The sequence below is a fragment of the Gymnodraco acuticeps genome, unplaced genomic scaffold (assembly GCF_902827175.1).
Source record: "Gymnodraco acuticeps unplaced genomic scaffold, fGymAcu1.1, whole genome shotgun sequence".
NCBI lineage: Eukaryota > Metazoa > Chordata > Actinopteri > Perciformes > Bathydraconidae > Gymnodraco > Gymnodraco acuticeps.
Genome location: NW_022992200.1, coordinates 2,305 through 73,663, shown reverse-complemented (window position 1 = coordinate 73,663; position 71,359 = coordinate 2,305). Strand labels below are relative to the sequence as shown.

General features: G+C 42.8%; 4 protein-coding genes across 4 annotated transcripts in view; 2 read left to right on the top strand and 2 right to left on the bottom strand.

The window, feature by feature from the left end:
- The first annotated feature begins 19,109 nt into the window (after positions 1–19,109).
- LOC117539412 lies at positions 19,110–22,974 on the top strand. The gene is made up of 7 exons (XM_034205589.1): positions 19,110–19,162; positions 19,997–20,260; positions 20,366–20,411; positions 20,887–20,978; positions 21,593–21,703; positions 22,038–22,311; positions 22,631–22,974. The coding sequence occupies exons 2-7, from the start codon at positions 20,049–20,051 to the stop codon at positions 22,844–22,846; spliced, it is 951 nt and encodes a 316-aa protein (XP_034061480.1). The 5' UTR covers positions 19,110–19,162; positions 19,997–20,048; the 3' UTR covers positions 22,847–22,974.
- Positions 22,975–23,638: 664 nt separating this feature from the next.
- Positions 23,639–29,219, bottom strand: LOC117539405. The gene is made up of 15 exons (XM_034205579.1): positions 29,169–29,219; positions 28,734–28,918; positions 28,095–28,308; positions 27,924–27,999; positions 27,420–27,679; positions 27,220–27,300; positions 26,871–26,941; positions 26,424–26,521; positions 25,946–26,143; positions 25,613–25,699; positions 25,177–25,436; positions 24,809–24,934; positions 24,520–24,660; positions 24,198–24,321; positions 23,639–23,992 (listed from the first exon to the last, which is right to left on the bottom strand). Exons 1-15 carry the CDS (start codon positions 29,202–29,204, stop codon positions 23,775–23,777), a joined length of 2,175 nt encoding a protein of 724 aa, XP_034061470.1. The 5' UTR covers positions 29,205–29,219; the 3' UTR covers positions 23,639–23,774.
- Positions 29,220–30,631: 1,412 nt separating this feature from the next.
- On the top strand, positions 30,632–37,980 carry LOC117539410 (ornithine decarboxylase-like). Its single transcript, XM_034205587.1, has 8 exons — positions 30,632–30,785; positions 31,017–31,190; positions 32,374–32,546; positions 35,695–35,911; positions 36,300–36,383; positions 36,742–36,874; positions 37,055–37,176; positions 37,503–37,980. The coding sequence occupies exons 1-8, from the start codon at positions 30,675–30,677 to the stop codon at positions 37,749–37,751; spliced, it is 1,263 nt and encodes a 420-aa protein (XP_034061478.1). The 5' UTR covers positions 30,632–30,674; the 3' UTR covers positions 37,752–37,980.
- Positions 37,981–48,903: 10,923 nt separating this feature from the next.
- The window catches only part of LOC117539411 (retinoic acid receptor alpha-B-like), a gene marked incomplete at its 5' end in the record, with an annotated part of 22,639 nt that continues 183 nt past the window's right edge, over positions 48,904–71,359 (bottom strand). Inside the window, 7 exon segments of the mRNA XM_034205588.1 lie at positions 48,904–50,128; positions 55,507–55,597; positions 55,681–55,748; positions 65,425–65,529; positions 65,532–65,628; positions 70,318–70,494; positions 70,736–70,896. Of these exon segments, the coding sequence (XP_034061479.1) occupies positions 49,851–50,128; positions 55,507–55,597; positions 55,681–55,748; positions 65,425–65,529; positions 65,532–65,628; positions 70,318–70,494; positions 70,736–70,896 (977 nt within the window).

Sequence of the window (71,359 nt, the reverse complement as noted above, 5' to 3'; positions counted from 1 at the left end):
GAAAGCCCCTTGCGGTAGATGTGCCACCTGCGACAGGTGTCCACCTGTCTAGCTTGAGAGACAAAGCGATGTGGACTAAGTGTCCTACTGCCTTGATCAGAGTGTGGTAGTCAGAGAAGCGCTCAAAGCGTGCTGTGTTCAAAGTGTCCTTTGAAAAAGATGGTGTTTCTCCTGTAGGTTGACCAAGATTTCACAATGATGTTTGGAGAAGAGATTTCTGGCAACATGTTGGCGAGATGGCCCACTTGCTTCAAACCTAGGATCTTGGCAGACTGCAAGAACCTACACTCTAATGGTCATGTTGATGACCTCTTGTCTGCACAACAAAACTCAAATGAGTCAGGCAAGTATTTTCTCTTGCAGATTTTCTTTACTGAAAATCTTGAGACCTTTCAATGTTATCGGTTGCATAACCTTGATTGAAGACTATTTTCAGCTTTAAACGACTGACTGTTATATTTGCATCGTTCTTGCCCCTAGGATGGGACAGTGACCTGTCAAGCATTCTACTCTTGGTTCATCTACTCCCACCAACCTCAAAAGGCCATAAGAAGAGTGCTAAAATGAGCTCGTATCAAGCTGTCAGCCATGTTGTGAGATATCTTAAGGTATGCATTATTTTAGTTTTTGTATGCAGTTGTTATATCACTGACACTCCTTGAGTTGGGACCATTTTGTTTTAAGTAGCTTAGTCTGCCATTAAAACTTCTCTGTCTCCATGTTTTTGCAGATTGGAGCCAGTGTTGAGACCTTCCTTTCGAGTTTGGAACCAGGGCAGCCCTTCCTGCTGTGTGTTGGTGAACAGAAGAACTACATTCAACGGTTCTACGTCATCGTTGACCACAAGGCCATCCCTTGCAAGGGGCAGACATCCATGGCAGCCTTCGATTAACTTCAGTGTCAACTACCATGAATCCCTCACCAGCTTCTACACTTTCATCCAAACCACGGTATTTAACATTGATATTGGAAGTGCCAAGGAAAGTCCCAGAGTCAAATAACTCAGAGCAAGGCTTCTGCACACTGATATCTGGAGGTATATACATCACTGGATGCAAATATGCTGATTCGCTTTATCTGTAAGGGACACCACAAAAGTTCTGCATTGCTTCGTCAGCATTTGAAATGTCACCAGGGTTTGTATCCCGGAAAGTCATTACGTTTGAAATGTGGCCAGCCGGGATGTTCTTTATCCTTTTGTACTTATTCAGGGTTCAAAGAGCACCTCTTCAGTCTGCACAGGGACACTGGTTCAACTGTTACTATGGACAATGTGGACACTCAACGAGAAACTGATGAATCTCCAAGTTCTCAGGCAGTTTGTACTGACACTTCCGTAACCTCCCAGGTTACTTTTGATACACAGCACGTGTTAAACATGTGTGGTTCTGTTGTAGCCCAGTTACAAGCATCTGGTGTTGCTGAGAGCACTGTCCAAGCAATGGTGGGGTCCATGGAAGAGCTTGTAAATGATATTCATAGACAAGCAAGAGATGCAGTTCTCAACTGCAGGTCAGAGGTCCAAGGCACTGATTTGGGTAAAAAGTTGGAAAATAGTTTCGATCTGCTAGAAAATCCTTTCACATCCTTTAATACAGGATCCAAAGGACAAAGGTTCTTTGGAGAAAGGTGGGAGATTGTTGAACCTGCTGAGTATGTTCTTGGGGTCAGATTTGATTTACGCAGAGATCGAACAACAGGAGTTTACAATCAGTAACAGATACATTTGTGTATGTACCCTTGTCGGGAACCCTTAAGTCTATATTTAAGAACAGTGAACTATGTGAATTATTCCTGCAGGCAAAACAACAAGAAGAAGGTACTTTTAAAGACATAAGTGATGGTTCATATTTCAAAAGCAATGATTTGTTTTCCAAGCAAAAACACGCTCCACAGCAGGGGTACTCAAATACAAATCTTAAAGGTCCAAAATAAATGTTTCAAGAAGACAAAGGTCCGTTTATTACGGTCATTCAAACTTTTAAACAATTGCAACAAGATTCTTAACACGAGGTTGCAAAAACAAAAAGTCTCTGGATGCAGCAGTTTTCATTGTTGTTGTGTCTGTGCTTGACCCCTCAGAGTCGCAGTGTAAGAGCTGCAGTTATGACTAAAGGCAGCTGCACCCTCTTTCATTCAGCATTCATTATTGCTTTATAAATGTCTTGCCCCCTTGTGCGTCCACTGAGGTTCGTCAGGCCCAACACATCTTCAACAAACTCCCCCTTTGCCTCATCATAAAAACTCACAAACAGCAGCAACTGAGCATTGTCAGTGGACTCACCCACAGCTAAGGAAATGCACTGTGCATTTTCTATTCCATCGCAAAGCTGATGAATCAAATCACCAGCCAGTCTTTATGTTCTTCTGGTTGCTGTGGAATCTGAGAGGGGGATTTGCTTGACCTGTTATTTCCTCTTTTTGTTTGCCTTCAACATGGTCTCCATCACTTCAGTCATGCATTCTTTTATACTCAGTTATTACCCAGTGGAAAGTCCTTACCTACTGGCCTAGTTCAATCAAAGTGGTTACTTTCTGTTGGCTGGGCAGTGTAGTTTTACACACCGTCTTATTTGACTTTCTCAGGACTTAAAACTGTTTTTTGGGGACAGACCCCCTCAAAGAAAAAAATATATTTACACACAAGATCAACAGCTTTAGTGCGTTTTGATTCAATGCTGAGTACAGCCACACTGACAGTCTCTTCTCTGTCAGACCGCAAATACCTCATTCCTTCAGTGCTTGGGTCCGAATGCTTCTCGTTTTGCGCCGTCCCGTTCAAATGAAATCGCGCCAATCATATGTCCATGCTCGCACCAGGACCGGGGGAGGGGTTACATGACGTGCATCTTGTGCTGCATTCACTTGCACTCGGACATTAGAGACTTTCTCTCATAAATGTCCGATGAGTCACAACTTTTCTTTCAAAACAAAGCTGCCAACTGGGGTGGCAGCTGGGGTGGCAAGGCCTATTTTTAGTGTGTCAGTTGCCACCCCGGTAGGTGAAACTAGGCTACTAGCTACAGTACAGATGGAACTAGATGAGCTGTTAACTCTCGCTCTGACTCAGACAGGTTGAAAGAGACGAGACACACATTTTTCCCACCTGCATTCCGCAAAGACCCCGCCCTACTGTGCCTCTGATTCGCAGATTGTTTGGGGGGGGGGAAACGCTGACGGGATGCTGAATGTGATTGGACCAATGCGTTGACAGACACACACAGACAGTGGAACAGGACATGCAGAGCGCTGTTTGCAGTCTATGGACATAGCGGATCATTTTGACTCGTTGTGGCGATGTCTCGCAGATAACACAGATAATACATATGAAAAGTATAATTTGCTCAGAGTCCAGAGACAGTTGTGGTTCGGTCCGGATCCGGACCGGAGTCCGGACTTTGAGGATGCCTGCTCTACAAGTTCAACTCTATTATGACGATTTTGAGACAGCAAATCCCTTAGGTTCAAAGAAGGGTATACACAAGCTTGGTTGTATTTACTTCATATTGAGGAACCTACCCCCAAAATGTAATTCTGTGCTGATGAATATTCATGTCGTGGCACTTTTTCATGAACAAGACCTGAACAAATATGGATTTGATGCAATACTAAAGCCTCTCACTGATCTTAAAATACTGGAAATGCAAGGGATAGAGGTTTCTCTGACTCACCATTGATAGGATCTGTTATTCAAGTCACAGGTGATAATCTGCGTTTACACGGGCTGTTTGGTTTTGTTGAGTGTTTCAGCGCAACATATTGTTGTAGATGTTACGACATGTTTCCCTCCTCCTGTGTGTGTGTGTGTGTGTGTGTGTGTGTGTGTGTGTGTGTGTGTGTGTGTGTGTGTGTGTGTGTGTGTGTGTGTGTGTGTGTGTGTGTGTGTGTGTGTGTGTGTGTGTGTGTGTGTGTGTGTGTGTGTGTGTGTGTGTGTGTGTTGCCCGTTAGCTGATTAGCTGCCTCCTGCATGCTGATTGGTCCACCTGAGGAGAAGGGAGCATATTAAGCTGCAGCCGTGCAGTTCCTCGGCCGCTCTCACTGACTCCGCTTCTCCTGCTCCCAACGCAGCGCTTACTTTGAGATGTTGTTCTGTGGTGCTGTGTTCGCACCTTGATATCGTTTCGTCCTTCTCCTCTGGCTGCGGGCCAGTTTCACCTTACCTGTCTTTGCAAGACAGATTTCTGTTGTCAGGAGTGCAAACCCTTTTGTTTTCTTTTCCCTTTTGGATTGATCGTTTTCTCCTGTTTAAGTTAGAGTAGGTAAGAAGCCTGTATATTTATTTTCTCGGTTAGGTAAGATTTTGAGTTTTAAGGTTTGTTTCTTTTTTGTTGGTTTTGCTACTCCTGTTTGTGAATTATTTTTGGTAAATGTACCAAACGTTTTCTCTGACTCGGTGTCCGTGTTCTTGGGAGTGGGACGAGTGGGGAGAGTGCAACTTTTGTGCTGCGCCTCGGTTCCCCTAGACCTGGGCATAACATAGATTTTGTTTAACTACTGAATAAGATTGACAGTCCGTCTTCACTGAAGATGACCCTGGTATGGTTTTTCGTACTAAAGAAATCCATGCAGAACATTGTGGAGCTCTACAGGAACATCCTATTTTAGGGTCAACATTTGGTGTCAAGAAGACACCTCTGATAACTACGCCATGGACATCGTGCACGATATGCTTGAAGGTGTAGTGCAGTACGAGATTTGAGGCCAAACGTAGTTTTTTTAAAAGATCAGTGAAGAATTTCAAAAAGCTTAGTAAAACAACACCAAAGACAGTTGGCTCACCACTGGGAGAATTTGAATTTTCAGAGGTTCGAGTTTGGTCCTGTCAGGAAGGAAATGATTGACAGTTTGGAGGGTGGTGAGGCTTTAAGTGCTGCGTTTAAGGTGAATGCAAACTGCGACGTGTCAACTACTAACTGGGTAAAGAACTAAGGAACTGATTATCAAATTGGAATGTTTTTTTTCATAAGAACTGATAAAGAAAATCTCTAATATCATTCTAAATCAGTGGCGAGCCGTCAGGGCCCTCTAGGCCCTCTGTGACCGGCCCCCCAGTCAACGCCTTTGAGGATACTCCATTCACCCTTTCATCCTCGCCCACCCTCCTGGAGATCGCTGAACACACAAAGGAGATACAGAGGGTTGGCACCGATTCCTTCCTGGAGTTCAAAGACCAAGCTAAGGCGATACGCAGGGCTGGCACCATGTCCTTTACCCCGCTCCTCAACGACGCCCACCAAAATCACTGCAGAGACGCGCACCACCTCCCCCGTCTTCATCACCGCGCCTACGTCAACCACCTCCCCTCCCTTCAAGACTGCTGTCTCCGAAGCCTGATAAGGATGTGTGTGTACACAATGCTGCAAACTGATATGTGCTGGGTCCAGGCTCAAGGGCGTATGGCACTCAACTCTTTCCAGGACATGTCGGGGCCCTGGCTGCCAGTAGCTTTGCCGATATCTGTGTTGATAGGTAATAGATTAAGAGTGGTGAATCAGCTTAGAAACAGGAAGCGCTCAAACGTTTGTGTGAGTGTATCTAATTTAGCAGTGATTCCATGTCAGCCACAGCTTGTTACAAAAAACATGACTGATAGTGTGTTTAACAAACTTAAACTAGCTTTATTAAATGTCAGGTCTTTGGCAGGAAAAACATTTTTAATCAATGATTTTATCACTGAGCACAATCTCGATTTTATGTTTTTAACAGAAACTTGGATTGAACAAAATAACAGTGCAGCTGTTCTTATCGAATCAACCCCTCCCAACTTTAGTTTTATGAGTCAGGAAAGAATGCATAAGAGAGGAGGTGGAGTTGCTATTCTGTTCAATGATTCCCTTCAATGCAGGAAGACATCTTATGGAAACTTTGATTCTTTTGAATATGTGGCCCTTCGGCTGAAATGCTCCTCTCGAGCTCTGTTCCTAAATATCTATAGACCACCCAAATACTGTGCAAGCTTTTGTGATGACTTTACTGAACTGCTGTCTATAGTGTGTATTAACTTTGACCGTCTAGTCATTGTTGGTGATTTTAACATCCATGTTGACAACCCCCAGGACAGAGGGGCTAAAGAACTGTTTTGTGTTCTTGATAGCTATGGACTGACTCAGCATGTGACGGAGCCCACGCACAATAAGGGGCACACTCTGGACTTAATTATCTCAAAGGGTCTGAATATCTCTAAGGTTGTGGTGACTGATGTTGCACTCTCTGACCATTCCTGTGTTTTCTTTGAGAGCTCTATTTCTGTTCACACAAATGTTCAGAAAGAGGTAACCACAAAGCGATATTTAACTGAAAACACTAGGGAAATGTTTACTCAGAATTTCTCTTCCACACTTGCCCCTGCCAACATCTCAGTAAATGAGCTAGTAGATCCTTTTAATACAAAAATTAAAAATGTTATAGATGCCATTGCTCCAACTAAGGTAAAGGAAGTGTCTGGCAAGAAAATATCTCCATGGAGAAAGGCCATGACCGTGAGAGCAGAAATAAGAGAATGTCGAAAAGCTGAACGCAGGTGGCGAAAAACAAATCTCCAGGTTCACTTTGAAATCTATAAAGAGAGACTTGGCCTTTATAATTTGGAATTGAAAAACGCACGACAATCGTTCTTCTCTGACATCATTACCAAAAACAAAAACAACGCACGTGCCTTGTTTGCTACCGTCGACAGACTAACTAACCCCCCAGTGTCAGTAGCCTCTGAATTTCTATCCACCAGGGCGTGCAATGATTTTGCCTCCTTCTTCACTGACAACATTCAGAACATCAGACAAGCAGTCAGAGCCTCTGCATCAGGAACAGCAAATGTGTTGTCTCTGTGTCCACTTAACATCAATTCAGACACCATGACACAATTCCATCAGATTAATGATAAAAACCTAGAGGACATTATTTAACTTCTGAAATCCTCCTCTTGCTGCCTTGATATTATTCCAACAGGGTTTTTCAAAGATGTTTTGCCTTGCATGGCCTCAGATCTACTTCATATAGTAAACACATCTCTTCACTCAGGTATTTTTCCACAGGCCCTGAAAACTGCAGTCATTAAACCGCTCTTAAAAAAGCATAATCTAGATGCTTCAGTAATGAACAATTACAGGCCCATATCAAACCTCCCATTTCTAGGTAAAATCATTGAAAAAGTTGTTTTTCAACAGTTGAGTAATTTCTTGCATTTAAATAGTTTATTCGATGTGTTCCAGTCAGGCTTTCGTCCAAACCACAGCACTGAGACTGCTCTTGTTAAGTTAGCGCTGAGCTTCAGTCTGCAATGTTCAAAACAACAGATAAAGCCAGAAATCTAGGTGTAGTCATGGACTCTGACCTGAGTTTCAACAGTCACATTAAAACAGTTACTAAATCAGCCTACTATCACCTAAAGAACATATCTAGGATTAAAAGACTAATGTCACAGCAGGATTTGGAAAAACTTGTCCATGCTTTTATCTTACCTGCATGTGCCATCCGACCTCTGCAGCTCATCCAGAACGCAGCGGCTCGTCTGGTCTTCAACCTTCCTAAATTCTCCCACACCACTCCGCTCCTCCGCTCCCTTCACTGGCTTCCGGTAACTGCTAGAATCCACTTCAAGACACTGGTACTTGCTTACCGTGCTGCGAATGGATCTGGCCCTTCCTACATCCAGGACATGGTTAAACCGTACACCCCAGCGTGTGCACTACGCTCTGCATCAGCCAAACGACTCGCTGCACCCTCGCTGCGAGGGGGACCCAAGTTCCCATCAGCAAAAACATGTGGGTTTGCTGTCCTGGCTCCAAAATGGTGGAATGAGCTCCCCATTGACATCAGGACAGCTGATAGCTTACACACCTTCCAGACTGAAAACTCATCTCTTTCGACTCCACTTCCAGCGATAGAACTATTAACGAAGCACTTATATACTAATAAAGGACTGGCTTATCTAAAGCCAGTTGAGAAGCACTTGAAATGTTTGGCTCTATGAAACCTGATGTACTTTATGATTCTGTTTTCTTCAAGGTTGTGTCTTCCTGGTCGAATGTACTTATTGTAAGTCGCTTTGGATAAAAGCGTCAGCTAAATGCAATGTAATGTAATGTAATGTAATCTTCAGTAGACTGGACTACTGCAATGGTGTCTTCACAGGTCTCACTAAAACATCTATTAGGAAGCTGCAGCTGATTCAGAACGCCGCTGCTCGAGTCCTCACTAACACTAAGAAAGTGGATCACATCACTCCAGTTCTGAAGTCTTTACACTGGCTTCCTGTGTGTCAAAGAATAGATTTCTAAATACTGCTGCTGGTTTATAAAGCACTGAATGGTTTAGGCCCAAAATACATTTCTGACCTCCTGCTAAATGATGAAGCATCCAGATCTCTCAGGTCTTCAGGGACTGGTCAGCTTTCTGTCCCCAGAGTCAGAACTAAACATGGAGAAGCAGCGTTCAGTTATTATGCTCCAAATATCTGGAACAAACTCCCAGAAACCTGCAGGTCCGCTGCAACTCTGACTACTTTCAAATCCAGCAAGAAGACTTTTCTTTTAACGCTGCTTTTAATTGAACTATTCACATCTTAGACTGCACTGAAACTTTTATCCATGTATTTTTTCTATTAATGTTTCTTTTATTATCTTTTATTTTTAATGACTCATTTTAAATGCCATTTTCTGAATGTCTTTCGTTTTTTGTAAAGTGCCTTGCCTTGCCTTGCCTTAAGCCCCAAGCCTGTTTTTCAGGTTTCAGGCTCGAAAATGACATGCCCAAAACAAAGGACTATAACTTAACTTCTAAAAGGGTTATATGAATAATTTATTTGTAAATGACCCTTATAACCCAGCCTCATGGTGCACATGATTCTTTGATTGGACATTTTGTTGACTAAAACTAAAAGAGCTTTACAAAAAAGTAGGCTAACACAATGAAAGATGTTTGGAGTTTTATTTGAGTTATTCATTTAAACTTTTTGTGGAGAGATGCTGATTTGAAACCGTTGTTACAAACAGTTACGGCATTTCCTGTTTCTGCCGGAGAGAGTGGAGGCCGTCCCAAAGCTTGCTGCTGTGTTTACTCCCTCCATCTGACAGGAGGAGCCTCATGTGTCACTCCACGGAGTTCACTCCGTCACGGAGGGGGAGTGTGTAGGGGTAGGGTGTCTCTTCATATTATATTATACTCTATAGAATCCCTTCAGACGGCAGAGGACTCAGAATATGGAGAAGCACGCAGCCTCAGGGGAGATTAAACATCATTTCATGTGAAGTTACTTCTCATTTAATTGCATACAGGAGGTTTCCATATTGGGTTATATAGTTAAAAACGAAACTTAATATAATCAAATATAATCCGACGTGTAGAATGCGTTATTTTTCACGTTGCTCTAAACTTATACACTAAATGTAAATGGTATTAACTGAAAAGGACAGAATAAAAAAAAAAGGTTAGATCTCTGGAAATAAATCATAAAGTCAAACATTTAATGAATGAGTCTTTTATTATAAAAAGAGTACATTTTCACCAAAAAACTGAATTCCCAGAAAAAATTCAAAGAAATGTCGAAAGTCAGAATTCTGAGAAAAACTGACATGAGAGTTTAAAAGCTATAGTTATAAATGACTGAAAGCTTTAGTTTGGTTTGATGCGATCTGAAGTGAGTCGGGATAGGTCCAGTACATTTTCTTTGTTTAGTGAAGGTACGCAGTGGATTATAAAATATGTGTAATGCTTCTGGACTGTTGCTTAACAATTTAAGTGAGATAACATTCAAAAACGGGAATAACATTCACGAACCCACACCTATCCGCATGAATTCAGAGGAAGATTCCTCACAGTGCAACACAATAAAACTGAAAAACTGAAAAAATAGTGCAACTAAATACAAAAAGAAAATAGTGAAATAGTGCAATAAGAGTCTATAAGTGATTGGAATATGATATATTAGGTAGATCATTTCTAAATTGCAGCCAGATGAATGCTATGGATGTCGTTTCAAAGTTCAGGTGTTTAACAGTCTTATGGCCTGTGGGATGAAACTGTCTCTGAATCTGGTGGTTTTAGTCCGGATGCTGCGGTACCGCCTGCCAGACGGCAGCAGACTGAACCGTTTGTGGCTGGGGTGATGGGGGGTCTTTGATAATCCTGAGGGCTTTCTTCCTGAGCCGCTGGGAGTAAAGGTCCTCCATGGCAGCTCCGTCCTGGTGATGTTCTGTGCAGTTTTCACCACCCTCTGTGAAGCCTTACGATTGAGGGCGGTGCAGCTGCCGTACCAGACCGTGATGCAGCCAGTCAGGACCCTCTCTATGGAGCACCTGTAGAAGGTCAGGACCCTCTCTATGGAGCACCTGTAGAAGGTCAGGACCCTCTCTATGGAGCACCTGTAGAAGGTCAGGACCCTCTCTATGGAGCACCTGAAGGTCAGGATGCTCTCTATGGTGCACCTGTAGAAGGTCAGGACCCTCTCTATGGAGCACCTGTAGAAGGTCAGGATCCTCTCTATGGTGCACCTGTAGAAGGTCAGCATCCTCTCTATGGTGCACCTGTAGAAGGTCAGGATGCTCTCTATGGTGCACCTGTAGAAGGTCAGGATCCTCTCTATGGTGCACCTGTAGAAGGTCAGGATCCTCTCTATGGTGCACCTGTAGAAGGTCAGGATCCTCTCTATGGAGCACCTGTAGAAGGTCAGGATCCTCTCTATGGTGCACCTGTAGAAGGTCAGGATCCTCTCTATGGAGCACCTGTAGAAGGTCAGGATCCTCTCTATGGTGCACCTGTAGAAGGTCAGGATGCTCTCTATGGAGCACCTGTAGAAGGTCAGGATCCTCTCGATGGTGCACCTGTAGAAGGTCAGGATGCTCTCTATGGAGCACCTGTAGAAGGTCAGGATCCTCTCTATGGTGCACCTGTAGAAGGTCAGGATGCTCTCTATGGTGCACCTGTAGAAGGTCAGGATCCTCTCTATGGTGCACCTGTAGAAGGTCAGGATCCTCTCTATGGAGCACCTGTAGAAGGTCAGGATCCTCTCTATGGTGCACCTGTAGAAGGTCAGGATGCTCTCTATGGTTCAAGGTCAGGTCCTCAGTGAAGAGTCCATGTCAGGTCCTCAGTGATGAGTCCATGTCAGGTCCGCAGTGAAGAGTCCATGTCAGGTCCTCAGTGATGAGTCCATGTCAGGTCCTCAGTGATGAGTCCATGTCAGGTCCTCTGTGATGAGTCCATGTCAGGTCCGCAGTGAAGAGTCCATGTCAGGTCCTCAGTGATGAGTCCATGTCAGGTCCTCAGTGATGAGTCCATGTCAGGTCCTCTGTGATGAGTCCATGTCAGGTCCTCGGTGAAGAGTCCATGTCAGGTCCTCGGTGAAGAGTCCATGTCAGGTCCTCGGTGAAGAGTCCATGTCAGGTCCTCTGTGATGAGTCCATGTCAGGTCCTCAGTGGTGAGTCCATGTCAGGTCCTCGGTGATGAGTCCATGTCAGGTCCTCAGTGATGAGTCCATGTCAGGTCCTCTGTGATGAGTCCATGTCAGGTCCTCTGTGATGAGTCCATGTCAGGTCCTCGGTGAAGAGTCCATGTCAGGTCCTCGGTGAAGAGTCCATGTCAGGTCCTCAGTGATGAGTCCATGTCAGGTCCTCAGTGGTGAGTCCATGTCAGGTCCTCAGTGATGAGTCCATGTCAGGTCCTCAGTGGTGAGTCCATGTCAGGTCCTCAGTGATGAGTCCATGTCAGGTCCTCAGTGATGAGTCCATGTCAGGTCCTCTGTGATGAGTCCATGTCAGGTCCTCAGTGGTGAGTCCATGTCAGGTCCTCGGTGATGAGTCCATGTTAGGTCCTCGGTGAAGTGTCCATGTCAGGTCCTCGATGAAGAGTCCATGTCAGGTCCTCGGTGAAGAGTCCATGTCAGGTCCTCGGTGATGAGTCCATGTCAGGTCCTCAGTGATGAGTCCATGTCAGGTCCTCAGTGATGAGTCCATGTCAGGTCCTCGGTGATAAGTCCATGTCAGGTCCTCGGTGATGAGTCCATGTCAGGTCCTCGGTGATGAGTCCATGTCAGGTCCTCAGTGATGAGTCCATGTCAGGTCGTCGGTGATAAGTCCATGTCAGGTCCTCGGTGATGAGTCCATGTCAGGTCCTCGGTGAAGAGTCCATGTCAGGTCCTCAGTGATGAGTCCATGTCAGGTCCTCAGTGATGAGTCCATGTCAGGTCCTCGGTGATAAGTCCATGTCAGGTCCTCGGTGAAGAGTCCATGTCAGGTCCTCAGTGATGAGTCCATGTCAGGTCCTCAGTGATGAGTCCATGTCAGGTCCTCGGTGATAAGTCCATGTCAGGTCCTCGGTGATGAGTCCATGTCAGGTCCTCGGTGATGAGTCCATGTCAGGTCCTTAGTGATGAGTCCATGTCAGGTCCTCGGTGATGTGGACACAGAGGAACCTGAAGCTGCTGACTCTCTCCACGTAGTCCCATTGATGGCGATGGGGGCGTGTCCCTCTCCCTGCTGCTTCCTGTAATCCACAATCAGCTCTTTGGTTTTGCTGACGTTGAGATGGAGGTTGTTATCCTGGCACCAAGATGTCAGTTGTCGACCTCCTCTCTGTACGCCGTCTCGCTGCCGTTGGTGATCAGGCAGATGACGGTCGTGTCGTCAGCAAACTTCACGATGGTGTTGGAGCTGTGTGTGGCCACGCAGTCGTGAGTGAACAGGGAGTAGAGGAGAGGGCTGAGCACGCAGCCTTGAGGGGCTCCAGTGTTGAGGATCAGGGTGGAGGATGTGATGTTTCCCACCCGCACTGCCTGGGGTCTGCCCGTCAGGAAGTTCAGGATCCAGTCACAGAGGGCGCTGTTGAGCCCGATGTCTCTGAGCTTGATGACCAGCTTGGAGGGCACAATAGTATTGAAGGCTGAGCTGTAATCAATGAACAACATTCTCACATATGTGTTCCTCATGTCCAGGTGTGAGAGGGCAGTGTGGATGGTGAGGGCTATGGCGTCGTCTGTGGACCTGTTTGCTCTGCAGGCAAACTGCAGGGGGTCCAGAGAGTCAGGGAGGGAGGAGGTGATGAAGGTTTTGACTAACCGCTCAAAGCACTTCATAATGATGGAGGTGAATGCTACTGGGCGGTAGTCGTTGAGGCTGGTGAATATTGTCTTTTTGGGGACAGGAACGATGGTGGAGTGTTTGAAGCATGTGGGGACTGCAGACTGCAGCAGGGACCTGTTGAAGATGTCTGTGAACACCTCTGTCAGCTGAACAGCACACACCCTGAGAACACGACCAGGGATGCCATCAGGTCCTGGAGCCTTGTGTGGGTTAACCCTTTTAAAGGATTTGCACACATCTGCCCTGTTTAAAACAAAAGGGCAGGGCTCCTGGTCCTTCTGTGCACAGTTCAGCTCATCTGGGAGAGATGCGCACGCAGACACTCCTGCAGCACCCCCTGCTGCTCCTTTGTAGTCTGTCATTGTTCTTAGTCCCGCCCACATGTTCCGGGTGTTACAGCCTTTGAAGTCAGATTCCACTTTCTCTTTGTATTGTCTCTTTGCTGCTAATTGCTCTCCGGAGTTCATATCTAGATTTCCTGAACTCATCTGAATCTCCACCTCTGTGCACGATAGTGCACCTCGCCGTTTATCCAGGGCTTTTGATTCGGGAAGGTTCATACAGAAACCTTCGGTACCACGTCATCGATGCATTTCCTAATGTAGCAGATGACCGTGTCCGTGTGTGTGTTGATATTGTTATCCTCAAACACACTCCACTCCGTAGATTCAAAGCAGTGCTGCAGAGCCAAGTCTGACTCCTCACTCCAGCGTTGTACAGTCCGTGTCACCGGTCTGTCCCGTTTCAGTTTCTGCTTGTAAGCAGGCAGCAGCAGCAGAGAGATGTGCTCTGATTTGCCGAAGGGAGGGCGAGGTAGAGCCTTATATCCAGGGGCGGATCTAGACAAATATTCATGGGGTGGCAAGAGGGTGGCAGGAGATTTTGAGGGGTGGCATCCCCTGGCAGAAGTATATGCTGATTTAAATCGCAGTGTAACGGTACACGTACCCGTACTGAAATTATTCGGTACGGGCCCTTCGGTTCGGTACACGTGTGAACCGAAGGGTACCGAACGAATATAACGTTAAATGTACAAAATTGAGAACATGAACAACTTTCTGGAAGTAATCTTAGGTATATATATCATAGAGCGACCAAGTCATTTCATTGGACGAGAGGCATACTATGAGAGCTGGTCAAAGGGATGCGTTCAAATGTAGTCAGTAATTTGAGGAAATGGCGAACGCAGCAAAGTTGAGCTGAAAATCCTCCAGCATCATTGAAGTCTCCGGTTTGGGAACATTTTGGTTTCGCAGTTACGTACAAGGATGACGGACAAAGACAGGTGGACCGAACCAAAGCTGTTTGTCGGGATTGTTCAACTAACATTGGTTACGCGGCTGGCAATACATCAAACTTGCACACTCATTTGAAAAGGCATCACCGAACGTGAATATCACCGGTACCAAAAGAAAAAAGACTGAAGTGGAAACCCAAATCCCGCTAGCATGTAAGCCTCCACCACTCGCAGAGAGTTCAGACCGAGCCAAAGCTATTACAAACGCCAAGTATCCTTATGTTGCCATGTTAGCAAAGCGCTACCTGGCTGTATCTGCTACCTCTGTCCCTAGAGAGGGTGTTCTCCACAGCAGGAGACATTGTTAGTGCCAGCAGATCTGCCCTTTCGGCAAGCAATGTGGACAAGTTCATCTTTCTTTAAAAAAACATGAAAATACAATGACAAGCAAGTCCTAATGTCAAGCTGGCTGCTTAGGTACTAGTACAGTTCAAATACAGATTATTTCAGTTCATCGAAATGCTGCACCTTAATGTTTATTTTATTATATTTTGTATTTATTTGAGTGAATATTCACAGTTTAATAATAATTAAAAAAATAAATATTTTTTTTAATGTTTTGTGATAATTTTTTCTGCTGTACCGAAAACGTACCGAACCGAACCGTGACCTAAAAACCGAGGTACGAACCGAACCGAAATGTTTGTGAACCGTTACACCGCTACAATCAATGTTAACTTGGAAAGCCACAATATTAATATTTTAACTCAATGACATAGGTGATATTATTGTGGCACATCAGTAAAGCCTTACATATACATATATAAGGTGGCAGACGTAATTTAATGAATTTTAACTGAACAATAACTGAATGAGTTTGTTTCACTCTTAGACCAGCAGGGGTACCAAATCTATGAAGACTGCTGCAATAAGTACATTCATTAACTGTCTCATCGATGTTTGTCTGAATGAATATGATACTATTAACAATCATATTATTCCTATCAGCTGTCAATCCCTTTTATGATTCACATATTCATTTATTATTGAATAAACTATATTTTTTGGAGGAGTTAATGATGAATGTTCATCAAGATGCTTGCTCACCCTCCTTCAAATTTGAAAAACAAGTAATTATATCATTATTGATATACAGTTACAACCTTGACTTTACATCAGAAAGAACAAATATTAAAAAAGTGACTAACTGCATCAGTTAGGGTTAAAAAAAAAACGTGTATTCAGCTAAAACATCGCTGCAGTTATTATCCAGTGGAAAGTCCTTGTCTACTGGCCTGGTTAAATCAAAGTGGTTACTTTCTGTTGGCTGGGCAGTGTAGTTTTACACACCGTCTGATTTTACTTTCTCAGGACTTAAAACAGTTTTTTGGGGGCAGACCCCCTCAAAGAAAAAAAATATACACACGCATACAAGGTCATCATCTTAATAGTTTGTTATGCTCATCGAGTCATCCGTGAGCAGAGCATCATACCCTAACCCTAACCCTAACCCATAAGTCGGCCACAAGGATTCAATTTCTGACATCAGTTTGGTGCGATGACATCGTTCGGACCCACAAATCCAAGATGGCCACCATCCGGTCGAGAAAATATACACGTTTTGAACGGGAACATGCAGGATCACGAGGTACCGGTCACGGCAGTAGAACAAGCACTCACTGTTATAAACTGAAGTATATATATGTACTATATATGGGGGCGGAGCTTCCTACAGGCGATATAGGCGTTTGCCTAGAGCGCCACCCAGAGGGGGGCGCCACAAATAAATAAAAAATAAAAAAACGTTTGCTTGGCGCAGTTTTGGCTCTATATCTGCAACCATTATTTAAAAAAAAATAATAATAATCTAACATAAGGGAAAATGAGCCAAAAATCTAAAATGGTCGGTCGGTCTAAGAGCCTCAGCTTTAAGTGTTCACAGTCAGAACATGCTAGAGCGCTGTGCATTGATGGGTATCTGTCAAGTGTTTTTAAAATTGAGCGTTGAGGAAAGAAAGACTAACGTTAGAGAACTGTGAAGAGGCAAAAGCCATCGGGGCGCAGTATAAAAACAGAAGAAAAGAAGAAGAAGAGAAACGTGCCAAGTTGAAAGGTAGGCTATGCTCTTGTGGACATGGGCATGATCTGGAGGATGGCAACTCCATCAGCAGAGGATCGGCAGACGCAAGATGGCAACCCATACAAGTGGTCGGACTATGTCCACAAGCTATCATCTATTATCCTTGCACGCCATCATAATGCTCACCGTATCATATGTGTGAACGACCCGTATGACACAGCATACTCGACGAAGGATGACGAGCGAGACCTGAGGGTACAGGGAAACACACATGTGCCCAACACCTACATGAAATTGGGTGACGCATTCCCCACTGCCAGAATGTTCAAGACGCTGCTGTGTAGCTCCAGCAACAAGGGGCGGCTGCAGAAAATGATATGCAGCTACCTGACCGATCTTGCACAGAGTCTTGATGTGGAGATTGTCTACTCTGTCGGCTCCCACTGTACCAACTTATCAACCCAACAACCGATGCAGAACTACAGCTTTGACCAGTCTGAGGCTGACACTGTCCTGTTCTCCACCTATGTAGTTTTGCGCGAGTCAGGCTACAGTGGTCCAGTTGTCATCGATGCCACTGATACTGATGTATATGTTGCGGCAGCACTTATCTCACAGCAGCTGCCAGGTATGCTCTGTATCAAGAGGAAGCAGGAAACGGTACGCTGCTGTGACATGGCAACTGACATGATGGCCGACTGTATTGTGCAGCTGCATTGTATGACAGGCTGTGATGCAAACTCAGGCTTTTACGGCAAAGGTAAGAAGTCTGTGTATGACCAGGTGGCGAAGAGCCCTGTTGCCCGACAACAGCTCTCGCGATGTGGAGATAACCTTGCCCTGACAGAGGAGGTGCTGGAGCAGCTCTTTGCCTTCACACGTAGCATCATCTACGGTGACAACAAGAGCAAAACCATGGCTGAGGCCCGTGCTGCTAAATGGAGGACCATCAAAAAAAAATCCTTCATCCGTCTCCCTCCGGATGCCGACAGCTTGCGTCAACATTGCCTCCGTGCCAACTACCTGGCGTATCTGGTGCGCCATCCATCGCTAAAGCACCATCCCTCACCAATCGGACATGGTTGGGAGCTGGTTGGTGGTTGCTGTCGCCCTGTACGTCACACGCGACCCGCACTCCCGATGCATCTACCTGCACCAAGGCCAACTGAAGAGGGACAGGAAGATGAGGAAGATGAGAGCGATGATGATGACGAAAATCGAGTTGCTGCTGTCCAGAGAGGCGATTCATCGGAATCGGAGGATTCAGAATGTAGCGAGGCAGGGTGCTCTGATTCAGACTGATACGGACTCTCAGTGTCATATTGATACATTTTTAAAAAAAGCAGAATTGTGTTTCATTTGTGTTATTGTTCAAAACTTGCCATTTCTCGAGGCAGCATTTTTGCGTTATTACATGTTGTTTGAAGTGTTCTCATTTGCTAACTAGTCAAGTTACAGCTAATAAAAGTATTTTATTTGAAGGTTAAGTAGTTGTATATCTTGTCATACATTCTTATTTCATGGTAAAATATTAATATGCAGATTATTTGCTTATAAGTCGATCAGTACTCAAAACGTGTGTAATTTCTCGACCGGGTGGCGGCCATCTTGGATTTGTGGGTCCGAACGATGTCATAGCGCCAAACTGATGTCAGAAATGGAATCCTTGTGGTCGACTTACCCCAAAAAGTGCATTTACACATGACTCTAGGCGCTCTGGTTCAAAAGTTAATTTTTTAAGATGGCGCGAGCAGCCATCTTGGATTTGGCCCTCTAGCAAAAATTGCCGGGATTTTTGGGAGGGACCTTGGGTCTATATTTTTTATAAAAGGTCCAATGATGTCAAATCAAGTGTCAAAACATCTTAGCAGAAGAATGGTCACGGAATTGAGGTTCTAGACCCAACTATCAAGTTGGCATGCCTATTACAGCTGAATGCGGCGATTAATATTTTGTTCAGCAAAACGCCTCACAAACGTAAGATCCAAAGCTTTAGTGCGTTTTGATTCAATGCTGAGTACAGCCAAACTTGACATTCTCTTCTCTGTAATTGTAGACCGCAACTACCTCATTCCTTCCGTCTACTTGGGTCCGAAAGGCTTCTCGATCATATTTCCAGTCTCGCGCCAGGGCCGGGGGAGGGGTTACAAGACTCGCGTCTTGTGCTGCATTCACTTGCACTCGGACATTAGAGATTTTCTCTCATAAATGTCCGATGAGCCACAACTTTTCTTTCAAAACAAAGATGCCAACTGGGGTGGCAGCTATGGGCTCAGAACAGTCTCATAATACACACATGCACACAGAAGGATTCACACTTGTATTTCATGATCCGCAAAAGGATTCACACTTGTATTTCCGGATCCACACTTGTGTTTTTCAATGCATACACAAATGTGTTCCGTTTCATATACATGTAAATAAAATCCAAACACAGAAAAAAGTTTGACATGTGTATTTTTGATCCACACATATTAGTTTTCCGTTTAAAACCGCTGCACCTTCAAACACAAGCCGCTTTCTGTGCACGGATCGCTTTGCATTCGTGTGTGGGTTTTTTGAGACTCCCCTGACGCTCACCCGATTCGTACTTGTAATTTCTCTCATCTATAGCCAATCAGATGTCTCCTCCAGTCTAAGCCAATCACATGAGCGCGCCCCCACGTGGGTAGGATTTCTTGCGTTCGTGACGTAGCGCTTCATTTACGCTTTTTGCGCAGTCCGGACTCCGGAGCTGACAGGTCAACTTCAACATGGCGTCTAGCACAAGTGTAAGTTATACGTGTCTCGGCGTGAATGATTAAATATGTTTTAGGTATGAATTATTGTTATGTTAGTGATGTGTTAGCATGGAAGTAATATGGGTGGCATGTAATGCTAGCGTTTGCTGGCAAGTTAGCTATATTATGCTAATAGACTACCTAGGATTCTAACCTTACATAGCTAACATTAGCCAAACATTTCTTTAACTTCTTTCATTCTGTTGCTTTGTTTTTTAGGGACAATTTAGACAGAATTAATCCAAAATGTGCTGCTCAAATTATTATTCAAAAATATATTCCATTGTGTTTAATGATGGAATTGAACATTAAGAGATGATGTTAAATAGGATTAACCAGTGTTGGTAAACAAACGGTCGAACGTTGAGCACTGTTGGTCATATTTTATCTATCTTTTCTATTCTTTTCCCCCCAGGAATCAGTAAAGCGTGAAATCCTTCAGAGACTTCAAGATCGACTGATATACATCTTGGATAGGACACCTGTTGATCTCGAAGGGCTACAGTTTGCGTGCCGTCAGGCTTTTGTTATATTGAGTGCACTGGGTGACATTGTTGAGTTAGGGAATAATATACAGTCTGCACTTGCAGACCTGAATAGCCTTATCCAACAAGAGAGAGATAATCAACAGATATTTGTGACCCTTGAGTTGCAAAAATGTTGTGGACGTGGGCGTCCACGATTGAATGTGTCAGTAGAGGCTCTGACACATCTGGTGGAACTGGGACTGCCATCGAGTTGCATCGCCAGACTCCTGGGTGTGTCTAGAGCAACGCTATTTAGGCGGATGACCGAAAATGACATTTCTATATCTGCTTCATATAGTGGCTGCACTGATGACGAATTGGATTCATTGATCACCACAATAAAAAGTGCAATGCCAGATGCTGGCTACCGTGTAGTCCGAGGTGCTCTACTTGCGAAGGGACACAGAGTGCAATGGGAACGGGTGTATGCATCCATGCATCGTGTGGACAGTGTTGGTGTGCTCGCCAGGATGACCCGGATGGGATGTGTGGTGAGGAGAACATACACAGTTCCTTACCCTAAGTACATGGTGCACATTGACACCAACCACAAGCTCATCAGGTTTGTCTGCATGCTGTCTGTATGTAATCTGTTCATTTTATTATTTGTAATGTCTAGTTGTATATATCTTGTGTATGTAATCATATCATTGTCTATCATTGACAGGTACAACTTTGTTATCTTTGGGGGAATAGATGGCTATTCAAGGAAGGTAAGACTATTCTATTGTCAAGAACCAACAACTGCAAAATGTTGCCGAACATCATGTGATGGTTTTACTTTTCTAAGCTTCAGTTTATTTTCTGTACCAACAGGTGGTGATCTTTAGGTACACAATCGAACCTATAGTTAATTACATATCGCCTCTTACCAAACAGACGATATGGACTTCTAAAGTCACCTTATATTTTAAGGGATTCAGATCAAACAATATGCATTTACTTATTTACTTAATTTCAAAATAAATACTTTGAAGAACTTGTGAAATAATTAAAACACTTATACTAGTAACCGCACAATATATGTCAAGAAGCTTGCCTGAGCTATCATGATATTCTGTTATACATTGAATAATTCTGTTGTGCGTTGTTCTCTTAATGCTGCACATTGTCATTTGACAGATGCTTCAAGTTAAACTGATTCATCAAGGTACTAATATGTTGTTTTATGTGTACTTGTATGTGTAGATTATGTACTTGAAGATAGCAGACAACAACCGGGCTGACACCCACTTGTGTTTCTTCAATGAAGCTGTGAACGAGCACGGGTTTCCTCTGAGGTATTCACATTATTTCATATGTAATCATTAGTGTAATTGCGGACCTTTCCATCAAATTTAGATGTTCCCCTCCAATGGCTGCATCAGTGACGACCACTTTACTTTTGATGGGACTCATTCATTGCAAATATTGTCGTGCTTTACTGTTAGTTCAAAGAGGCAATCTGAACATATAAGTTAAAACAATTGCCATTATAAACGGTACTTTTCTAGGTCACAAAAGTGCTGTCGGACACAGCCATATCAATTGTTAATTCTATGTGAGCCCCTCACATATGACAATATATAAGCGACATGTCAGATTTGTCTATCCCTCAGCTGAGATTCATGTACTGTACAGAAATATGAAAATATAATCTGATAATAATCTGACAAGCTGATGTGAACCATCCCTCATTCAGGTGTGGAAGATAACTCGAGGTTTAATAAAGTGAAAGAGAACTCTTAAGGGTTACAGTTAAGGACCTGTCCAGATATATCAAATATGTATGTCCAGAGAGAGCCATTTGTGATCACATTATGGATGTAGATCATTATGGAATTGTACCCCTCGTTTTTTGGACCTTCAAATACGTAGATTTTAACTATGCATAATTATTTGATTTATTTTCCAGAGTGAGAGGAGATCATGGTGGAGAAAATGTGGGAGTAGCACAATTAATGTTCTCAGTTCGTGGAACTGACAGTAACAGCTTCATTGCAGGGAAAAGCGTACACAATCAACGGTGAGTTAAACCTAATTTTGTAAGCTTATGAGCATATTTCTTCTTCTTAATATTCCCTTTAACAAACCTTCATAAGCACATGTTGAGACCATTCCTTCACAAAGAAGAAAATGACAATTTTCACAGAAATTTACCAGCCACGCAAACATTTGAAAACTCACTTAATGTTATGTTTGTACTCTCCTGTCAAGTCAGTTGATTTTTTTTAAATAAATGCAATTTTCAGTTAGAGACATTGCCATTGATTCAATGACTAGGAAACTTTAAATTGTTCATAGTGAACAGTTTGAATTTTCTTTTAAGTTTAACATTTTTTTGTGTTTTCTTCTCACGGAATTGAACGCCTCTGGCGTGATGTGTTCATGAGTGTTACAGGTGTCTTTTACAACACCCTGCACTCTCTTGAGGAACAACACCTGCTTGACATCAGTAACGTCCTGCACATCTTCTGCTGCCACTACGTTTTCTTGCCACGCATCCAAGCCAACCTGGATGTGTTCAGTGAGGCCTGGGCCAACCATCCCATCAGGACAGAGCAAAATCTGACACCCAATCAGTTGTGGCAGGTGGGCCAGCACCTGAATCCTGTTGCAGATCCTGAGCCTGAGGTAAATTATGAATTTTCAAAACCATCACTATCTCTTGTTTATTATCAATCAATAAAAACCCAAACAGTATAATAAGTTATCTGATTCATAAACTAACTCCCGTTCTTGGATTAAAAGAACCTCTGCTGGGAGCAAGCAAGAACACTTTTCTATAATATTACACTATTACCTTAACATTATTCCACAATCACTCCATTTTTTATTATTATAGAACAATTGCATATCCCCTTTATTTCGCCTGATCACATATTTTGTAATAAGAAGCAGTAATGGCACAGTGCTTGCTTTAATATTTGTACACTCACTTTGTCTTTTTTAGGGTTCACTCATACCAGAGATTCAATGGGAAGAGAGTGGATACACAAATGAGCATCATACCGGGGTCAATGTCCCTACGCTGAACTTCCCTCTCTCAGACCTTGAAATTATGCAACTGCAAGACAACATTGATCCATTGGAAGAATCTGAATGTTTCGGAGTGGACATATATCTCAATACTGTCCAATACATTGAGAATTTAATTGAGCACCGATAGTTGTTACATTTAACAACTATAGTATGATTTGTGTCATGATTTCAGTTATTTGGCAATGATGGAAAGTTAATCATTTTATATTTACATAGCTTATGCTTGATTAAGTTAATCTCAATTGCATGATTAGACATTTTTCTTTTGACTTATAATGGAAGTGTTTTTAGAGATGCATTTTCAGTCAGGATCAAAAACCGTTTCAGAGCAACAGAATTACATTCATTTTACACTCTGTACAAAATAAAAACATTGTAAAAGAACTATTCGGAGTGTAATGCTTTACTGTTCAAGGGATTGGGCATTGTTACGGCCCGTCCACACAGCGGTGTGCGTTGAAGCTTCCAACGCTTCTGCCCATTCACTTTGAATGGGGTGACGTCACTTTTAGCCGAACTGCATTTTGGAAAGCGACGTGGAGCGTTGCTGGCGTTGCTCGCTTCAAAAGTTGAGCAATGTTCAACTTTTGGCGACTCGGCAGAAGAGTCAGCCAATGAAATCCCATTTATGCAAATCTGCCATTACAAGCGCTAGCCAATCAAACCGTGTGTATGCTGGGAGAGACTACGCAGGTCATTTCCTCATATTCCAAAAAATGGAGGGAAAATTCATTATTTTATATCCAGTTTACTTCGTTTTAACATTGCTATTGCTTTGTATGTCGGGGGCGGGAGATTCATGTGATTGGTTGTTGGTCGCAAAAAATCCCCAAGCTTCAGACACGCCCAACTCCAAGCGTCAACGCACGCTGCTGTGTGGACGCTCCGTTAAAGTGTAACAATGATAATGGACAAACAGTCTTTTTCCAAATGTCCTTTATTTATAAAACACGGTAGGTGTACCAACTGTAACCCTGTATCTCACACAGTGTATTGAATAGAGAGGCAAACCCTTCTCCAGAAAAATACAAAACAAACTGAGAGTCAGTGTGTAGCTACACAAGCCCAAAGCCTGAACTGATGGAACTGAGGGCCATCATCAAGTCCTGGTGGAACTTCTCATAAGTTTGGTAGTGGCTTGGGAGCTTCAATTTTAGGAAGCAGGTGAGAGCCACTGGGTATTTTGAAGTAACAACCTCAACTTCAAGGTTTGTTGTGAGCAGCTCCCACCCGACCCAGAACTTCAAGAGGTCACGCAGCACCTTCGGAGATGCTATGGGAGAGAATTTGTTATGTATGCGATACCTCAAATTGCATTATATCAAAACTTAAATTTGAGCAGTAAAACTTGCAGGAATATCAACGGTTAACCCATGCATAGATTTGTATTTGTACACCGATGTGTGTATATTATTTTTCATCAGAACTGCCATCTCTTCAGCTGCACTACAGCTTTAGCAGTCATTAATTAGTGTTACCTTCCTCTATGAATTGCCTCAAAAATCCAGTGACGAGACCGACTTTCTCCAATGGAACGGCGTCGTCCTCGTCCTCGTCACTGTCACTTTTGGGCTGTGGCCAGTGGATGTTCTGGATCACAGTCTATAGGGGATCAAATACAAACGTGTTCTTTGCTAAGATTGAAGCTCATGTTATATGCTACAGAATTATCTTAACATTGTAAAGCATTGATTTAAGATCTACACACCAGTTTAAGAGCCCCACAAATGAAATTGCATGATAGTGTTTGCAAACAAATCCCATGAATAACATAAATCCAATAAAGAAAATGGTACTTACCTGTGAGTTCAGCTCATCATTTTTCTCTCTTGGAAATAATATGGGGTGGACATCTGGCCTATTTGAAACAAGCGGCCAGATTCCCGTTTCTTTAAGGCCTTTGCGAATCTGCTTGATAGGCTGCCTAACACGGTGAAGTACCTACAAGTAAAAGGAACAATCAAACTGAGGCACTAATGGAAAAACACCACAGTAGCAGATACAGGAGGACTTACAAAGCAAACCTACTAATTACCTAAACATTGTATTGTATTGTTTAAATAAAAATGGTACAATATAAAATGATTACTGCATGGGAAAGAAGTTCCTGGAACAGCCAGTCATGATTGGTGGAGGTTGGAACAGGGAGGTCCCAGGACAGGCAAAGATCAGTCACACTGGTGGTTTCTTGAGCAGTAAGTTGTGTATTCTTGAGCTAAAACAGGAGAAAAGAGGACATCTTTTAAATGCATGCAAAAGTGGACAAAAAGCCTAAATCTGGAAAAATCAAAATGGGACACAAAAAAGCATTGGAAATCATTTCTAGCTAAACAGCCCAGCCTTGACGCATGAATGGAATCTTTTTCATAATGCACAAGATGACAAGTGTATGTTAGCATTGTGGTGCAGTGACATGTGGTGGTGTATGACATGTCACTTTTTAACTAGGACACTCACAAAACCAATTGTTTCACGGTGGTCAAGATCAGGACAGTCCAGCAGGGTAAGCGCTGATGCTGCAGTATCCGTGCTCCCACCAGTCAACAGAGTCACTACAGGCACACTTAGTCCTGAGAAACCAAAACCACCATGCAGGAAGGAATGGCCTATCATCCGACCTGCCATCTCAAACAGGTTGCTTTCCCGAAGCACAGCAGCTGCGGAGGGAACCCGATGTTCCATTTCGCCTTCAAAAAGGCTTGTAAGAGCTGCACAGCCTTAAGAAAGAAGGAGAAATAGTTTAGACACCATGTATTGCTATAACGTAATTTTTAGGTCAAGCTATATTGAGTGTTGGTTCAACTGTGAATATGCATGTTGTAATCTTTGTTGGTTTATTAAGATGTAGCTGCAAGTGGTTATTTCAATTGAAAGACAAATGGGGACATCCCACCTAAATGTATACTGAAGCCGGTCTTCAGTTTCTGCATGGCCATTGACAAAACGTGTCGGTTGACACCTTGGCCGACTGCTGCATCCCCTTGAAAAGACGACCTCATTTAGAAAAGTACAACCAACAAGATGATATTCAACATACACTTACCAAGAGACAACATGAATCATCCTTCAAGCTTTCAATACAATAAATGTAACTAGTTCTTTCTTCCCTGGTCTAAGGGACATGAACTTAATCCTCAACATGCAAGTAAAAACAAACAAAAAGGCAAAATTCGACCCAGATGACAACCTATAATGAAACATGAGAAGTTACACTATTTATTAATACCTCTCAGCCTGCACTTCAATGGAGCTGCCCAGTTAACATTGTTCATTTTAAAGAATGAAATCAATGAACTGTCTGTTTCTTCTTCTGCGTCAAACAAGTCGATTGACAGAAAGAGGCGTGGACATTCATAGTTACGTTCCAGCCGTTCCTCTCTGAACAACTGACATGCCTTCCGGGGGTCCACTTCATTGGCCCATGCTGAAATGTAATTTGAAGGGAAAAAAAGTGGTTGGTACAATAAACTTCATAATATGTCAGCTTCAATTGTAAAATAGTACTTCATTTATTGTCTCATTTAGTAAGCCCTGTATTTTAAAGCAATATATTAAAAGGTAGTAACTTGAAATCAATTATCCTTTCCATATTACTGGATCAAACATGTAACAACATTCATTTTGGTGATCATTGCTATTTAAGTGTTTGTGAGTAGTCACTGTTTCAAACTACACCACAGCAGTAATTGTTCTGAATAAATAACCTGCTGAAACTGTTGCTGGCAATCGTTGAACTGAAGGTCCTGGCATTTCCTCTGTCCTTGTCATACTGGCTGCATCGCTATGATGAGCAGGGTCCATTCTTGGAAAAGACAAAACAAAAAACATACTCACAGGAATGGAAAATAGAGACTAGTGAGCGCCCTTCTTTTTTTACATATTTCTTCTTGCATATCAAACAAAGTAATTTAAATCAGATCCCTAATAAGTATTTCGGCTCTGTTAAGATTTCTACATTTCCTAAAAATGCATCACATGCTCTGATGCAGCTGCTATAGCTGTAACATTACAGCATTTTAAAACACAAAAAAGGAACAAGCACATTCACCAAACGATATCGTTATTAGGTTTGACACTTTGCATATGTTGTTCACCTCTCTCAAAACATGTCTATCTTCCATCTTTTGCTTGAACAAGTCAAAACGTCTTACCCTTCACCACATGTGCTTGCATGAAATGAGAGGACATCAATTGGGTAAGATTCAAGACATATAGGGCAAACCTGTAAAAAACATAAACAAATGTCAATACCTTTAAAACATATCACATTATTATAAGAGGTTTTATGTTTAATAATTCTCTCTCAGATAAGTGATACAGGAAACATAATTCTATGATAAAAAAATGAGTACATAGACAGTGTGCAAAAAGTCTGTTTGGTGAAATGTGTTATACCCTACCTATATACACACCTGCAATCATGCTGTCATTATTTACTGAAAACAATAAGGCTTTTATACTAAATTGCAAAGTAACTTTAACAGGATCAGCATCAACTACCTCTGACAATTCTCCCATCCCTGTGTTAGGTGGATTTGGCTGCTCAATCACTTCATCAAGAGAAGTCCCAGATTCACTCTCCTAAAAAACAAAAAAGGTACAGAGAATTGGTTCTATAGACTTTGAAACAGTCATTTGAGCAAACTAAAACATTACATATTTATTTGAGAAATGAGAGAAACGTTTTAATAACAGCTTACAGTCAATATGTCATTACATTCCTCCACATGTAAAGGCAACAGCTGCAAAGGCATTTGACTGCCACATGTTATGCAGGTTGACTGTGGCATCTTTGCAAACTCTGCCGAGTCATAGGGTAGTGGTTCGGTAGAAAGTTGCTCCTGTAGTGGAATTACAAACACAATGTTTTTTCCGTTGTTGGACGCTGTTTTGAGGAGCCTTGTGGAGTACCCCTCGGAGTCAGTAGGAATTATGGACAGCTTTCGACGTCCACTACCACCTATTTTAAAATCAAAATAGGAACAACACAAGTGTGCTTTAAAACCACCTGACAGTACATACATTAATATTAGGGATATATACGTTACACTTTGTCAGGCAAACTTTAGTACTGTTTTATACAACTTGAAGAAGTGATATGAATGGTAATTCAAAGTAGGGCAACAGAAAACACATATGTGGGGCTTCTGAGTGTGAAAAACACAACACAGCATTTTCACCAATGGAGATGAGAACAATATTACCTGCTGACTTGAAAAACATCCAGCCTCCTTTTAATGTTTTCAGTTTTGGAAATTCTTCCTCAACCGAAGCCATAGTCTTTAAAACAAAGTGAAATAACATACAATATTCAGCAAGTGATTCACATTTTAAATCATTGAGAAATCTTTAATACTGTCTGTTTATATGATTACCTCACTGTGCAATAAGTTGTCCGGTAGATTTAGCATCCTCTTTCCAAGGCCAGCATAGGCAAGTGGTAGCTCTTCCGAGCCCTTAGGTGTAAACTGACTGGGTCCCGAAAGGACATATATGTGAAAGTCCGTCCGTTTGACGATGCAAGGAGCCGGGGTGGGAAATCGTCTTTTGCCTCTTGGCTGATCAGTACTGAACATACTTGGGAATTGCCTGATGTGGGAATGACAAAAGGATCTGTGAGACTAGACATTGTTATATCATTTGCAAATCATTGGCTTGCGTTGATGGTTTTGTTAACATAGGTTGAACAAATTGTATGAATAAAAAGCGAAATCATAGTTAATATTCTGTCGATACAAAAACAATCTTGACACTTAGCTTTATCTTACCAAAATATTTGTTTTGAAAACATTAATATATTGTGTTTGGGACGTTTCAAGGCAAGGGGTTGTTAAAGGTTTTAAAAGCAGTAATGGAGGATACATACTATGGACAAATGTTTTAAAACATTAACTCAACATTACATTAGAGTAATGCGAGGGGTGAGATCAAATATCAGATGTTTACACATCTACGGGATTAAGCCACAGTTTGATCTTGAACTGTCAAATGTAAAAAAAAGTCTATTAAATCACCTTCTCATCGCCTGCCTCACCCTGACATCATTGTGGGATTGGACGCTGTCTACCGCCCTGACTGCTACGCTGACCGGTGCACTCTCTGCTATGCTCACTTCTGGTGGAGTTGGAGTCGCAGACAACTCCCTGGCTATTAATTGAACTAAAGCCCGTGCTGCTACCTCGACCCGAGGCGTTACACCCTGTCGAACAGTCAATTAATCTTCTCTCACATTCACTTCACTGCAACATTTTACTTGGTAGCAGAAGCACATAATAAGAATGGGGGATCGTTAGACCGTTAACGCTAGTTAATGTTAGCTTATGGAGCTCAGCTACTACAACACAGCTAACCAAAACAGTTCTATATAATTCTCGAATTAAACAACTAACAACTAAGCAAAACCAATCCTTCATAATTTAGGAGTATTTCATAATTTAAACATAATTTACACTTGGAGCGGGAGGCGCGCGACCACCAGACGCCATTTTAAAGATGACCTCTGACCTGTCAGCTCCGGAGTCCGGACTGCGCAAAATGCGTAAATGAAGTGCTACGTCACGAACGCAAGAAATCCTACCCACGTGGGGGCGCGCTCATGTGATTGGCTTAGACTGGAGGAGACATCTGATTGGCTATAGATGAGAGAAATTACAAGTACGAATCGGGTGAGCGTCAGGGGAGTCTCAAAAAACCCACACACGAATGCAAAGCGATCCGTGCACAGAAAGCTGTTTGTGTTTGAAGGTGCAGCGGTTTTAAACGGAAAACTAATATGTGTGGATCAAAAATACACATGTAAAACTTTTTTCTGTGTTTGGATTTTATTTACATGTATATGAAACGGAACACATTTGTGTATGCATTGAAAAACACAAGTGTGGATCCGGAAATACAAGTGTGAATCCTTTTGCGGATCATGAAATACAAGTGTGAATCCTTCTGTGTGCATGTGTGTATTATGAGACTGTTCTGAGCCCATAGGCAGCTGGGGTGGCAAGGCTATTGTTTAGGGTGGCAGTTGCCACCCCATGCCACCCCGGTAGATCCGCCCCTGCTTATATCCATGTCGGAAAGGGGAATAAACATGGTCCAGTGTATTTCCGCCGCGCGTCGGGCAGCTGATGTGTTGAAAGTATCTCGGCAGGACTTTCTTCATATTTGCGTTGTTAAAATCCACAACGAATGCCGCCTCTGGCCGTGAAGTCTCCGTCCTGTCAATAATTCAAAACAGCTGGTCGAGTGCTGTGTTGTTGTCAGCGTGAGGCGGAATATACACTGTAATCACCACGCATGTAAACTCTCCCGGCAGATGAAAAGCCCGGCATGTGATCATGAGGTGCTCTAAATGAGGGGAAAATCTGAAGAAATAATCTCCATATCTGTGCACCAGTTATTGTTTGTCATGACGGACACACCACCTCGCTTGCTTCTCTCTGAATTATTCCGATCCTGGTGAAATATAGTGAAGCCTTCTGGAACAATGGCGGAGTCCGGGATAGAGGAGTTGAGCCAAGTCTCAGTGAGAATGAACACGTTACAGTTCTTATTGTCCTGTTGAAGCCGTGACGCGGGCACAGACCTGGTGGCCAGATCGGTTGAGGAGAAGACGACCTGCGTATGCGGTTGTGCACATACACAAAGAACCGCTTGGAGTCATTGTGTATATATGTGTGTATATATATATATATATATATATATATACATATACATATATATATATACATATACATATATATATATATATATATGTATATATATCAGAGAACGACTTTTCTGCCGCGGTAAAACTTCACAAACTTTTGTCGGGCAGAACAGTGCATTTAAGAATCAGCTGTTTTATGTAAATGAAAATATTCTACTTCTACATCTTGTTGCTTCGTCTACTGTCTTATTTCTCAAAGCCAGATGTATTTAACCCTTTGTTGACGAATCCATGTTATTCCTCACCAGCAGCTATGAACGGATCATCCCTGCAGGATTTCTCCTCTGGTGACGTTCACGTTCTGGACGATGGACGGTCCATCAACGACTTCATAGACGATCAAATCAAAACGCTCCAATCAGAGGTGAGTGTCGAGGGGTCGTCAAGGGTCTCAACACTGCTTCATCCATCAGTGGTGGAAACTCAGTACATTTAATTAAGTAAGATAAAATGGAACTTTATTTATCCCCGTGGGGGAATTCAGGCGTTTATAGCGGCAACAGGGTCAGAGTGAAAAACCGGTTTCAGTATTTCAGTGTTTTTCAGTGCAGTATTAGTACTTTTCCTCAGGTAAAGTATTGAATATTCCCTCCAGGACAGCGAGGAGCCGTTCTTGGTGGCGGACCTCCAGTCTGTGATTGATCGTCACCAGCAGTGGCTGACTCTCCTCCCTCGAGTGAAGCCTTTCTATGCCGTGAAGTGCAACAACACCCCCGCCGTGCTGAGGGTCCTGAGAGCGCTGAGCACCGGGTTCGACTGCGCCAGCAAGGTACCACAGACCATCAGTACTTTAGATCAGGGACCAGTTAAACCATTGTAGTGATGTTACGTTCACGAACGATTCGATTCTTTTAAACGGCGCTTTGGTATGAACGAAGGGCACCGAGTCGTACTTGGTCAGAGCCATTCTTTTTATCGTTGGTTCACTGCCTGCCATAAATCCACTCGCCTTTGCGTGATCAATGAAAAAACTTGATTTTGTTGCCCAAGCGCATTCCGTGAAGACTCTGATTGGTTAGGTTCAGGCAGGAGTGCCTCTGATTGGTTAGGTTTGGGCACAAGGAGGGAGATTTTGTGGGTTAGGGTTAGCCAATCAGAGGCAGAGTAGGGGCGGGTCTTAACGGAAGAGAGAGAAGTCATAACAAGTAAGTAGTGGTACAGGAAGACCACGTGATTTTCGGGTGAAAACATTTGCCAAACGAGAAAACGCAGCAGCATTTGGATGCACTTCAACAAAAACATAGGCAACGATAAAGCGGAGTGCAACATTTGTAAAGCCAACAAATAATCTCCACCGCCACTTAAAAGAAAACGTCTCTTTTGAACGGCTCTCGGGAAAGGAACGGAGCCATAAGAACCGGCTCCCTTCAAAGAGCCGTAACTCCCATCACTAAACCATTGCATACAAACTCATTTCACTATTATTGAACTCTCTCTTCACAAAACATTATGATAAACCTGAGCAAGGTACCCCAGACCATCAGCACTTTAGATCAGGGACCTTTGCATAAAAACTCAAGAAGATGGACGAACAACTTGTGAAGATCTAGAACTGACTTTGCATTCATCCTGACTCAGCAGCATACAGACTAGAGAGGGAATGTATAGGGAAGAGGGTTCAGGACCCCCCTCACTGATAAATGATCTAACTAACGTACGGACTATTAGGTCAGTTGCAAGCTAAAGTTCAACCTAATATTTTGTATTTAAACGTAGTATTGCTTTCATCCAACCTAATACAGTGTGAAACCTGTTGACATTATAGTATGAAAGTTTTAAACATATCATGTAAAGCGCTGGTTGAGTGAACATTTGTACTGCGTTGGGATTGTTAAGCATATTTACCTGCGGGTGCAGGTCAGTGTCATCTGTACCAACAGAGCAGATCTTACAGTCAGGTCCTTGCTCTCTAACACCCTGATCCAGTTTGAACTGGTTCCCTCCCCCTGCAGGCTGAGATCCAGATGATGCTGAACCTCGGCGTTTCTCCTGATAACATCATCTTCGCTCACACAACCAAACCCATGTCTCACATCAGATTCGCTGCCGCTCACCGAGTCCAAACGATGACCTTTGACAGCGAGGAAGAGCTCAGAAAGATCTCTCTCTGTCACCCCAAGGCCAGGTGAGCCCACCTGTCTCTGTTAGCACACAGTAACTAAGTACATGTATTCCTTTACTGTACTTCAGTGCAATTTTGAGGTACTTTACTTGAGTGTTTCAATGTAGGGAAAACTAAAATAATCGTCTTTTAACAAACATCATTTAGTGTTCTTGTACTGTATAGATTGGTTGAACAGGGATTGGTTGAACAGTGATTGGTTGGACAGTGATTGGTTGATCCCTGATTGGTCGACCCCCTGCAATAGTAGAGGACCCTGGCTTTTATTGATTGTGATAGAAAGTGATTGAAACACTATCTTATTATTTATTTTGTAATATGTTCAAGACATTCCTGTCTTAGCTACTCTACACTGGCTTCCTGTAACTTCTAGAATTGATTTGAAGTTGCTTCTCCTCACATACAAAGCTCTAAATGGACAAGGACCCAGCTACATTGCTGACTCTCTAATGAACTACACACCCGCCAGATCACTGCGATCATCAGATGCAGGTCTATTAGAGGTCACCAGAAAGAGTCATAAGAAGATCGGTGATGCAGCCTTTGTAAACTACGCCCCCAAACTGTGGAACACGTTACCCAACAATATTAGGGAAGCTACTTTATGCTTTGCTCTAGCTGCTTGTTTTACACTGATTTGATGTCTTATTTCTTACTGATGTAAAGCACTTTGAACTGCAACCCCCTGTATGAAAGGTGCTATACAAATAAAGTTATTATTATTATTATTATTCTTTTTAGTTTTACAGCTTATTGAACCTTTTTGTTTGACATCAGCCATTATAGATAATATGGCCGTCTGAGTGTGTGTGCTACTGTTTGTGGTTTGTTTTCAAAGGTGGGGTAGGTAATGTTGGAGAAAGCAGCTCGAGTGCGCTAGAATTAGAAAAAACACAGCCGGAAGAAATCTGCCACTTCCTCACAGAGCCCCTCCTCCAACACACACGAACGCGCACATGACCAATGAGGGCACGAAATGAGTCTGTGCATAGATGGAAGGCTGACAGGCAGGTAGGCCATCCAGTTACTTTAGCCGGCTCAGATGATTGGTCGTGCCAGCCAAATCTTTCTTCTTGTTTTGTATCTATATCTACGCCGGGATCCGGAGTCGAGGCTGATCCTCTTGCTGTAGTCCTGTGTCTTGGATCCTCTATCCTGAGTTCTGGATTAAGCCATGGACTTCGGGTCGTGGCTGAACCTGTCTCTGGGGTCCTGCCCTGATGGCTTCCACAGGATTGTAGCTGACATCCTCGTGGATTCATCTTCCTATTACAGACACATGCATTTCCAAACATTTGGACTACCTATGTTGCAAATGTATTATCTTTTCAATTTATACACGGCATCTATTGCACGTCTGTCCGTCCTGGGAGAGGGATCCCTCCTCTGTTGCTCTCCCTGAGGTTTCTCCCATGTTCCCTTAAAACTGTGGGTTTTCTCTGGAAGAGGACAGAGGGTCTAAGGACAGAGGGTCTAAGGACAGAGGGTCTGAGGACAGAGGTTCTGAGGACAGAGGGTCTAAGGACAGAGGGTCTAAGGACAGAGGGTCTAAGGACAGAGGGTCTGAGGACAGAGGTTCTGAGGACAGAGGGTCTAAGGACAGAGGGTCTAAGGACAGAGGGTCTAAGGACAGAGGGTCTAAGGATAGAGGGTCTAAGGACAGAGGGTCTAAGGATAGAGGGTCTAAGGAAAGAGGGTCTAAGGATAGAGGGTCTAAGGACAGAGGGTCTAAGGACAGAGGGTCTAAGGACAGAGGGTCTAAGGATAGAGGGTCTAAGGACAGAGGGTCTAAGGATAGAGGGTCTGAGGACAGAGGGTCTAAGGATAGAGGGTCTAAGGACAGAGGGTCTAAGGATAGAGGGTCTAAGGACAGAGGGTCTAAGGATAGAGGGTCTAAGGACAGAGGGTCTAAGGAAAGAGGATCTAAGGACAGGGGTCTAAGGATAGAGGGTCTAAGGACAGAGGGTCTAAGGATAGAGGGTCTAAGGACAGAGGGTCTAAGGATAGAGGGTCTAACGACAGAGGGTCTAAGGAAAGAGGATCTAAGGACAGAGGGTCTAAGGATAGAGGGTCTAAGGAAAGAGGGTCTAAGGACAGAGGGTCTAAGGATAGAGGGTCTAAGGAAAGAGGGTCTAAGGATAGAGGGTCTAAGGACAGAGGGTCTAAGGATAGAGGGTCTAACGACAGAGGGTCTAAGGAAAGAGGATCTAAGGACAGAGGGTCTAAGGATAGAGGGTATAAGGATAGAGGGTCTAAGGATAGAGGGTCTAAGGACAGAGGGTCTAAGGATAGAGGGTCTAAGGAAAGAGGATCTAGTTTTTCTCACACTGATATTCTGAACAATCTGTGTTGTTGTATTTGCTGTAAAGTGTCTCTACTGTAGGCTATTTTTATTATATGTTCAGCACTTTGGCTCCACCAACAACAGTTTATAAATGTGCTATATAAATAAAACTTGATTTGATTGGATTTCTACAGAACCATGGCTTCCACAGATGACATTTTTTATGGATTTTTTGTCAAAGCACTTCAGATATTCATTGCTATCGGGATGTTAAGAGCATTCCATGGAATATAACAACAAGTGTATCTCCAGCCGGTTTCTCAAACTTACCTTTAACTGTGTAATAAAGTTAATTATTCAAAAGGTTCGAGTTCCTTATTTTTAAAACTGAAACTTGCACTACTGTTCAAAATAAATAAAAAACAAACCTGGAATTATGCATTTGGGACTTTTTTTCGCTTTTTCTTGTTGAACCGAACCCGTACCGAACCGTGACCCCCAAACCGAGGTACATACCGAACCGTGAATTCTGTGAACCGTTACACCCCTATTGAACAGTGATTGGTTGAACAGTGATTGGTTGAACAGTGATTGGTTGAACAGTGATTTGGTTGGACAGTGATTGGTTGAACAGTGATTGGTTGAACAGTGATTGGGTTGGACAGTGATTGGTTGAACAGTGATTGGTTGAACAGTGATTGGTTGAACAGTGATTGGTTGAACAGTGATTGGGTTGGACAGTGATTGGTTGAACAGTGATTGGTTGAACAGTGATTGGTTCAACAGTGATTGGTTCAACAGTGATTGGTTGAACAGTGATTGGTTGGACAGTGATTGGTTGATCCCTGATTGGTCGACCCCCTGTAGATTGGTGCTCCGGATCGCAGTGGATGACTCCGATTCGCTGGTGAGACTCAGCTCTAAGTTTGGTGCTGGTCTGGGATTGGTGGAGAAGCTGCTGGGCCTCGCTGTAGATCGGGACCTCACAGTGATTGGCGTCAGCTTCCACGTGGGCAGCGGCTGCACCGGGAGTCAGGCCAGCCAGAGAGCCATCGCCGACGCACGACAAGTGTTTGACATCGCCGTGAGTCTTTTTCAGAGTGTGTTGATGTATTTCAGAGTGTGTTGGTGTGACTGTGTGTGTGTGTGTGTGTGTGTGTGTGTGTGTGTGTGTGTGTGTGTGTGTGTGTGTGTGTGTGTGTGGTGTGTGTGTGTGTGTGTGTGTGTGTGTGTGTGTGTGTGTGTGTGTGTGTGTGTGTGTGTGTGTGTGTGTGTGTGTGTGTGTGTGTGTGTGTGTGTGTGTGTGTGTGTGTGTGTGTGTGTGTGTGTGTGTGTGTGTGTGTGTGTGTGTGTGTGTGTGTGTGTGTGTGTGTGTGTGTGTGTGTGTGTGTGTGTGTGTGTGTGTGTGTGTTTCAGAGTGTGTTGATGTATTTCAGAGTGTGTTGGTGTGACTGTGTGTGTGTGTGTTTCAGAGTGTGTTGGGCGTTCAGATGAGTCTCCTGGATATCGGCGGTGGATTCTCCGGCAGAGACAACATTCAGGTCAAATTTGAAGAGGTAAACTGAGTCAGAAATATTCAGAAGTTCTTCAAGGCAGCGTTCCAGTGACAAAGTAAGGACTTCCCAGTCTGAGGGGGGGGCCATTACAGGTCCTTCAGGAATATATGGGTTGTGTTATCTCTTTAATATCTACACAGTTTCCCAGTTCCCATCAGAGACTGCCCTGACCTCACCACCTTCAAAAAACTCACTTGAACTTGTATTATTTTACTTTAACTATATATATTTATTTGTTCTTTTCTTTTCACTATATCTGTAAAGCGTCTTTGAGCACCTGTAAAAGCGCTAACAAAATAAATCTGTTATTATTATTAGTGTGGTGTGATCCCTCTGAAAATGTGCTTTTCCCCACCAGTTTGCAGACGTTATAAATGCGGCGCTGGATAAATTCTTCCCGCCCGACTGTGGGGTCCAGATCATTGCAGAACCGGGCCGGTTCTACGTGGAGTCGGCCTTCACCCTGGCAGTGAACGTCATCGCCAAAAAGAGTAATCTCACTTTATGAGGAAAAGCAGCGCTAGCTTGTCAGATAAATTGCTAACTAGTATTGAATTCGTCTCCAGGTGAAATGTACACTTCGAGGGGACAGAGGACTAAAGCATCATTTACTTTTCCTGTTATTTAAACATCTGTTTGCATATTGTGAGTCCTCTTTGGATGTGTTCCAGACTGTGAGGAGAGCGGCCCTGGTGGACAGATGATGTATTACATCAACGATGGAGTGCATGGAATCCTGAGCTGCATCGTCAACGACCCGGCTCACCCCCCCATCCAGCTGCTTCCTCACAGGGTGAACACCCTCATATACACGACCATTAGCTCCACTCTCTAAAGATCTCTCTTTTTATAGTATCTGATCATGGTTAATACTCAGCGGTGGATAGACACAAAGTACATTTACAGAAGTACATTACTCAAATACAATGTTGAGGTACTTGTACTCAGGCTTGGAGAGGGAATACACTTAATTAAATACATCTTATTGATATTTATTTTCTCTTGTATTTATTTATATCGCATTTGAAGTACGACGTACTGTAGCGCTGCTCTCCTCTATACTGAATGGTAAAGGTGTAAATTCTGGTCTGTATTTCATATTTAAATCCTTGTCTGTAGGCCGTGGGGGTCGGCGAGGTGAGGTACCGCTCGGTGGTCTGGGGTCCGACCTGCGACAGCTTGGATAAAGTGTCGGACAGCGCCATGATTCCTGAGCTGCAGGTGGGCGACTGGCTGCTCGTCCACCACATGGGGGCGTACACTGTCTCTATGAGCACCGACTTCAACGGCTTTGAAAGAGCCAAGATTTTCCCCGTGGTGACGGAGGAGACGAGGCGCCTCTTAAAGCTCCGTCACACCTCAGCGTGAAGAAATAACCTGGAGAGACTAATGTTGCACAAAATGAATATTGTGATATTTACATTCACTGCATATGCGTCCACTATACTTTCTTCCAACTTAAAATTACATGTATGTTATGTTGAGCATATTTGTATAATAGCAAAGTCGTGTTTCAGTTCATGTGTATGACATCATCAGAATGTGCCTGAAACGTGGTGATGCTAATGAGCATGCAGTTACAATAAACGGCCCGTACTCCAGGCCAAACTCTGAGCGATGTGGTCGTGTGTTTCTTCTGTCCGTTAGCATACTTACAAGCTACTTTGGTTGACTGCAAACGTGGAGACTTCTGCTGAATATAATGTCTCACGCAACCTGTTATCAATCCATTCACCCCGTAACCTGTTCAGCCCTGAGCCTGTGGTTCAGGTCTCAGGCTCCAAAAGGACATTCCCAGAACAAAGGACCATATCTTCTAAAAGGGTTACATGAATAATCTTTGTTCTCAAAGTAACGATAAACCTGTGAGTTGGATGTAGAACAGTCAGAATCAATATAGATGTTTTTATATTAAAGACAATTCAGATTGAACACAGTAAAAAAACTGTAAATGACGTTCGTTGGGGGGGGGGGGGTCCTGACTACAACCCTTCACCCTCCATCTTCCTTTATCCTAGATCCCTTTCACCTAATTATCCCCAACTTCCTTTTCAGCTTCACCCCTCCCTCCCTACATCTTCATACCTCCCTCCCTTCCTAGATCCCTTCACCCTTGTATGCCTTCACCCCTACATCACTGCATACCTCCCTCCCTTTGTCCCTCTATCCCTCCTTCCCTACATCCCTTCACCTAATCATCCCTCCCTTCTTAGATCCAATAAATACTTCATCCCTCCCTAGATCCCTTCCTTCCTGGATTCCTTCAACCCCTTATCCCTTATCCCTTCCTCCCTTCACTCGTCTTTTCCTTTAAAGACCTTTATCTTGTTCTAAACAGCCTTTAAATCAGTCATTCATCAACAAAATGAAAAAGGGAAAACAATAAATTCCTGAAAAATATTAAAAGTTAAAATAATGTTCCTTTGACTCGTCTGAGATATTTTCTAGCATATTTAATCAACAGGTGTTTTAACAAAGAGCAGACACGCTTAAGGATAGAAGCAGAAATCATATTCTTCATTGAATACCTGTAGATGTGTACAGGTGTGTACCTGACAGACGGATTGCAGGGACGCAGTGACTCTCGACTGCACACTGTGACAGGAAGTGGTGCCGACTATAACAGCTTTTTAAACGGTGTGTGATCCTGCTGTAGCACCTTGACGGGGGCTCTGTTCCAGAGTCGTGTCAAACTTTTTTGGTGTGAAGTCTTTTCATTTCTTTGAGTCTGAAATCTAAACAAGTCTTTTCTTAACGACGAACTGAAACATATCTCATTAAGTCTCCATTTCATTAGTGTTGGGGAATCTTTTCCAAGGCCCATAACTCTGACCCAGCTTATCAGTTCTGTCCTGACTGAGCCCACGCACCTCGTAACCTTGGCTGCTGTGCTCTCAGTGTTCTGTCTCCCTGTTCCTGCCTGTTGGATCAGCTGATAGAGGTGTTATGGTTCTATGCTCCTGCCTGTTGGATCAGCTGATAGAGGTGTTATGGTTCTATGTTCCTGCCTGTTGGATCAGCTGATAGAGGTGTTATGGTTCTATGTTCCTGCCTGTTGGATCAGCTGATAGAGGTGTTATGGTTCTATGTTCCTGCCTGTTGGATCAGCTGATAGAGGTGTTATGGTTCTATGTTCCTGCCTGTTGGATCAGCTGATAGAGGTGTTATGGTTCTATGTTCCTGCCTGTTGGATCAGCTGATAGAGGTGTTATGGTTCTATGTTCCTGTCTGTTGGATCAGCTGATAGAGGTGTTATGGTTCTATGTTCCTGCCTGTTGGATCAGCTGATAGAGGTGTTATGGTTCTATGTTCCTGTCTGTTGGATCAGCTGATAGAGGTGTTATGGTTCTATGTTCCTGCCTGTTGGATCAGCTGATAGAGGTGTTATGGTTCTATGTTCCTGTCTGTTGGATCAGCTGATAGAGGTGTTATGGTTCTATGTTCCTGCCTGTTGGATCAGCTGATAGAGGTGTTATGGTTCTATGCTCCTGTCTGTTGGATCAGCTGATAGAGGTGTTATGGTTCTATGTTCCTGTCTGTTGGATCAGCTGATAGAGGTGTTATGATTCTATGTTCCTGCCTGTTGGATCAGCTGATAGAGGTGTTATGATTCTATGTTCCTGTCTGTTGGATCAGCTGATAGAGGTGTTATGGTTCTATGTTCCTGCCTGTTGGATCAGCTGATAGAGGTGTTATGGTTCTATGTTCCTGCCTGGTGGATCAGCTGATAGAGGTGTTATGGTTCTATGTTCCTGCCTGTTGGATCAGCTGATAGAGGTGTTATGGTTCTATGTTCCTGTCTGTTGGATCAGCTGATAGAGGTGTTATGGTTCTATGTTCCTGCCTGTTGGATCAGCTGATAGAGGTGTTATGGTTCTATGTTCCTGTCTGTTGGATCAGCTGATAGAGGTGTTATGGTTCTATGTTCCTGTCTGTTGGATCAGCTGATAGAGGTGTTATGGTTCTATGCTCCTGTCTGTTGGATCAGCTGATAGAGGTGTTATGATTCTATGTTCCTGCCTGTTGGATCAGCTGATAGAGGTGTTATGATTCTGTGTTCCTGCCTGTTGGATCAGCTGATAGAGGTGTTATGGTTCTATGTTCCTGTCTGTTGGATCAGCTGATAGAGGTGTTATGATTCTATGTTCCTGCCTCTTGGATCAGCTGATAGAGGTGTTATGGTTCTATGTTCCTGCCTGTTGGATCAGCTGATAGAGGTGTTATGATTCTATGTTCCTGCCTGTTGGATCAGCTGATAGAGGTGTTATGGTTCTATGCTCCTGTCTGTTGGATCATCTGATAGAGGTGTTATGGTTCTATGCTCCTGTCTGTTGGATCAGCTGATAGAGGTGTTATGGTTCTATGTTCCTGCCTGTTGGATCAGCTGATAGAGGTGTTATGGTTCTATGTTCCTGCCTGTTGGATCAGCTGATAGAGGTGTTATGGTTCTATGTTCCTGCCTGTTGGATCAGCTGATAGAGGTGTTATGGTTCTATGTTCCTGCCTGGTGGATCAGCTGATAGAGGTGTTATGGTTCTATGCTCTTGCCTGTTGGATCAGCTGATAGAGGTGTTATGGTTCTATGTTCCTGCCTGTTGGATCAGCTGATAGAGGTGTTATGGTTCTATGTTCCTGCATGTTGGATCAGCTGATAGAGGTGTTATGATTCTATGTTCCTGCCTGTTGGATCAGCTGATAGAGGTGTTATGATTCTGTGTTCCTGCCTGTTGGATCAGCTGATAGAGGTGTTATGGTTCTATGTTCCTGCCTGTTGGATCAGCTGATAGAGGTGTTATGGTTCTATATTCCTGCCTGTTGGATCAGCTGATAGAGGTGTTATGGTTCTATGCTCCTGCCTGTTGGATCAGCTGATAGAGGTGTTATGGTTCTATGTTCCTGCCTGTTGGATCAGCTGATAGAGGTGTTATGGTTCTATGCTCCTGTCTGTTGGATCAGCTGATAGAGGTGTTATGGTTCTATGTTCCTGCCTGTTGGATCAGCTGATAGAGGTGTTATGGTTCTATGTTCCTGCCTGTTGGATCAGCTGATAGAGGTGTTATGGTTCTATGTTCCTGCCTGTTGGATCAGCTGATAGAGGTGTTATGGTTCTATGTTCCTGTCTGTTGGATCAGCTGATAGAGGTGTTATGGTTCTATGTTCCTGCCTGTTGGATCAGCTGATAGAGGTGTTATGATTCTATGTTCCTGTCTGTTGGATCAGCTGATAGAGGTGTTATGATTCTATGTTCCTGTCTGTTGGATCAGCTGATAGAGGTGTTATGGTTCTATGTTCCTGCCTGTTGGATCAGCTGATAGAGGTGTTATGGTTCTATGTTCCTGTCTGTTGGATCAGCTGATAGAGGTGTTATGGTTCTATGTTCCTGCCTGTTGGATCAGCTGATAGAGGTGTTATGGTTCTATGTTCCTGCCTGTTGGATCAGCTGATAGAGGTGTTATGGTTCTATGTTCCTGTCTGTTGGATCAGCTGATAGAGGTGTTATGGTTCTATGTTCCTGCCTGTTGGATCAGCTGATAGAGGTGTTATGGTTCTGTGTTCCTGCCTGTTGGATCAGCTGATAGAGGTGTTATGGTTCTATGTTCCTGCCTGTTGGATCAGCTGATAGAGGTGTTATGGTTCTATGTTCCTGTCTGTTGGATCAGCTGATAGAGGTGTTATGGTTCTATGTTCCTGCCTGTTGGATCAGCTGATAGAGGTGTTATGGTTCTATGCTCCTGCCTGTTGGATCAGCTGATAGAGGTGTTATGGTTCTATGCTCCTGTCTGTTGGATCAGCTGATAGAGGTGTTATGGTTCTATGTTCCTGCCTGTTGGATCAGCTGATAGAGGTGTTATGATTCTATGTTCCTGTCTGTTGGATCAGCTGATAGAGGTGTTATGGTTCTATGTTCCTGCCTGTTGGATCAGCTGATAGAGGTGTTATGGTTCTAAGTTCCTGTCTGTTGGATCAGCTGATAGAGGTGTTATGATTCTATGTTCCTGTCTGTTGGATCAGCTGATAGAGGTGTTATGGTTCTATGTTCCTGCCTGTTGGATCAGCTGATAGAGGTGTTATGGTTCTATGTTCCTGTCTGTTGGATCAGCTGATAGAGGTGTTATGGTTCTATGTTCCTGCCTGTTGGATCAGCTGATAGAGGTGTTATGATTCTATGCTCCTGCCTGTTGGATCAGCTGATAGAGGTGTTATGGTTCTATGCTCCTGTCTGTTGGATCATCTGATAGAGGTGTTATGATTCTATGTTCCTGTCTGTTGGATCAGCTGATAGAGGTGTTATGGTTCTATGCTCCTGCCTGTTGGATCAGCTGATAGAGGTGTTATGGTTCTATGTTCCTGCCTGTTGGATCAGCTGATAGAGGTGTTATGGTTCTATGTTCCTGTCTGTTGGATCAGCTGATAGAGGTGTTATGGTTCTGTGTTCCTGTCTGTTGGATCAGCTGATAGAGGTGTTATGGTTCTATGTTCCTGCCTGTTGGATCAGCTGATAGAGGTGTTATGGTTCTATGTTCCTGCCTGTTGGATCAGCTGATAGAGGTGTTATGGTTCTATGTTCCTGTCTGTTTGATCAGCTGATAGAGGTGTTATGGTTCTATGTTCCTGTCTGTTGGATCAGCTGATAGAGGTGTTATGGTTCTGTGCTCCTGCCTGTTGGATCAGCTGATAGAGGTGTTATGGTTCTATGTTCCTGTCTGTTGGATCAGCTGATAGAGGTGTTATGGTTCTATGTTCCTGCCTGTTGGATCAGCTGATAGAGGTGTTATGGTTCTATGTTCCTGCCTGTTGGATCAGCTGATAGAGGTGTTATGGTTCTATGTTCCTGCCTGTTGGATCAGCTGATAGAGGTGTTATGGTTCTATGTTCCTGCCTGTTGGATCAGCTGATAGAGGTGTTATGGTTCTATGTTCCTGCCTGTTGGATCAGCTGATAGAGGTGTTATGGTTCTATGCTCCTGTCTGTTGGATCAGCTGATAGAGGTGTTATGGTTCTATGCTCCTGTCTGTTGGATCAGCTGATAGAGGTGTTATGGTTCTATGCTCCTGCCTGTTGGATCAGCTGATAGAGGTGTTATGATTCTATGTTCCTGCCTGTTGGATCAGCTGATAGAGGTGTTATGGTTCTATGCTCCTGTCTGTTGGATCAGCTGATAGAGGTGTTATGATTCTATGTTCCTGTCTGTTGGATCAGCTGATAGAGGTGTTATGGTTCTATGTTCCTGCCTGTTGGATCAGCTGATAGAGGTGTTATGATTCTATGTTCCTGTCTGTTGGATCAGCTGATAGAGGTGTTATGATTCTATGTTCCTGCCTGTTGGATCAGCTGATAGAGGTGTTATGATTCTATGTTCCTGTCTGTTGGATCAGCTGATAGAGGTGTTATGATTCTATGTTCCTGCCTGTTGGATCAGCTGATAGAGGTGTTATGATTCTATGTTCCTGCCTGTTGGATCAGCTGATAGAGGTGTTATGATTCTATGTTCCTGCCTGTTGGAACAGCTGATAGAGGTGTTATGGTTCTATGTTCCTGCCTGTTGGATCAGCTGATAGAGGTGTTATGATTCTATGTTCCTGCCTGTTGGATCAGCTGATAGAGGTGTTATGATTCTATGTTCCTGCCTGTTGGATCAGCTGATAGAGGTGTTATGATTCTATGTTCCTGCCTGTTGGAACAGCTGATAGAGGTGTTATGGTTCTATGTTCCTGTCTGTTGGATCAGCTGATAGAGGTGTTATGGTTCTATGTTCCTGCCTGTTGGATCAGCTGATAGAGGTGTTATGGTTCTATGTTCCTGTCTGTTGGATCAGCTGATAGAGGTGTTATGGTTCTATGTTCCTGCCTGTTGGATCAGCTGATAGAGGTGTTATGGTTCTATGTTCCTGTCTGGTGGATCAGCTGATAGAGGTGTTATGGTTCTATGTTCCTGTCTGTTGGATCAGCTGATAGAGGTGTTATGGTTCTATGCTCCTGCCTGTTGGATCAGCTGATAGAGGTGTTATGGTTCTGTGTTCCTGCCTGTTGGATCAGCTGATAGAGGTGTTATGGTTCTATGCTCTTGCCTGTTGGATCAGCTGATAGAGGTGTCATGGTTCTATGTTCCTGTCTGTTGGATCAGCTGATAGAGGTGTTATGGTTCTATGTTCCTGTCTGTTGGATCAGCTGATAGAGGTGTTATGGTTCTATGTTCCTGCCTGTTGGATCAGCTGATAGAGGTGTTATGGTTCTATATTCCTGTCTGTTGGATCAGCTGATAGAGGTGTTATGGTTCTGTGTTCCTGCCTGTTGGATCAGCTGATAGAGGTGTTATGGTTCTATGTTCCTGCCTGTTGGATCAGCTGATAGAGGTGTTATGGTTCTATGCTCCTGCCTGTTGGATCAGCTGATAGAGGTGTTATGGTTCTATATTCCTGTCTGTTGGATCAGCTGATAGAGGTGTTATGGTTCTATGTTCCTGCCTGTTGGATCAGCTGATAGAGGTGTTATGGTTCTATGTTCCTGCCTGTTGGATCAGCTGATAGAGGTGTTATGGTTCTATGCTCCTGCCTGTTGGATCAGCTGATAGAGGTGTTATGGTTCTATGTTCCTGCCTGTTGGATCAGCTGATAGAGGTGTTATGGTTCTATGTTCCTGTCTGTTGGATCAGCTGATAGAGGTGTTATGGTTCTATGCTCCTGCCTGTTGGATCAGCTGATAGAGGTGTTATGGTTCTGTGTTCCTGTCTGTTGTTTCAGCTGATAGAGGTGTTATGGTTCTATGTTCCTGCCTGTTGGATCAGCTGATAGAGGTGTTATGGTTCTATGCTCCTGTCTGTTGGATCAGCTGATAGAGGTGTTATGGTTCTATGTTCCTGCCTGTTGGATCAGCTGATAGAGGTGTTATGGTTCTGTGTTCCTGTCTGTTGGATCAGCTGATAGAGGTGTTATGGTTCTATGTTCCTGCCTGTTGGATCAGCTGATAGAGGTGTTATGGTTCTATGTTCCTGTCTGTTGGATCAGCTGATAGAGGTGTTATGGTTCTATGTTCCTGTCTGTTGGATCAGCTGATAGAGGTGTTATGGTTCTATGTTCCTGCCTGTTGGATCAGCTGATAGAGGTGTTATGGTTCTATGTTCCTGTCTGTTGGATCAGCTGATAGAGGTGTTATGGTTCTGTGTTCCTGCCTGTTGGATCAGCTGATAGAGGTGTTATGGTTCTATGTTCCTGCCTGTTGGATCAGCTGATAGAGGTGTTATGGTTCTATGTTCCTGCCTGTTGGATCAGCTGATAGAGGTGTTATGGTTCTATGTTCCTGTCTGTTGGATCAGCTGATAGAGGTGTTATGGTTCTATGTTCCTGCCTGTTGGATCAGCTGATAGAGGTGTTATGGTTCTATGTTCCTGTCTGTTGGATCAGCTGATAGAGGTGTTATGGTTCTATGCTCCTGTCTGTTGGATCAGCTGATAGAGGTGTTATGGTTCTATGTTCCTGCCTGTTGGATCAGCTGATAGAGGTGTTATGGTTCTATGTTCCTGCCTGTTGGATCAGCTGATAGAGGTGTTATGGTTCTATGCTCCTGTCTGTTGGATCAGCTGATAGAGGTGTTATGGTTCTATGTTCCTGTCTGTTGGATCAGCTGATAGAGGTGTTATGGTTCTATGTTCCTGCCTGTTGGATCAGCTGATAGAGGTGTTATGGTTCTATGTTCCTGCCTGTTGGATCAGCTGATAGAGGTGTTATGGTTCTGTGTTCCTGCCTGTTGGATCAGCTGATAGAGGTGTTATGATTCTATGTTCCTGCCTGTTGGATCAGCTGATAGAGGTGTTATGGTTCTGTGTTCCTGCCTGTTGGATCAGCTGATAGAGGTGTTATGGTTCTATCTTGTTATGCAGCATGTTGATGATGCTCTCAGAACTAGCTAACCACACGGGTCTGGGTAGAGTTCTTCAGAATTGACGTGGCAACTCTCACGTGCAGTCAGATCGTGGCTGCTGTGACTTGTGATGTGAATCCTCCGGCCGAAGCTCCAAATAAACCATCTGTGTTTGACATCAAAGATCTTCCAGTGTCTCTTTCCTGAGTCGGTGACTCCCACTGCATTTTTAGGGCTGTGTGTGTGTGTGTGTGTGTGTGTGTGTGTGTGTGTGTGTGTGTGTGTGTGTGTGTGTGTGTGTGTGTGTGTGTGTGTGTGTGTGTGTGTGTGTGTGTGTGTGTGTGTGTGTGTGTGTGTGTGTGTGTGTGTGTGTGTGTGTGTGTGTGTGTGTGTACACTCTCCCATGAGGTGATGCTACAAGCATTAGAGGAAATACACCTGCCTCAGCCTTTGGTGAATATTGTATCCAATGTGTACCAAGGTTCATTTCTCCAGGTTATCTGTGGGCAGCAGCTCACAGAGCCGATTGCACTGAAGGTGGGAATAAAAACTGGCTGTCCCTGGAGTGCCGTGAACTTCATCCTAGCACTCAACCAATGGATGAAGTGGATTTACCAGTGCGCTCCTTTGCATGTCAAATCCCCAAATCCTGTTCAGGGATACGCTGACGACGTGCAGGTGTCATCACAACAAGAGGATGTCATCATTAACATGCTGGCGCGCACTGATGAGTTCCTCCAATGGTCAGGGCTGGAGGTGAAGCAGGCTAAGTGTGCCGTACTTCATGAGCGCCGCAGTGGAGGCAACCGCTGGTATAAGGCCAAGAACGACAAGCCCCCCTCCTTTCTTGTAATGGGCCAACCCATTAAGGTGTATTCCCGTAATGAGACCTACCCATACCTTGGCCACAGGTTTAACATCGCTGGCGAGTGGGGGGAGCAGGTCGAGGAGCTCGCTACAGAGTTTCTCCATCGTCTCCACCTGATTGACTTGTCCCCCCTCCCCGTCCTCATGAGGTTCCAGGCTGTGAGAGAGGTGGCTTTGGCTAAAATTCAACATCTCTTTGCCAATGTACACATCCCTCTCAAGGCACTGAGAGAAATGACAAACAAAACTGTCCAGCTGGTCAGAAAGTGGGTGGGCCTCAACACACACTCCACACGGGGCATCATCTGTCTCCCATGTGGAGAGGGGGGGCTGGGAGTCCCCAATGTCGAGTGGACCTACATAGCCACCAGGCTAGCCCACCTGATCCACATGCTTAACAATGATGATGTCACCGTAAGAGAAATGGCCAGGGCCTCTCTCCTGCTGGATCTATACAGAAGGAAGATCCCCCTAGCCAGCGCAGACCAGAACAACTTCCTCGGCTTCAGGAGGAAAGACTCTGGGAAACTGGACTCTCAGGCCAGGGGCTTCGGGGTCTGGTCTGACTGGCCAGATCTCAATGACCTCTGCAATCGGACTGGAGTCCAGCTGAAATGGACAAGACTCAACACACAGACTGAAGTCCCTGTCTCTGATGAACTGATCACAGACCCCAGTGTGGTTGTGAAGGCCGACATCACAACACCTCAGGAAGAGACTGTGGAACTGCACAGAGACTCTGCAAGGAGGGTTCTGCTCAGCACGAAGCAGTCTGAGATCAGGCAGCACTGGTGTGGACTCAGACTACAGGGAAAGCCTGTTTGGGGTTTGCTGACCACTCAGTCTCACACTCAGTGTTTAAGAACGCCGCTGTTGGTGAGGATGTTCTGACATTTACCATCAAAGCAAGACTGCAGGTATTACCCACGAAGTACAATCTGTCCACCTGGTACCCTCGCATTCACACTCCATTCTGTTTAAACCATCAGGATTCACAACAACACCTAGAATCCATTGCACACATAACACATGGATGTAATGCATACAAACGCCTGTACATAGTCATGACCGTACTGTGGACATTGTGTCTGATGCGGTACGAAACATCTTACCATCTAGCGCAGCAATGTACAAGCACGCTAGAGAGCTACTAGAACGGTTTGGCTTCACCAATGATGTCTTTGCTAACATCCAAATACACCTGATGTGGTTTTTGTTGACACCAACCACAGGGAGGTGCTAATATTAGAAGTAGGCTGTGCCTTTGACCTGTACATGGACCAGGCTTTCCAGGACAAGTATATCAAATACCAACCACTGCTCGATGTGATATACAGCATACTTATATTCGGAAGTCTTGGCCATGTATATAAATGCACCGTGATTGGTCTGAGAATTGCTGGAATGTCAAAGAGAAAAGCCAAACAAATTGCCAAATATTGCTCTGTTTCAGCTATTATTGGCAGCTTAGCCGTGTGGAGAAGGAGGTGCTATGTGTTCCCCTAAGTGTTCTGTGCTGCTTGGCCCCGATATATTTGATTCCCTGTCTTATGTAATATAATTTGTGGAACCAAATAAAGTATTCAAATGTGTGTGTGTGTGTGTGTGTGTGTGTGTGTGTGTGTGTGTGTGTGTGTGTGTGTGTGTGTGTGTGTGTGTGTGTGTGTGTGTGTGTGTGTGTGTGTGTGTGTGTGTGTGTGTGTGTGTGTGTGTGTGTGTGTGTGTGTAGTCGTTTACTGTGTGTTTGGGGGATACAGTCTGTACAGTTAGGAAAATAACTTCTTGTTTGAGTCCACTCCGTCTGAAAACCTCTCACAGTGATTTTTTATATTTACAATATATTACAGATATTGACTCTGAACACTATACGTCCCATAATGCAGAAATAATGCTCCTCTTCATCAGGCTGTCCTCTAATCCTTCATTTACACATGCACCTTTCATCAACCTCAGCCAATCAGAGCTCTGGGTATGAAGGCAGGAGCCAGGGTGTGTGGACACACAGCTTCTACAATTACAACACAAATTCTGTTGTTCACAAAAATCGATGATGGTGTTTCATGTCTTTGTGCGCTATGACATCATAATGTAACTCTGTCGCCAGCACTAACTGTGCCTCTCATTCAATAACTGGTCCCAGCACGGCCCCCCCCAGTAAAGTGACTCTAGAACCACGATGGAGAATCGGAGGCTTTAAATTGAATGAGCAACAGAAATAGAAAATAAACGAGTGTTCAGTCGAGGATCTTCTGTATCTATTCACAGTCATAGAGCACTGGAGTTTCCCTTAAGCCCCGCCCCCGACAGTAAGCCCCGCCTCCAACCAGTAAGCCTCGTGCTGGGGAGTTTATTTAGATACAGAAAAATGATCGGCTGATTTACAGACGTCTCTTCACTTTTCCATGTAAGTCAATGGGGGAAAGTATCTTTGGGCCAACATGACGTCACAGTAGTTGTAGTACCTCCGTTTGGCCACTACAGAAATGTGCTTCAACGTCCGGCGCACTTCCTGGTGGGGGGTTAAAGTCTTCCTCCCTTTAATCCCAGGGCTCTGATTGGCTCCTATAATAATAACGAGGAGGCAGCTTTTTGCAGGTTGTATGTCCGGGTTTCCTCCCACACTGCCTCACACCTCCTGCTCTCAGTCTGCTGGGGTTGTGGAGGGGTGTATGGCAGTGTGATGCCTCTGGGGGGCGTAGACCTTCAGGTGGGGGTCATGACCTTCAGGTAGGGGTCCTGACCTTCAGCTGGAGGGGGGAGGAGAGGACGGGGAACAAGGAGAAGGACTCGGACTGGAGGAGGAATCTGGTTTTGGTGAAAGACGGAGCTCTGGTTTATCTTCCTCTCTGGTTCCTCCTCCTCCTCCCTTCCCTCCTCCACTTCCTCCCTTCCCTCCCTTATCTCCTCCTCCCTTCCCTCCCCCAGCTCCCTCCAGACCCTCAGAGTTCTCCAGCATCTCCTGGATGAGAGGGGGCATGCAGCCGGGGATCTCCATCTTCAGAGAGATCACTCGCTCTGCTCCTGCAACACAGGGAGGGGGGGGGGGAGAGATTTAGTCATTTTACTGAGGTTTATAAAGTATATAGAAGTAGTTGTACTGATGCCACTTTCGTCTCATTAGTATGCATAGAAAAGTGACAGGTAACACCTCTAAGCCCCGCCCACTTACGGCGGAAGTCCCGCCCCAAGCCCCCCCCCCACCACTTCCGGTATAAGCCCCGCCCCCTTCCGGCGGACGGACTGCAGGCTGCCTGTCGAAGACACCAACAGATTTATTATAAATGTTTCGTTTTACAATACTATTACTATATATGAAAGCAAAAAATAAAACACATTTTCATAAAAAACACATTACAAAAATGAAAATGTGTTTTATTTTTTGCTTTCATATATAGTAATAGTATTGTAAAACGAAACATTTATAATAAATCTGTTGGTGTCTTCGACAGGCAGCCTGCAGTCCGTCACCCCGACCCTCAGTATGTGCACTAAAGAATGGGCAAAGATTACGGTTTTTGTCGGTTTTCTAACCTCCATTATGCGTCTAAAAAGAGTTGGTTTTACTGAGGCACCATTTTAGCACGTATTGGATGTGCTGTGGTGCTGGTCAGTCAGAGTGGAATAGGCCTGCGTCATGGGTTCACACCAACGCCATAAAGGAGTCTTTGTCATTGATGAGCGAGGTCATCTCTCTCCTCCACTGGCCAATAAACTTTCACATTCTCCACTTTTTTATGATTTTGTTTAGCTCACGGACCCCAAACAAAAGTGCAAAGAATTGAATTGTTCACAGGGAAATGAATAAAGGATTAATTTGCATTGATTTTGCTCCACCACAAATGGAGTCATTTTCTTGACCATAAGGACTTGAGAGCAAACCAACAAATTGAACAAAAAGATCAATGGTATCTTTTAATATGGCTATCCAGAAAGAAATCTCCAAATTGACGCTTTGTGTTTAAATAGTTTGAGAGATTTTCCACTTGGTCTGTTGGAATAGACTGACTGGGACTTTTGTGTGAAATGACGCTTTTTGGTCACAAATTGAGAAAACATCAGTCTAAATTTGAATAATTTGGCCTGTAAAGTTTTGGAGAGGTTCTTTATAAATCAAAAACTGATAGAGGAGTCGGTATGTTAATGTGGCGACAAATGTTCCCCTTTCTGCTCTGTGTTGGTCTGTTTGACTTATTCAGCAGCATTCTCCACAGCCTGGGAAAAAGTCTTGTTCTCCTTTTACTCGTGTTTGGTTTGGCTCGAACGGACACAAGCTCAGTTTACACCAAAAGAGGGGAAAAACCTGATTTTATGCCCCATTGTCAGTGGGTATGTTGGTTATTTGCAACCTAAGTGACAAATTGAATGAAGGACAATTGTGTATATAGCACAAGAAGCCCTTTTAACATGTTATAACATTTCCAGTGTTAAGAGTTATTTTGCTCAATAGGGTAGAAAAACACAGAAGATGGTTTTAGCGGAATAAAAAACAGAACATAAAGGATGGACTGATAATAGAGGTTTACATATATTTGATTCATGCAAGTCAGTTAGCTAGCATTTGTTTTTATTAATACGTACTTGGCTCCATTATATCCTGTGCAACACATAAACATGTTCACCTTATGTAATAAATTGTAAAACAATGCATGTCATGTGTAAGAAACAGCTGTGAGCGAAACGACAGGACAGGATAATTCAAGGTTAGCAGGAAAATATGAAACGTTTTGCATTCAAACATGATTTCTTTGATACTAAGTCGATTTTTAGATTTCCTTTGCCCTCCACGTTTGATCCTTTGTCTTTACAGTGCCCTCCCTCTGTTTTAAATCCAAGAGCTTGTATGCTGAGGGATGGGGGGGGTTGCTCGTTCCATGGAGCGCTACCTTGTTCCAGAGTGCCCAAGAGGCCATATCTGTCATAGCACATTCCAGTGTGCAGGCATTTTGTGATTTTGAGGCTATTTCAGTGAAACAAGGCTGTTTTGAACATTTGACAGATTTATGCTTAAATTCTCTGATAAAGTTACTGAAAGATACACTTTTGTGTATAAAAGCTGAAAAGTAGATAATGAAGTACTTTGTATTAGTAGATTTGGTTAAGATTCTGACTCTTAATGGTCCTCTCTAAATTTGATTCAGGGTTTGTTTGAAATGATTTGTGTTTTGTGTGTACAGACACACAGAAAAACACTGAAAAACACAAAAAGGAGGACTGTAATACACATGTATCAGACACGCCCCCTTGCTATAATGAAGACAACAGTTTTTAAATGTAAAAAACCACTTTTTTATTTTTTCACACACAAAAATCAAATAGTTATACTGATTAGGAGCAATCCAGTTTTGTTGACATCAATGCTTTATTCTCTTCTCTTGTGTTACTAAGATACTTTAGTTACACTTTAATGGATACAAACCTTTTTAGCCGGGTAAAATATTCATTAATTTGTAAGGAATTCGTTTTCTTTATGTCTCTCTAAAAGGCAAGTTTGTGATTTTAACACTGTTTCGATGAAACACAGCAGTCTTGATAACTTGACATGACTCACATTACTTTTCTAAAATATATGTTTTTTAGAAACGTTACTTTGATTTCTTCATGTTATTTTGAACACATTACTTTTTCATATTTTTTCAACATACTGTGATATTTTGTTTTTTGTCTTTCTCTCCTTTTTCCATTATACTTTACTGAAGGATACACTTTTCTTTTTTAAAAGCTGACCCCAACCATGAAAGTACTCTGTTTTATTAGATTCCGTAAAGCATCTGACTCTTAATGGCAGTTTGTGATTTTGAGGCTATTTCAGTGAAACAAGGCTGTTTTGAACATTTGACAGATATATGCTTAAATTCTCTGAGAAAGTTACTGAAAGATACACTTTTGTGTATAAAAGCTGAAAAAGTAGATAATGAAGTACTTTGTATTAGTAGACTTTGTGTCCGTGTGAAACCCCCATACAGAATGTCAGTCCCTGTGTAAAACTTTTTAGTGACACTCTGCATATTTGTGTGCAATTCTCTCACAAAGGAACTGTAAGATACACTTTTTATGTATGCAAAACCTTAAACATTTCTGAAAATAAAATACTTTATCTGAATACATTTTCTTTAGAGGCACTTTTTGATTTTAACACAATTTCAAATGGAGCAATCCAGTTTTGTTGACATCAATGCTTTATTCTCTTCTCTTGTGTTACTAAGATACTTTAGTTACACTTTAATGGATGCAAACCTTTTTAGCCGGGTAAAATATTCATTAATTTGTAAGGAATTTGTTTTCTTTATGTCTCTCTAAAAGGCAAGTTTGTGATTTTAACACTGTTTCGATGAAACACAGCAGTCTTGATAACTTGACATGACTCACATTACTTTTCTAAAATATATGTTTTTTAGAAACGTTACTTTGATTTCTTTCATGTTATTTTAAACACATTACTTTTTCATATTTTTCAACATACTGTGATATTTTGTTTTTTGTCTTTCTCTCCTTTTTCCATTATATTTCTTGAAAAACTACATAGTGATTTCTAGCAAAATACAACATGCAACTAATACATTATACAAATTACGACTTTTTGCGATATTTCCAACATAATATACTTGTACCTTTTTTTTACAGGGCTTCAAGATATTTTGCATGTCATGCATAAACACGGTGTCGTCTTTCTTGAAACTGACGTGCTGTCCGTTTTACAAAACAAGTTATGTTTTCTGCTTCTTCATCCTCTGAATTGTCCTTCCCCGTCCCTCTTCCTTCACCCCTCACAACAACAATCAAGGTGGATCTGTGAAATGAAACACCTCTTCCCAAAGCGTGACTTCCCTATTGAGGGCATGCGTCTAGGGCAGTAGGGTCTAAATCGATTGGCCAGATATACTAACATGCAGAACGTACGGTATGTTTGAAAAAGACTAACCATTTATCCAGTTCAAGCTGTCTTTAAGATGTGACATCGCGCTCTGACTATTTCCCGTAAAATCGTGACAAACTATTACTTATTCTTAAATTTGATCTCTTGCTGCATGGTTGAAAATGATGGATGAAAAATAACTTTTTTTAAAAGAGTCAAGTTTTTCAAGATCAGATACAGGTCAAGCAAATGCATAGAGGAGGTATGGTGCTGGCTCATTAGCCCTCTCACTCTTCTTAGAATGATCCTGTGCAATTATAGTTAATAAAAGTAATTACACATTAGTTCACAAATCCATACAACTAAAAGAGAATATCCTTAGGTATCACTATTAAAACCTAAATAAGATCTTTTGAAAATAACCTCTTTGCAAAACAGATACTTCTTTAGCAGTTTCACAAAAACTTGAAAAGAAACATCCTTAGCCAGCACACACCATTTAAAACAGACCCTGAATCAAATCTAGAGAGGACAATAACGTTTTTAGATGTCTTGGTGAGTGAAAATTAATGGCTGTTTTTATTTAATTTGAGTTTATTTCTTTTTTTAAAACTAACTTCATTTCTCTCACAGAGAGTGTCTTAATTAACATAGGCATTTACACCCTGGCTATCTCAACCCCCCACATCTGGGTGTGTGTGTGTGTGTGTGTGTGTGTGTGTGTGTGTGTGTGTGTGTGTGTGTGTGTGTGTGTGTGTGTGTGTGTGTTCCCCCTCCCCTCGGCCGCCATATGGCTGTAGAGGCTGTCAGGCTTTTATGGTTTCTCCCACACGTGTCCTGACTTGTCTCAGGCAAGTCCAGACTGTTCACAAAATAAGGGGTTAGAGAGAGAGAGGCTGACATTACTTTTTTTTAAATATATGGTTTTTAGATGCTTTACTTTGATTTATTTCATGTTATTTGCAAGTATTTGTAAGTTACAGTCAATACTGTATACAGGATTAGGGGGCACAGGAAGTGGTTAGGAGGCGGGACATAGATCCTATGCATACTAATGTGATTGAAGCAGCATTTTATTTTTCTCATTTTTAAATTATTTTTTTATTTTATTTTTGTAAACCGGAAGTGGACATTCGCCGGAAGGGGCGGGGCTTATACCGGAAGTGGGTGCTTGGGGCGGAACTTCCGCCGGGAGGGGGCGGGGCTTATGGGGGCGGGACTTCCGTCGTGAGTATAGGTGTGACCTGTCACTTTTCTATGCATACTAATGAGACGAAAGTGGCATCAGTACAACTACTTATAGAGTTCATATAAAGACAAGAGGTTAACCTTTACAACTACAGGAAGAAGTACTTAGACACTTGAGTAAAACCATTAATGTCTTAAAATACTCCGTGAGAGGAAGCACAACATCGTCACGAACAGATATCGAGGTATTTGTGTAAATATCATATTGTGTCATTCTCACCATGAAGCCCAGTGTGTGTGTGTGTGTGTGTGTGTGTGTGTGTGTGTGTGTGTGTGTGTGTGTGTGTGTGTGTCTCACCCTTCACACTGATGCTCCTCAGGTCGGTGATCTTCATCAGTATTTTGGGGAACATGCAGGGTTTATCCGGCCTCCTCCTCCTCACATACATCTGCACACACAGAGGGGATCGTTGTATAAATATAAATATATACTTTAAATATAAATACTACTTAGATGACCTTCAGGTCCGACCTTCAGGGCCTCCAGCATGGGTTCCTGCAGAACATCCACCTTGTCCGACTCCTCCAGGTCCTGACGGTCTGCAACACACGCACACACACACACACACACACGCACACACACACACACACACACACACAGCGAAATGTTGTAACTATGAAAAAAGGTTCTTGACAATATTTTGTTTCATCATAAAATACCACATGCATTAAATATTTCCCCTTGCTACTACAGTTAGAGAAAGACACCTTAGTTCAATGTGAGGGCGTACAACGTCACATATTACCCATCATGCCTTGCTGTCACAGCAGAAGTACCAGTATGCGGTTCAGAGAACACAGTTGAGTTTCCCCTTAAGCCCCGCCTCCTGTCATTCAGCCCCGCCTCCTGACATTAAGCCCCACCCGATCTCCTGCTCTCGAATCAGTAGAATGAATGGAGAGAGAAAATAAATCTGGATTCAGGACCTAATGATTCTAACAAGGGCTTTAAAATAGTTAGGGTCGTTTTTTTAGTTTAGTTTTAGTTTATTTTAAATGGTCCGCTTATTTACAGACGTCTCTTTCAACATGTAAGTCAATGGGGGAAAGTCTTTCTGGCCCAGTGACGTCACGGACTGATACGGAGGTTGTAGTACCGCCGTTTGGCCACTAGGAATATTTCCCTCAGAGACCGGAGCTCTTGGGGGCAGAGGATGGAAGTAGTGGAGTACAAATACTGCGTTACTGTACTTGAGTACATGTTTCTGGTATCAGTACTTTACTCCACTACTTTACTTTACCCTTGACTTCTACATTTTGAACTCAAATACTTGTACTTTCTACTTCTTACATGTTGAACCCAAATACCTGTACTTTCTACTTCTTAAATGTTGAACACAAATACATGTACTTTCTACTTCTTACATGTTGAACTCAAATACCTGTACTTTCTACTTCTTACATGTTGAACTCAAATACCTGTACTTTCTACTTCTTACATGTTGAACACAAATACCTGTACTTTCTACTTCTTACATGTAGAACACAAATACCTGTACTTTCTACTTCTTACATGTTGAACACAAATACCTGTACTTTCTACCTCTTACATGTTGAACACAAATACCTGTACTTTCTACTTCTTACATGTTGAACTCAAATACCTGTACTTTCTACTTCTTACATGTTGAACTCAAATACCTGTACTTTCTACTTCTCACATGTTGAACACAAATGCCTGTACTTTCTACTTCTTACATGTTGAACACAAATACCTGTACTTTCTACTTCTTACATGTTGAACTCAAATACCTGTACTTTCTACTTCTTACATGTTGAACTCAAATACCTGTACTTTCTACTTCTTACATGTTGAACTCAAATACCTGTACTTTCTACTTCTTACATGTTGAACTCAAATACCTGTACTTTCTACTTCTTACATGTTGAACTCAAATACCTGTACTTTCTACTTCTTACATGTTGAACCCAAATACCTGTACTTTCTACTTCTCACATGTTGAACACAAATACCTGTACTTTCTACTTCTTACATGTTGAACTCAAATACCTGTACTTTCTACTTCTCACATGTTGAACACAAATACCTGTACTTTCTACTTCTTACATGTTGAACTCAAATACCTGTACTTTCTACTTCTCACATGTTGAACACAAATACCTGTACTTTCTACTTCTTACATGTTGAACTCAAATACCTGTACTTTCTACTTCTTACATGTTGAACTCAAATACCTGTACTTTCTACTTCTTACATGTTGAACTCAAATACCTGTACTTTCTACTTCTTACATGTTGAACTCAAATACCTGTACTTTCTACTTCTTACATGTTGAACTCAAATACCTGTACTTTCTACTTCTTACATGTTTAACTCAAATACCTGTACTTTCTATTTCTTACATGTTGAACACAAATACCTGTACTTTCTACTTCTTACATGTTGAACACAAATACCTGTACTTTCTACTTCTTACATGTTGAACACAAATACCTGTACTTTCTACTTCTTACATGTTGAACATCAAATACCTGTACTTTCTACTTCTTACATGTTGAACCAAATACCTGTACTTCTACTTCTTACATGTTGAACTCAAATACCTGTACTTTCTACTTCTTACATGTTGAACTCAAATACCTGTACTTTCTACTTCTTACATGTTGAACTCAAATACCTGTACTTTCTACTTCTTACATGTTGAACTCAAATACCTGTACTTTCTACTTCTTACATGTTGAACTCAAATACCTGTACTTTCTACTTCTTACATGTTGAACTCAAATACCTGTACTTTCTACTTCTTACATGTTGAACCTCAAATACCTGTACTTTCTACTTCTTACATGTTGAACTCAAATACCTGTACTTTCTACTTCTTACATGTTGAACTCAAATACCTGTACTTTCTACTTCTTACATGTTGAACATCAAATACCTGTACTTTCTACTTCTTACATGTTGAACTCAAATACCTGTACTTTCTACTTCTTACATGTTGAACTCAAATACCTGTACTTTCTACTTCTTACATGTTGAACTCAAATACCTGTACTTTCTACTTCTTACATGTTGAACTCAAATACCTGTACTTTCTACTTCTTACATGTTGAACTCAAATACCTGTACTTTCTACTTCTTACATGTTGAACCCAAATACCTGTACTTTCTACTTCTCACATGTTGAACACAAATACCTGTACTTTCTACTTCTTACATGTTGAACTCAAATACCTGTACTTTTCTACTTCTCACATGTTGAACACAAATACCTGTACTTTCTACTTCTTACATGTTGAACTCAAATACCTGTACTTTCTACTTCTTACATGTTGAACTCAAATACCTGTACTTTCTACTTCTTACATGTTGAACTCAAATACCTGTACTTTCTACTTCTTACATGTTGAACTCAAATACCTGTACTTTCTACTTCTTACATGTTTAACTCAAATACCTGTACTTTCTATTTCTTACATGTTGAACACAAATACCTGTACTTTCTACTTCTTACATGTTGAACACAAATACCTGTACTTTCTACTTCTTACATGTTGAACACAAATACCTGTACTTTCTACTTCTTACATGTTGAACACAAATACCTGTACTTTCTACTTCTCTCATGTTGAACTCAAATACCTGTACTTTCTACTTCTTACATGTTGAACACAAATACCTGTACTTTCTACTTCTCACATGTTGAACTCAAATACCTGTACTTTCTACTTCTTACATGTTGAACACAAATACCTGTACTTTCTACTTCTTACATGTTGAACTCAAATACCTGTACTTTCTACTTCTTACATGTTGAACTCAAATACCTGTACTTTCTACTTCTTACATGTTGAACCCAAATACCTGTACTTTCTACTTCTTACATGTTGAACTCAAATACCTGTACTTTCTACTTCTTACATGTTGAACCCAAATACCTGTACTTTCTACTTCTTACATGTTGAACTCAAATAAATGTACTTTCTACTTCTTACATGTTGAACTCAAATACCTGTACTTTCTACTTCTTACATGTTGAACTCAAATACCTGTACTTTCTACTTCTTACATGTTGAACTCAAATACCTGTACTTTCTACTTCTTACATGTTGAACACAAATACCTGTACTTTCTACTTCTTACATGTTGAACACAAATACCTGTACTTTCTACTTCTTACATGTTGAACTCAAATACCTGTACTTTCTACTTCTTACATGTTGAACTCAAATACCTGTACTTTCTACTTCTTACATGTTGAACTCAAATACCTGTACTTTCTACTTCTTACATGTTGAACTCAAATACCTGTACTTTCTACTTCTTACATGTTGAACTCAAATAAATGTACTTTCTACTTCTTACATGTTGAATTCAAATACCTGTACTTTCTACTTCTTACATGTTGAACTCAAATACCTGTACTTTCTACTTCTTACATGTTGAACTCAAATACCTGTACTTTCTACTTCTTACATGTTGAACTCAAATACCTGTACTTTCTACTTCTTACATGTTGAACTCAAATACCTGTACTTTCTACTTCTACATGTTGAACACAAATACCTGTACTTTCTACTCTTACATGTTGAACTCAAATACCTGTACTTTCTACTTCTTACATGTTGAACTCAAATACCTGTACTTTCTACTTCTTACATGTTGAACCCAAATACCTGTACTTTCTACTTCTACATGTTGAACTCAAATAACTGTACTTTCTACTTCTTACATGTTGAATTCAAATACCTGTACTTTCTACTTCTTACATGTTGAACACAAATACCTGTACTTCTACTTCTTACATGTTGAACCTCAAATACCTGTACTTTCTACTTCTTACATGTTGAACTCAAATACCTGTACTTTTCTACTTCTTACATGTTGAACTCAAATACCTGTACTTTCTACTTCTTACATGTTGAACTCAAATACCTGTACTTTCTACTTCTTACATGTTGAACTCAAATACCTGTACTTTCTACTTCTTACATGTTGAACTCAATACTTCTACTCTTACATGTTGAACTCAAATACCTGTACTTTCTACTTCTTACATGTTGAACTCAAATACCTGTACTTTCTACTTCTCACATGTTGAACACAAATACAAGTACTTTCTACTTCTTACATGTTGAACTCAAATACCTGTACTTTCTACTTCTTACATGTTGAACTCAAATACCTGTACTTTCTACTTCTTACATGTTGAACTCAAATACCTGTACTTTCTACTTCTTACATGTTGAAACACAAATACCTGTACTTTCTACTTCTCTCATGTTGAACTCAAATACCTGTACTTTCTACTTCTTACATGTTGAACACAAATACCTGTACTTTCTACTTCTCACATGTTGAACTCAAATACCTGTACTTTCTACTTCTTACATGTTGAACACAAATACCTGTACTTTCTACTTCTTACATGTTGAACTCAAATACCTGTACTTTCTACTTCTTACATGTTGAACCCAAATACCTGTACTTTCTACTTCTTACATGTTGAACTCAAATACCTGTACTTTCTACTTCTTACATGTTGAACCCAAATACCTGTACTTTCTACTTCTTACATGTTGAACTCAATAAATGTACTTTCTACTTCTTACATGTGAATTCAAATACTGTACTTTCTACTTCTTACATGTTGAACACAAATACCTGTACTTTCTACTTCTTACATGTTGAACTCAAATACCTGTACTTTCTACTTCTTACATGTTGAACTCAAATACCTGTACTTTCTACTTCTTACATGTTGAACTCAAATACCTGTACTTTCTACTTCTTACATGTTGAACTCAAATACCTGTACTTTCTACTTCTTACATGTTGAACTCAAATACCTGTACTTTCTACTTCTTACATGTTGAACTCAAATACCTGTACTTTCTACTTCTTACATGTTGAACTCAAATACCTGTACTTTCTACTTCTTACATGTTGAACACAAATACCTGTACTTTCTACTTCTTACATGTTGAACTCAAATACCTGTACTTTCTACTTCTTACATGTTGAACTCAAATACCTGTACTTTCTACTTCTTACATGTTGAACTCAAATACCTGTACTTTCTACTTCTTCACATGTTGAACACAAATACCTGTACTTTCTACTTCTTACATGTTGAACACAAATACCTGTACTTTCTACTTCTTACATGTTGAACTCAAATACCTGTACTTTCTACTTCTTACATGTTGAACTCAAATACCTGTACTTTCTACTTCTTACATGTTGAACTCAAATACCTGTACTTTCTACTTCTTACATGTTGAACTCAAATACCTGTACTTTCTACTTCTTACATGTTGAACTCAAATACCTGTACTTTCTACTTCTTACATGTTGAACCCAAATACCTGTACTTTCTTATTCTCACATGTTGAACACAAATACCTGTACTTTCTACTTCTTACATGTTGAACTCAAATACCTGTACTTTCTACTTCTCACATGTTGAACACAAATACCTGTACTTTCTACTTCTTACATGTTGAACTCAAATACCTGTACTTTCTACTTCTTACATGTTGAACTCAAATACCTGTACTTTCTACTTCTTACATGTTGAACTCAAATACCTGTACTTTCTACTTCTTACATGTTGAACTCAAATACCTGTACTTTCTACTTCTTACATGTTTAACTCAAATACCTGTACTTTCTATTTCTTACATGTTGAACACAAATACCTGTACTTTCTACTTCTTACATGTTGAACACAAATACCTGTACTTTCTACTTCTTACATGTTGAACACAAATACCTGTACTTTCTACTTCTTACATGTTGAACACAAATACCTGTACTTTCTACTTCTCTCATGTTGAACTCAAATACCTGTACTTTCTACTTCTTACATGTTGAACACAAATACCTGTACTTTCTACTTCTCACATGTTGAACTCAAATACCTGTACTTTCTACTTCTTACATGTTGAACACAAATACCTGTACTTTCTACTTCTTACATGTTGAACTCAAATACCTGTACTTTCTACTTCTTACATGTTGAACTCAAATACCTGTACTTTCTACTTCTTACATGTTGAACCCAAATACCTGTACTTTCTACTTCTTACATGTTGAACTCAAATACCTGTACTTTCTACTTCTTACATGTTGAACCCAAATACCTGTACTTTCTACTTCTTACATGTTGAACTCAAATAAATGTACTTTCTACTTCTTACATGTTGAAACTCAAATACCTGTACTTTCTACTTCTTACATGTTGAACTCAAATACCTGTACTTTCTACTTCTTACATGTTGAACTCAAATACCTGTACTTTCTACTTCTTACATGTTCAACATCAAATACCTGTACTTTCTACTTCTTACATGTTGAACACAATACCTGTACTTTCTACTTCTTACATGTTGAACTCAAATACCTGTACTTTCTACTTCTTACATGTTGAACTCAAATACCTGTACTTTCTACTTCTTACATGTTGAACTCAAATACCTGTACTTTCTACTTCTTACATGTTGAACTCAAATACCTGTACTTTCTACTTCTTACATGTTGAACTCAAATACCTGTACTTTCTACTTCTTACATGTTGAACCACAAATACCTGTACTTTCTACTTCTTACATGTTGAACTCAAATACCTGTACTTTCTACTTCTTACATGTTGAACTCAAATACCTGTACTTTCTACTTCTTACATGTTGAACTCAAATACCTGTACTTTCTACTTCTCACATGTTGAACACAAATACCTGTACTTTCTACTTCTTACATGTTGAACACAAATACCTGTACTTTCTACTTCTTACATGTTGAACTCAAATACCTGTACTTTCTACTTCTTACATGTTGAACTCAAATACCTGTACTTTCTACTTCTTACATGTTGAACTCAAATACCTGTACTTTCTACTTCTTACATGTTGAACTCAAATACCTGTACTTTCTACTTCTTACATGTTGAACTCAAATACCTGTACTTTCTACTTCTTACATGTTGAAACCCAAATACCTGTACTTTCTACTTCTCACATGTTGAACACAAATACCTGTACTTTCTACTTCTTACATGTTGAACTCAAATACCCTGTACTTTCTACTTCTCACATGTTGAACACAATACCTGTACTTTCTACTTCTTACATGTTGACTCAAATACCTGTACTTTCTACTTCTACATGTTGAACTCAAATACCTGTACTTTCTACTCTTACATGTTGAACTCAAATACCTGTACTTTCTACTTCTTACATGTTTAACTCTCAAATACCTGTACTTTCTATTTCTTACATGTGGAACACAAATACCTGTACTTTCTACTCTCTTACAGTGTTGAACACAATACCTGTACTTTCTACTTCTTACATGTGAACACAAATACCTGTACTTTCTACTTCTTACATTTTGAACACAAATACCTGTACTTTCTACTTCAATACCTGTCTTTCTACTTCTACATGTTGAACCAAATACCTGTACTTTCTACTTCTTACATGTTTGAACTCAAATACCTGTACTTTCTACTTCTTACATGTTGAACTCAAATACCTGTACTTTCTACTTCTTACATGTTGAACTCAAATACCTGTACTTTCTACTTCTTACATGTTGAACTCAAATACCTGTACTTTCTACTTCTTACATGTTGAACCCAAATACCTGTACTTTCTACTTCTTACATGTTAGAACTCAATAACCTGTACTTTCTACTTCTTACATGTTGAACCCAAATACCTGTACTTTTACTTCTTACTATGTTGAACTCAATAAGACTTTCTACTTCTTACATGTTGAACCTCAAATACCTGTACTTTCTACTTCTTACATGTTGAACACAAATACCTGTACTTTCTACTTCTACATGTTGAACACAAATACCTGTACTTTCTACTTCTTACATGTTGAACTCAATACCTGTACTTCTACTTCTTACATGTTGAACCAAATAACCTGTACTTTCTACTTCTTACATGTTGAACTCAAATACCTGTACTTTCTACTTCTTACATGTGAACTAAATACCTGTACTTTCTACTTCTTACATGTTGAACTCAAATACCTGTACTTTCTACTTCTTACCATGTTGAACTCAAATACCTGTACTTTCTACTTCTACATGTTGAAACTCAATACCTGTACTTTCTACTTCTTACATGTTGAACTCAAATACCTGTACTTTCTACTTCTTACATGTTGAACTCAAATACCTGTACTTTCTACTTCTGCACTGTTGGAAACATCAAATACCGGTACTTTCTACTTCTTACATGTTGAACTACAAATACAATGTACTTTCTACTTCTACCTGTTGAACTCAAATACCTGTACTTTCTACTTCTTACATGTTTGAACTCAAATACCTTACTTTCTACTTCTTACATGTTGAACTCAAATACCTGTACTTTCTACTTCTTACATGTTGAACTACAAATACCTGTACTTTCTACTTCTTACATGTTGAACTCAAATACCTGTACTTTCTACTTCTTACATGTTGAACTCAAATACCTGTACTTTCTACTTCTTACATGTTGAACTCAAATACCTGTACTTTCTACTTCTCACATGTTGAACTCAAATACCTGTACTTTCTACTTCTTACATGTTGAACTCAAATACCTGTACTTTCTACTATTTCTTACAGTTGAACTCAAATACCTGTACTTTCTACTTCTCATGTTGAACTCAAATACCTGTACTTTCTACTTCTTACATGTTGAACCAAATACCTGTACTTTCTACTTCTTACATTTGAACCAAATACCTGTACTTCTACTTCTCTTCATTTCCCAACAGCTGGTTCCTTTAGTCTGAATGTGTGTTTGGTGCGTGATCATTATTCTTTAGAGTCATTGCGTGCCTATTGATTTGAACACGATCCGTGTATCCATCATTTCCTGGTCTTCTCTAAAGAAGAGGGACCAATGGAAACGTTGTCTTGTTGCCGTTGTTCAGCATGGAAACATTCATTAGCTAACAATGACATTATTGTTCTATGAATATAAAGGGAGGTTCAGGTACTCTTTAAAAGCAGCTGCTAGTTATGGGTACTTGTTACTGAAGTACATTTCAAAGCCTCTTTACTTCACTTGAGTAAAGAAGTTAGTCAGTACTTCTACTTCTACCAGAGTATTTTTTAAACACGAGTATCTGTACTTCTAACTTGAATAAAGGAAGTGTGGTACTTTTTGCCGTCTCTGGGGTTTTGCTACAGCCGAGCCACACACAGCATCTCCACTTTAATATATACTCTATGAGGTGCAGTACCTCCACAGAGCAGGCAGATGGCGCTCAGCAGCCCGGTCTCGGCGTCGTCCATCTCCAGCGGCAGCAGCTGGTTGGCGAAGGTGAACACGAGGTCTGTGAGCGGCCGAAGCCGGCGTTATGCATCTGAGTCCGGTTCAGAGTCAGCCCGTCGGAGAACGTCATGGTGTCTTTATTCGGGGTGTAGCGGGTGCAGATCCTCAGAATCTGAGGGAGGGGGGGCGAGAGGTTCAGAGTTTAGACTTAAAGGGAGAATATGAAGTTCTCTGCATCATTTCTATGGAGCGGGTCTTTAACCACACTGAAAGGAATCAGAGGTTTAGGATGTTATTCGGTCATTAACCAATCAATCAATCATTCAACACATCAACACATTAACAAATGAACCAATCAATCAATTCACCAATTCACACATCAATCAACCAATCACCCACCAACCATTCAACTAGTTTAATGTTTATCACTAAGACAATTCACCAATGAAATCCCCCGGGAAGATTTTCTTTTTAAATATTGAAGTTGAAAGCATCAATCTGGTGCACTTTGAGAGCAACATGAAGAGATGGATACCTCTCTCAGCACCCAGATGAAACAGAACTGGAAACAAATGTTCTTTTTCTTTATGGATATTTTACTAATCACTCCCCTTTTAAACTGTATTCTTGTTTAACTGCCATATAGTATTTAATTCCTGTTTTTCATTTATTCTCTTATTGTTTGTATAACTATAATGATCATATGAAGGTGTGCCGCGGAAATAATCTTTTTATTTCATTTTACATTCTTTTGTTACTTTTTTGTTTAACGGTCTGCGATCTACCCGCACCATGCTCGATCGACTTCCGGGTCATTTCACTCCGTTAGGAAGGTTCCTAAGAGCAACGGACTATTGGACTGCAACCCTGGTCTGTCCTGGTCTGTCCTGGTCTGTCCGGGTCTGTCCGGGTCTGTCCGGTTTTGTCCTGGTCTGTCCTGGTCTGTCCTGTCCTGTCCTGGTCTGGTCTGGCCGGGTCTGTCCTGTTCTGTCCTGTCCTGGGTCTGTCCAGGTCTGTCCAGGGTCTGTCCAGGTCTGTCCAGGTCTGTCCAGGTCTGTCCTGGTCTGTCCTGATCTGTCCGGGTCTGTCCTGGTCTGTCCTGGTCTGGTCTGTCCGGGTCTGTCCTGGTCTGTCCGGGTCTGTCCTGGTCTGTCCTGGTCTGTCCGGGTCTGTCCTGGTCTGTCCTGGTCTATCCGGGTCTGTCCTGGTCTTTCCTGGTCTTTCCTGGTCTGTCCTGGTCTGTCCGGGTCTGTCCTGGTCTGTCCTGGTCTATCCGGGTCTGTCCTGGTCTTTCCTGGTCTATCCGGGTCTGTCCTGGTCTGGTCTGTCCGGTTCTGTCCTGGTCTGTCCTGGTCTGTTCTGGTCTGTCCTGGTCTGTCCTGGTCCATCCGGGTCTGATCTGGTCTGTCCTGGTGTGTCCTGGTCTTTCCTGGTCTGTCCTGGTCTATCAGGGTCTGTCCTGGTCTGGTCTGTCCGGTTCTGTCCTGGTCTGTCCTGGTCTGTCCTGGTCTGTCCTGGTCTGTCCTGGTCTGTCCTGGTCTGTCCTGGTCAGTCCGGGTCTGTCCTGGTCTGTCCTGGTCTGTCCTGGTCTGGTCTCTCCGGTTCTGTCCTGGTCTGTCCTGGTCTGTCCTGGTCTGTCCTGGTCTGTCCTGGTCTGTCCTTGCCTGGTCTGTCCTGGTCTGTCCTGGTCTGTCCTGGTCTGTCCTGGTCTGTCCTGGTCTGTCCTGGTCTGTCCTGGTCTGGTCTGTCCTGGTCTGTCCTGTTCTGTCCTGGTCTGTCCTGGTCTGTCCTGGTCTGTCCTTGCCTGGTCTGTCCTGGTCTGTCCTGGTCTGTCCTGGTCTGTCCTGGTCTGTCCTGGTCTGTCCTGGTCTGTCCTGGTCTGTCCTGTTCTGTCCTGGTCTGTCCTGGTCTGGTCTGTCCTGGTCTGTCCTGGTCTGTCCTGGTCTGTCCTGGTCTGGTCTCTCCGGTTCTGTCCTGGTCTGTCCTGGTCTGTCCTGGTCTGTCCTGGTCTGTCCTGGTCTGTCCTTGCCTGGTCTGTCCTGGTCTGTCCTGGTCTGTCCTGGTCTGTCCTGGTCTGTCCTGGTCTGTCCTGGTCTGTCCTTGCCTGGTCTGTCCTGGTCTGTCCTGGTCTGGTCTGTCCTGGTCTGTCCTGGTCTGTCCTGGTCTGTCCTGGTCTGTCCTGTTATGTCCTGGTCTGTCCTGGTCTGGTCTGTCCTGGTCTGTCCTGGTCTGTCCTGGTCTGTCCTGTTCTGTCTGGTCTGTCCTGGTCTGTCCTGGTCTGTCCTGGTCTGTCCTGGTCTGGTCTCTCCGGTTCTGTCCTGGTCTGTCCGGGTCTGTCCTGGTCTGTCCTGGTCTGTCCTGGTCTGTCCGGGTCTATCCTGGTCTGTCCTGGTCTGTCCTGGTCTGTCCGGTCTGTCCTGGTCTGTCCTGGTCTTCCGGTCTGTCCGGGTCTGTCCTGGTCTGTCCGGGTCTGTCCTGGTCTGTCCTGGTCTGTCCTGGTCTGTCCGGGTCTGTCCTGGTCTGTCCTGGTCTGTCCAGGTCTGTCCTGGTCTGTCCGGGTCTGTCCTGGTCTGTCCTGGTCTGTCCGGGTCTGTCCTGGTCTGTCCTGGTCTGTCCTGGTCTGTCCGGGTCTGTCCTGGTCTGTCCTGGTCTGTCCTGGTCTGTCCTGGTCTGTCCGGGTCTGTCCTGGTGTCCTGGTCTGTCCTGGTCTGTCCTGGTCTGTCCGGGTCTGTCCTGGTCTGTCCTGGTCTGTCCTGGTCTGTCCTGGTCTGTCCTGGTCTGGTCTGTCCTGGTCTGTCCTGGTCTGTCCTGGTCTGTCCTGGTCTGTCCTGGTCTGTCCTGGTCTGTCCTGGTCTGGTCTGTCCTGGTCTGTCCTGGTCTGTCCTGGTCTGTCCTGGTCTGTCCTGGTCTGTCCTGGTCTGTCTGCCTGTTCTGTCCTGGTCTGTCCTGGTCTGTCCTGGTCTGTCCTGGTCTGTCCTGGTCTGTCCTGGTCTGGTCTGTCCGGGTCTGTCCTGGTCTGTCCTGGTCTGTCCTGGTCTGTCCTGGTCTGTCCTGGTCTGTCCTGGTCTGTCCTGGTCTGTCCTGGTCTGTCCTGGTCTGTCCTGGTCTGGTCTGTCCTGGTCTGTCCTGGTCTGTCCTGGTCTGTCCTGGTCTGTCCTGTTCTGTCCTGGTCTGTCCTGGTCTGTCCTGGTCTGTCCTGGTCTGTCCTGGTCTGTCCTGGTCTGTCCTGGTCTGTCCTGGTCTGTCCTGTCTGGTCTGTCCTGGTCTGTCCTGGTCTGTCCTGGTCTGTCCTGGTCTGTCCTGGTCTGTCCTGGTCTGTCCGGGTCTGTCCTGGTCTGTCCTGGTCTGTCCTGGTCTGTCCTGGTCTGTCCTGGTCTGTCCTGGTCTGGTCTGTCCTGGTCTGTCCTGGTCTATCAGGGTCTGTCCTGGTCTGTCCTGGTCCTGGTCTGTCCTGGTCTGTCCTGGTCTGTCCTGGTCTGGTCTGTCTGGTCTGTCCTGGTCTATCCTGGTCTGTCCTGGTCTGTCCTGGTCTGTCCTGTTGGTCTGTCCTGGTCTGTCCTGTCTGTCCTGGTCTGTCCTGGTCTGTCCTGGTCTGTCCTGGTCTGTCCTGGTCTCCTGGTCTGTCCGTCTGTCCTGGTCTGTCCTGGTCTGTCCTGTCTCCGGTCTGTCCCTTGTCTGTCCTGGTCGTCTGGTTGGCCTGGTCTGTCCTGGTGTCTGTCCTGGTCTGTCCTGGTCTGTCCTGGTCTGTCCTGGTCTGTCCTGGTCTGTCCTGGTCTGTCCTGGTCTGTCCTGGTCTGTCCAGGTCTGTCCTGGTCTGTCCTGGTCTGTCCTGGTCTGTCCTGGTCTGTCCTGGTCTGTCCTGGTCTGTCCTGGTCTGTCCAGGTCTGTCCTGGTCTGTCCTGGTCTGTCCTGGTCTGTCCTGGTCTGTCCTGGTCTGTCCTGGTCTGTCCTGGTCTGTCCTGGTCTGTCCTGGTCTGTCCTGGTCTGTCTGGTCTGGTCCTGGTCGTCCTGGTCCTGTCCTGGTCTGTCCTGGTCTGTCCTGGTCTGTCCTGGTCTGTCCTGGTCTGTCCTGTCTGTCCTGGTCGGTCCTGGGTCTGTCCTGGTCTGTCCTGGTCTGTCCTGTCTGTCTGGTCTGTCCTGGTCTGTCCTGGTCCTGTCCTGGGTCTGTCCTGGTCTGTCCTGGTCTGTCCTGGTCTGTCCTGGTCTGTCCTGGTCCTGTCCCTGGTCTGGTCCTGGTGCCGTGTGCTGAACCTCAAAGTAAAAGGCCTCTCTGAAACTAAAGCTGTGTCTGAGTGGAGCTGTCAGCCTGGGGTCACTCAGTCAATACACACCAGGTGTTTTTACATGTACTAAGTACCCCGTTCACTTTGCTACGCTCAGCCTTTATTAACCATGTGTTCACATTTATGTTACTTTCAGTCTTTTTATAAATATCTTTAATTTAATTTGAATGTTTTGCATTTATGGTTATTTTAGGCATCAATTGATTTACTGCTCATTGCTGCTTCTTTGATCCGTCTCACACGTCTTTACTTGGTAGACATGAGGTTGTGTTGTACGTGTGATGAGATATATGTACAGGAGTAAAAGTAGGATGTGTCCCTCTGCAGTATAAAGTGTCCTTACATGTAAATACAGGTAGAAGGAGTACTGCAGTACACCTGCAGACCACATGTTGTCTGCTTCTCCTTAGCGTATCTGGTAGATTCTTGCTTCTATTGCGTTGAAGTAGTTGATTGTTTTGACTTGTTTTCTGGTGTGTGAGCTGAGCTGTGGGATCTGTTTCTTTGGCTGGACAGCGCTTTGGTGTGGAGCTTTGGAAGCTGCATCGTATTGTATGTTCTTCACAGTGTGTCCTCACCAGGATGTCCAGGCAGGCGGCCTTCAGCAGCGTGATCTGGTCAGCGATGGAGAGCGTGGTGAAGCCCGGCAGCTGCTTGGCAAACTCCACCGTCTTTATGATGCATTTAGTGGAGAGCTCGCTGAACTTATCCCACAGGGAAACATCCAGAGAGACGCGTCGCTCTGAGCTGTTGCTCTGCAGGAAGAGAGAGAGGAGAGGATGCATCAGAAGTCTGTGATACACACTTTAACAATACACATCACACGTCTCCTCTAATGTTCAGAGAGCTCTTTGTTGTTCTCACACTGCCTGTGCTGCAGCCCCTCTTTTCACCCTCTGTCTGAAAACAGAGCCCAGTCTGCTCTGATTGGTTAGCTGGCCGGCTCTCTTCTGATTGGTCAACCTCTTAGCGATGTGTGTGTGTGTGTGTGTGTACCGTGGTGTATTTCCCCAGCTGCTCCAGAGAGGGGAAGGTTCCCTGATGAGCTCGTCTCACTCCCTCGATCATCTGCTCTGTTTCTGCAGACAGAACGTAGACCTCAACCTCCAGGGGGCGCTTGTCCTCCTTCTTCTTCTTCATCCTGTCGTTACGCACCACTGAGGAAGAGGAGGAGGAGGAGGATGAGTTAGATTACAGCAGTGACATCTTACATACAGTTATCTTTTCAGTGATTTAAAAACGGTGTAATAATAAAGCCGTATCTCCAGTTTTCCACTGAACATCATCAGCTATAATCTGGTTCATCCTGAATATCTCCTGTAACCCTGCAGCTCTATGGTGTGATCTCCAAGCACATGCAAGAACACACACCTGTAGCAGGTGTTACAGTTACTGGTTATTGGTTAGTATACTGGTTATTATACTGGTTAGTATACTGGTTATTATACTGGTTAGTATACTGGTTTTATACTGGTTATTATACATGGAAGTTATACTGGTGGTTAATGTATGGATGTAATAACCAGGAGCAGCCACCAGGGGGAGACAGAGCTCCTCTCCTGCTCTTCTTTATTATTGCGTGACAACTAAAGCAATTTTAGACATTAACACACACACACG

Coding starts and splice junctions, on each gene's coding strand:
- LOC117539412 (XM_034205589.1), top strand. CDS start 20,049: ATGCCAGATGCTGGCTACCGTGTAGTCCGAGGTGCTCTACTTGCGAAG. Junction 20,412..20,886: donor TAGATGGCTATTCAAGGAAG/GTAAGACTATTC, acceptor TTGTATGTGTAG/ATTATGTACTTGAAGATAGC. Junction 20,979..21,592: donor GAGCACGGGTTTCCTCTGAG/GTATTCACATTA, acceptor TTTATTTTCCAG/AGTGAGAGGAGATCATGGTG.
- LOC117539405 (XM_034205579.1), bottom strand. CDS start 29,204: ATGGCGTCTGGTGGTCGCGCGCCTCCCGCTCCAAGT. Junction 27,680..27,923: donor GATGTTTTTCAAGTCAGCAG/GTAATATTGTTC, acceptor ATTTTAAAATAG/GTGGTAGTGGACGTCGAAAG. Junction 26,522..26,870: donor GCAAGCACATGTGGTGAAGG/GTAAGACGTTTT, acceptor GTCTTTTCCAAG/AATGGACCCTGCTCATCATA.
- LOC117539410 (XM_034205587.1), top strand. CDS start 30,675: ATGAACGGATCATCCCTGCAGGATTTCTCCTCTGGTGACGTTCACGTT. Junction 31,191..32,373: donor GGTTCGACTGCGCCAGCAAG/GTACCACAGACC, acceptor CTCCCCCTGCAG/GCTGAGATCCAGATGATGCT. Junction 36,384..36,741: donor TTCAGGTCAAATTTGAAGAG/GTAAACTGAGTC, acceptor TTTCCCCACCAG/TTTGCAGACGTTATAAATGC.